At 40.7% G+C, this 72089-nt stretch overlaps 2 protein-coding genes, 2 long non-coding RNA genes and 1 other non-coding gene across 7 annotated transcripts; 2 read left to right on the top strand and 3 right to left on the bottom strand.

Annotated features, from left to right (window-relative positions):
• The first annotated feature begins 6506 nt into the window (after positions 1 to 6506).
• Positions 6507 to 6612, top strand: LOC131224533 (small nucleolar RNA R71). The gene has a single exon (XR_009161009.1). It is a non-coding gene; the product is annotated as a small nucleolar RNA R71 (small nucleolar RNA).
• Positions 6613 to 19663: 13051 nt separating this feature from the next.
• Positions 19664 to 21898, top strand: LOC131223870 (uncharacterized). Of its 3 annotated transcripts, none has more exons than XM_058219403.1 (3): positions 19664 to 20201; positions 20734 to 20779; positions 21686 to 21898. In XM_058219403.1, exons 1-3 carry the CDS (start codon positions 19701 to 19703, stop codon positions 21700 to 21702), a joined length of 564 nt encoding a protein of 187 aa, XP_058075386.1. In that variant the 5' UTR covers positions 19664 to 19700; the 3' UTR covers positions 21703 to 21898. The 3 variants fall into 3 exon arrangements, with proteins under 3 accessions (XP_058075386.1, XP_058075385.1, XP_058075384.1); XM_058219401.1 differs by having other exon boundaries at positions 19676 to 20201; positions 20708 to 20779; XM_058219402.1 differs by lacking the exon at positions 20734 to 20779 and having other exon boundaries at positions 19665 to 20201.
• On the bottom strand, positions 21751 to 32090 carry LOC131223872 (uncharacterized). The gene is made up of 2 exons (XR_009160742.1): positions 31657 to 32090; positions 21751 to 21996 (listed from the first exon to the last, which is right to left on the bottom strand). It is a non-coding gene; the product is annotated as an uncharacterized LOC131223872 (long non-coding RNA).
• A 1372-nt stretch (positions 32091 to 33462) lies between these two features.
• On the bottom strand, positions 33463 to 45594 carry LOC131223873 (uncharacterized). Its single transcript, XR_009160743.1, has 3 exons — positions 45063 to 45594; positions 44703 to 44910; positions 33463 to 33675 (listed from the first exon to the last, which is right to left on the bottom strand). It is a non-coding gene; the product is annotated as an uncharacterized LOC131223873 (long non-coding RNA).
• A 632-nt stretch (positions 45595 to 46226) lies between these two features.
• LOC131223869 (transcription elongation factor TFIIS) lies at positions 46227 to 62132 on the bottom strand. The gene is made up of 2 exons (XM_058219400.1): positions 61670 to 62132; positions 46227 to 47648 (listed from the first exon to the last, which is right to left on the bottom strand). The coding sequence occupies exons 1-2, from the start codon at positions 61841 to 61843 to the stop codon at positions 46629 to 46631; spliced, it is 1194 nt and encodes a 397-aa protein (XP_058075383.1). The 5' UTR covers positions 61844 to 62132; the 3' UTR covers positions 46227 to 46628.
• Positions 62133 to 72089: the final 9957 nt, after the last annotated feature.

Below are 72089 nucleotides of genomic sequence, written 5' to 3'. Positions count from 1 at the left end.
TAGAATTTATTACAAATCATACTGATAAAATTCATTCCAATTTAGAGGAAGATGGAACAGGCATCTCAGGATTAATGGTTTTCAATCTCCTGCTAAGTCGATGAAAGTACTTTTTCATGTAATTCATATTCAGCTTTTGATTTTGTGTTAGAGCTTCTTAAGATACATGTAATGCATCCATCATCTGCTCTAAGGAAGATAATCGCTCATCAAAATTAAATGGATGATAGTCTGAGTCATCTTCATCTTCTGTAGATTCTTCCTCCAACTCATCGAAAATCTCATCATATTCACGTCACTTTCTTGTCTTTCATCCTAAACTCCACGTTACTCAGGTAGAGGCATTAAGTTCATTATATGTAAATTGGAAGAATTAAAGGGAAGCACGGATTCCGAAAATAATTTTTACTTTCATTTTTATTTTTCCTTTTTAATTTTTTGTTTATTTTTCTTTCAAAATCCAAAATAAAAATGAAGATAAAGAAAGAAAAAAATATTAGCTTTTAAAAAGATAATTAAATAAAACACAAGCCAATATTATACCTTAGATTAGAAAATTTAACACTGTCAAGCGACTTAGTTAGAATATCTGCAAGTTCTTTTTCAGTTTGAATGTATTCCAGCATAATTGTTCGCTTGTACCCCAAATGCAAGGTGGCGAAGTAGTAATAATCTCGATGAGACCGAGGTTGAACCCATAGGGACTGTGTATTTAAGTGGTTTTCTGAATTATTTTAGGATTAGAACTAGCATCTTAACTAAATCTGAAAATAGTGCAAATATTGTTTTATGAAGTGATTTAGTGATTTAAGGTGTTAGAGCGCCAATGATCCACTTGTAGCTAATTTTAATACCATTTTACTTGATTCAGTTGGATATAACACAGCTAGAATTGAAATCATAATCTATCCAACCGGCTAATGGAGCGATTAAACCATAATTATCATTCAAATAGAGATCTGAACATTCATCGATTCATTTTTCACATAAATGTCAACTTGCAATGATTTTTCACGAAATTGTTTGAAGCATCCACCATGCCCCTAATCAATGATAGATCAAAGAGTCTCACAAATAAAGCAATCACAAAGTAAATAAGGAAGCATTAAGAGAATTCGTAAGCCTCCACCATACCTGCAGTCAATAATGGATCAAAATAAAACTGAAAATACTTCTTCTTTCAAACTAAAATCTATGAATAGCTTAACATGTAATCATTCGTAACTTGAATAAAACTGAAATAAATATCTAAACAACTACAAGCTTCACCTCTTAGCTCTAACTAAGAGATTTAGCCAACCAAATATATGATTCGAATCAAAGTCTTAAAGAAAAACATAAAAAACAACTCAAACTGAAGGATTGAAAAGAAGGAAAACTTCTCTGCAGCTACACACCATGTTGCTGCCTCTCCTCTCCTCTAAAATGTATCTTTAAAAAACCTAAACGCATCCCTATTTATAAGCTTACTTGAACCGACTTTGAAACCACCTCAATTTATGCAATCGGCTTACACCTCAGCTGTAGCCAATCGACTTCGTTTGCACTGAAGATGACCTTCAATCGTACCAAATTAACTCTCGGTTGCAGCCGACTTAACTCGATTTGCTTTTAAACTCTCTGTCTTCTTTCGGTCACACCAAACCTGGATTCGGTCAAACCAAATTAACTCTGAAAATAATCATTCTTCGCTAGACTTGTTTTGTACAATTTTGGTTAGACCGAAGGTCGAGCCAAAGGTTCTGTTTTCTGTTGTTGCTCTTGTGATTTTTCTAATCTTTTCTTCCTCCTTTGCACTTAGTTTTCCTGGATCTTTGGAATGTCACTTCTTTAATCTTGACCTCCATAGATCCATTCTTCATCTCGTTAATCTTTAGAACCTCAAATCATTACTTCATCTTGTTAATCTTTAGAGCCTCAAATCATTGCTTTAAGCATCCATTTCTCCATTGCTCTCGAATTTACCTCGCAAGAGAAACCAAGTGTAATGAGATCATTTAAGCACAGTAGAATTCCTAAAACTAATTTATAACAAGGGGGAAATATGTAATATTTCACATTCAACACACCCCCCAACCAGCATTTTTCTAGTCCCGAGAAACACATACAAACACTAATCTTCAACATTCTAAATTCCAAACTTGCCTTTAGAAAATAACTTTCTGTGCAACGTTATACATACGAGTAGTATTCAAAGACATAATGATATAAGCTTGATATTCTAGATTCTAATGTCATTAGCAAGTAATCAAACTTAGTCCTCTTTCATTAATTAATCAATATAGTGAATTCACACATCAAGTTCCTAGCGTGCTAGTGATTTCATACTTATAAATCCATGGAGTTAGCCTTCCTTCATAGTGTTAGGCATGTTTATTACTTCAAAGTGGACAGATCAACACTAGTGCTGATTTCAACCTTATCTCCTTCTTACTTATTTCCCAGCTCTTGATTTTATATCGACGGCTTATTATTATTATTATTATTATTATTATTATTATTATTTATTCTTTTTGCTTCTTTTTATTCATTGTTTCACATGTTCATACCATAGCTATCCCATTGTCGATCTTACTATTTTTTAGCTGGTTATCATTCATTCTTTTAGATAGATAAAGATCTCCAGACTTGGTTCCTAATCACTTTCAACTAATTATCATGCTAACACTAGAAAGTAAGCAAGCTTCACAGGTTATAAGTTAGTTGTGAATTGTGAACTAGACTCAATTGATGTTTAAACTTCTATTAATTAGTTAATTAGGTGAACTTTGTTCAATATTTTACTAATTAACTAGACTTTAGGTTCCAAGAAGTATTCTTTTATCTTTTCATAATACTCAACATATATACCAATTACACAGAATTTTACCTTCTAAAAGAGTTTTGAAATGGAAGATTTTGAAAATTTTTAAAAATTTGGCTAAAAAACTAGAAAAGATACGAATAAATATCGATTAGATCCATCTAATATCTCCCCCAACCTAAATTTTACATCATCCTCAATGTAAGAAATATGCAATAAACTCAACATGAGACAAAAAGAATAAAAGAGGAATGAGTTAGAAGGATAGTACCTGAGAAGGAAGAATATAGTGGTATATGAAGTCTTCATTATGTAAGGGATTGGTTGCAAAAAAAAAAGGACTAAACTAAAACAAACCGAACAAAACTGAAAAAAAAAAAAAAAATCTAATCGTAAGTCCTAGGAAAGAAGTAAATGGACCTCCATCAGATTAGAAGGTCACTCCTGATAAATAGGATCAATCAGAGGGATGGACATGTCCTCTGAATCAAAATTCTCAATGAATGGTATAAGCCGATGGTCGTTCACTTGAAAACATGACCATTCATTGGATTTTCAATCTCAATGGTCCTATGAGGATAGACCATTTTAATTATAAAGGGGCCAGTCGAATGAGATCTTAATTTTTTCGAAAATAAATAAAGTTTAGAATTATATAAGAGGACCTTCTGATTTGGTTCAAATGTTTTATGAAGAATATTTCAGTCATGGAACTTCTTCATTTGGTCCTTGTAAATTTTGGAATTTTCATACACATAATTCTAGATTTCCTCAAGTTCATTAATTTGCAGTTTGCGTAGAAGCTAGCATTGTCAAGATTAAAATTGAAATTTTTTATTGCCCAGTATGCTTGGCAAGCTTTCCCATAAACGATTTTAAAGAAACGCACGGGTGGAGGCAGGTTAGAGATAAGATTGATTTTGGCCTTGTCTATCTTATTTCCATTAGACGAAATGATATGCCCAAGGACTATTCCCTTTTAAACCATAAAATGACATTTCTCCTAATTCAGTATAAGGTTCTTTTCCTCACATCTCTTCAACACTAGTTTAAGATGTTCAATGCATTTGCTGAAGGATGAACCAAAGATAGAGAAATCGTCCATGAATACCTCTAAAAAGTGTTCCCACCATGTCTGAGAAAATACTTAACATGCAATGCTAGAATGTGGTGGGCGTGTTACGCAATCCAAATGGCATCGTTCGGTATCTGAAAGTGCCAAAAGAACATGTGAACTTTATTTTCTCTTTATCTTCAGGGGTTATATCTATTTGGTTATAGCCCGAATATCCGTCCAGAAAGTAGTAGTAGGAATGGCCAACTAACCTTTCTAAATTTTGGTCAACAAAAGGTAGAGAAAAGTGGTCTTTCCTGGTGACAGTATTCAATTTTCGTTTGTCAATGCACATTCTCCGACCAGTAGTGACTCTAGTTGGCATGAGTTCATTGTTTGCATTGGCTACGATGGTGATCCTGAACTTTTTGGGAACCAACTGAGTTGGACTCACCCATTAACTATCAGATATAGGGTATATGATACCTACATCCAATAGCTTGAGCACCTCGGCTTTAACCACTTCTTTCATATTTGGGTTCAATTGATGTTGTGGTTGCCTTGAGATTTCTGTATTTTCCTCGAGGTGAATGCGGTGAGTACAGATTAAAGGGTCAATTCCCTTAAGATCCGTGATGGTTCATCTAAGGGCTCATTTATGTTCCTTGAGAGTTGCGATGAGTGTGCTCTCCTGTTCCTTATCCAGGTGAAAAGAAATCACCACTAGATATGTCTCATCTTGACTTAAATAATCAAATTTGAGATCTACTAGTAATGGTTTTAGGTTAAGCTTCGGTGCCTTGACGCTAGGCAGTAGAGGCGTTGTTCATTCTGAGACAATTGTTCAAATTGTGGCCTCCACTAGTTAGTTTCAAGTACCAGTGCTACATCTAGTAAGTCATTCATCTCCTAGATCATATCATCATCTATATCAGAGGAGTGAGCCAAGCATGTTTCTAGAGAATCAAAGCATAGAGTCAAGAGGGTTCCATCTTCTATGAATGAGTTGATCAAGTTAACATCGTGGGTATCATCAATATTGTTGGGTTGTTTGCACATATTCAGCTCTAATGTCATGTTCCCAAAAGTCAGTTCATGATTCCATTCCTACAGTTGATGATTTTATTTGAGGTGGCTAGAAATGGACAACCCAAGATGATGGGAATTTGAGTTTTTATGTCCATGATGGGTTGTGTATCCAAGATGATAAAATCTATTGAATAGTAGAATTTATCAACCTGGACTATCACGTTCTCGATCATTCCTCTCGGTATATGAACCAAACGATTAGATAGTTGAAGTGTAGTCCTGGTGAGTTTTAATTCACTAAGGCTCAGTTGTTCATAAATTAAGTATGGAATCAAGTTTACACTTGCTCCTAAGTCAAAAAGTGCATGTTCGATCTGATGGTTCCCAATTACACAGAGATGGTTGCGCTACCAGGATCTTTATATTTTTGTGGCACATCTTACTTCAGGATGGCACTTACTTTCTCAGTTAGGAAAATTTTCTTTGAATATTATGTCATCTCTTGTCCATGCACAGGTCTTTTAGGAACTTGGCATATAAGGAAGTTTTTTTCAATGACATTCAAGAGAGGGATATTGATCTTCACTTGTTTTAGAACCTCCAGAATATCCTGAGTGTTAGACAAAGGTTTTGGCGAAATCAACCATTAGGGGAATAGCGCAGGCAGCTTGTATTATTTTTCTAATTCTTTTTCCAGTGTGGCATGGCTGGGTCTATCATCTCTCTCAGCTCCTTCCGAGTCCTTAGGCTTTTTAGCCCTCGTCAAAATGGTTCTATCAATTTTCTTTCCACTTCTGAGAGTGGTGATAGACTTTGGCCTACTCCATGTGGTTCCAAGTGCTAAGGTCACTTAGTTCATACTGTTATTTCGGGTTAGGGAGAGGTTGGCCGACAAAACCCCTTTTTCCCTAATAGCTAGTTGTGACTCTATTTTCTGAATGGACAAAGCAAACATTCTTAAGGATGTTTTAATATCCTGGAATGCTTGCAATGTATTCTGATTAATCTTCTCTTGATTTTTCATAAACTTTTAAACCGTGTCCTCCTGGGGTTTTCTTTGGTTGAGAAATTGAGGTAAGGCCCCTTGGGGAGCAGCGGACTATCCATTCCTCTAGCTGAAATTGGGATGGTTCCTCTAGTTGTTGTTATATGTATTTGAGATTGGAGTGCTAAAGGGTCGTTGATAGTTGTTTGTGGAATTTGATTGCTCATGTAATAGTTCTTAAAATGCCGGGATTGTGGGACAATCCTAGGTCAAGTGCATGTTGCTAGCGCAAATGCCGCAAGCGACTTCAATAATCTCATCGGGTTTGATTGGTTCTACTTTCCTAAGTTCCATGGCCTCGACTTCTTTAGTGAGATTATCAACCCTGGCACTGGTATCTTCATTTTCCCTTAAGACATACATTCCTTCCTTTTATCGTGAATGGTTTTCCTTAGAAGTCGTGGCCTTTAAGGAGGTGTCCCATGACTACACATTTTTAGCCAGTAGGTCAAAGTAATCCCACGCGTCATCAGCCTCCTTATTCATAAACTATCTGTTACACATCATTTCTACAAACTGACGCATGAGCGAAGTCAGTATATCATAGAAAGAGCTTATTACCCACCAGATTTCATAGCCATGATGTAGACATGAGTTTAAGAGATCTTTGAATCTCTCCCAACATTGGAAGAAGGTCTCTTCCTCTTTCTAGGAGAAATTCATGATTGCTTTCCTTAAGTTATTTGTCTTGTGGACCGGGAAGAACTTTTTAAGGAACTCCCGGGTCATTTCAGCCCATGTTCCAATTGATCGTGGCCTTAAGGAGTGCAGCCACAATTAGCACTCTCTTCCATGGAGAAGGGGAACAATTTAAGTCTCAAGGTGTCCTCAGAAACATTGTTAAATTATAAGGTGGCTATAATCTCATCAAATTTTTGTAAGTGCATATATGGAGTTTCAAATTTGAGTTCATGAAATTTCAGAAGTAGTTAAATCACTCTCGGTTTAAAATCCACATTTCATGCATTAAGTGGGAAGACCATGCTAGAAGGTGTACTTGCCCTCGCTAGTTGTAAATAATCACGTAAGGTTCTAGGCGGAGGGGCATAATGCACCTCATTCTCATTTTGCAATTCTTCCACCAGATGGTACGATTAATTTGCAGTCATCTTTTCTATTAACTCAGAGGATACAGGGTGGGGTCTAGTTCGGTGAAGGATAAGCAATCCTTTGACTAATCTTCATTCACTTAACATGCATAGAGTGTTGTCACGTACCCACTTGGGCATGAAACACGCTAGACCTTCTAAGTTCTAAATAAAACTACTAATCTAGCAAACAAAAAGAAAAAGAAAGAATTCAAAAATAAGAAATTTTAAAAGGAATGTGGAAGGATATTACCGCATAGGTAACACTACCTACATTTGCTACTAGAAAACAGGAAAACTAGTTAGTGAGTATAATATAAGCAATCCTAAATAGAAAAATTCAGGAAAAATCTAAACCTAGTCCTAAACTAATTCTAAAACTTAAATAATTCAGAACAAGGCATCGCAGTCCCCTACAACGGCACAAAAAACTTATTTACTTGTACCCTAATTGTAAGGTTGCGAAGTAGTAATAATCTCGGTGAGACCAAGGTTGAACCCACATGGACTGTATATTTAAGTGGTTTTTTGAATTATTTTAATATTAGAACTAGCGGCATAACTAAATCTGAAATTAATGCAGATATTGTTTTATGAAGTGATTTAGTGTTTTAAGGTATTAGAGCACCAAGAATCCACTTGTAGCTAATTTTAATGCCATTTTACTTGATTCGGTTGGATATAACACAGCTGGAATTGAAGTCCTAATCTATCCAACCAGATAATGGAGCGATTAAACCATAATTATCATTCAAACAGAGATCTGACCATTCATCAATTCAATTTTCACATAAACATCTAGTTGCAATGATTTGTAAGGAATTCGAAGCATCCACCATGCCCTTAGTCAATGATAGATCAAAGAATCTCACAAATCAAGCAATCACAAAGTAAAAAAGGAAGCATTCAGAGAATTCCTAAGCCTTCACCATCCTCGAAGTCCACGATATATCAAAATAAAACTAAAAATACTTCTTCTTTTAAACCAAAATCTATGAATAGTTCAACATGTTATCATTCATAACTTGAATAAAAGTGAAATAAACATCCAAACAACTACAAGCTTCACCTCTTAGCTCTAACTAAGAGATTCAGTTAACCAAATATATGATTCGACTTGAACTCTTAAAGAAAAACATGAAAAACAACTCAAACCAATGGATTGAAGAGAAGGAAATGCTCCTTGCGGCTTCACACCATGCTGCTGCCTCTTTTCTCCCCTAAAACGTATCCTAAAAAAAACCTAAACCCATCCCTATTTATAAGCTTGCTTGAACTGACTTTGAAACTGCCTCAATTTACGCAGTCGGCTTACGCTTCGGCTAAAGCTGATCGACTTCAATCACACTGAACATGACCGTCACCAAATTAACTCAATTTGTGTATGGACTCTCCGTCTTCTTTCGGTCGCACAGAACCTGGATTCAGTTGAACCGAATTAACTCTGAAAATAATCGTTCTTCGCTGGACTATTTTGTGCAACTTCGATCAGACCGAAGTTCAAGCCGAAGGATCTATTTTCTGTTTTGCTCTTATGATTTTTTCAATCTTTTCTTCCACCTTTGCACTTAGTTTTCTTAGATCTTTGGCATGTAATTTCTTCAATCTTAACCTCCATAGATTCGTTCTTCATCTTGTTAATCTTTAGAACCTCAAATCATTGCTTTAAGCACCTATTTCTCCATTGCTCTCAAATTTACCTCGCAAGAGACAACATGTATAATGAGATTATTTAAGCACAGTAGAATTCCAAAAATTAAGTTATAACAAGAGAAAAATATGCAATATTTCACACTTAACAATAATCATTTTTTTCTTCAACCAACTCTCGTATATTGTGATATCTAATATCAATGTATTTTATATGATAATGTTGATATGATTTTTTGATATATTAATAACACTTGTGTTATCACAATACAAATTCATTGTATATTGAATTATGTCGTAATCAGTCAACATTTGCTTCATCCACAGAAGTTGAGTACAAGTATTTCCTGTAGTAATATATTCTACTTCTACATTAGATGTGGATACTGAGTTTTGTTTTTAGCTCATCCAAGATATAAAACAGTGTCCAATATAGAAACATCCACCACTAGTGAATTTTATATCATCGATATTTCCTACCCAATTTGCATCAATATATCCTACTATTTGAATAGATGTATCATACAGATACCATAGTGCAAGATTAGCAGTGCTTGTAACATATCTAATTATGTGTTTGACAACCGATAAATGTGATTCTTTAGGATCAAATTGATATCTAGTACAAATACTGACACTAAATGATATATCAGGTCTATTGGTATTCAAATAAAGTAAGCTACCAATCATGCTTCGATAGACACGAGAATAAACACGTTTACCTAATTCATCATTTGGTAATCTAATTGTTATACTCATCGGAGTATTGAAATTTCTACATTTTTCAATTCCAAACATTTTAACTAAATTCTATGCATATTTGGTTTGTGAGATAAAGAGTCCATCTTTGAGCTGCTTAGTTTGAAGCCCAAGAAAAGAAGTTAGCTTGTCAACCATACTCATTTCAAATTTTGATTTCATAAGTTCTGCAAACTTAGATGAAAGATTAGTACAAGTAAATCCATATATAATATCATCAACATATATTTACATAATTAAGATATCATCATTTAATTTCTTAACAAATAGAGCTTTGTCAACACTACCCATCTGAGAGTCATGGCTAAGTAAAAATTTAGTTAACTTTTTATACCATGCTCTAGGGGCTTGTTTCAAACCATACATAGCCTTTTTAAGACGGTACATATGATCAAGAAATTTGGGATCTTCAAAACCCTTTGGTTGTTCAACATAAACTTTATTCAAGTCACCATTTTGAAAAGCACTATTAACATCCATTTGATAAATTTTAAAAAATTTATAACAAGCAATAGAAATAAACAATCTGATGGATTCAAGGTAAGTAACTAGTGCAAAAGTTTAACATAATCAATTCCTTCTATTTGATTACAACCTTGCACAATCAATTATTCCTTGTTTCTAATAATATTTCTAAGTTCATCAGATTTATTTTTAAAAATTCATTTGGTTTCAATAACATGTTTGTCAAATGGTCTAGGAATAAGATATCATATATCATTTCTTACACCATATATTATTTCTTACAAATTGATTTAGTTCACTTACATAGTCAAAATCTAACTTTCATTAACCAGTGCTTCATTTACGTTGGCCAATTCTATTTAGGAAGTAAAGTAAACATGATTGCAAACATTTTCCAATTGTCTTCTAGTTTGAACACCAGGAAGAGGGTTACCAAGTATTTGATCAGTCAGATGGTCTTTTACCAACCTTAATTTAGTAGAATCTGATTTGGATGATGGTTCACTTTGATTAATCAGAATAATATCCCCATCACTATCATCTTAGTGAAGACTGAGATTAATCGGTTAATCATTAATTACAACATTTATTGATTTTTAAATTACCACAGTTCTCTTCTTTAAAACACGATATGCACGACTATTTAATGCATATCTCAAGAATATTCCCTCATCACTTTTCGCATCAAACTTTTTCAGATTTTCACGGTTACATAAAATGTAGCACTTGCTTCCGAAAGTAAGGAAATATTTTATGTTGGGCTTTTTGTCAAACCACATTTCATATGCTTTTTTTATTTTTTCCAACTCTAATGTAAACACTATTGATTATATAGCATGCAGTATTCATAGCTTCAGTCCATAGATATTTGGGCAATTTCAGATTGTTCAGCATTACGCTTGCCATTTCCAGTAATGCTCCATTCTTCCTTTCCGCAACTCCATTTTGTCAAGGTATTTTAAGAGCTGAAAATTCATGCAATATGCCATGATCATTACAGTATTTCTCAAATTATTATTTTCAAATTATGTTCCATGATAACTTCTTATTCTTACTACTAATAGTTATTTTTCAGTCTAAATGCATTTAATAAGATTTTTGACCTCGTCAAAAGCATCCGATGTTTCTCTGAAGAATTCTACTCAAGAGTATCTAGTTTAGTCATTAACTACGACTATGAAGTATTTTTTTCCTGCTCTACTCTTCATTCTTGTTAGTCTAACTAAGTCCATATGGAGAAATTCAAGAGTTCTAGTAGTGGCTAGGGAGTTCACTTTCTTGTGAAAACTTCTAATTTGCTGGCCAACCTGACAAGCACCACATTATTTTCTTTCTTTCTCAACTCGGGTAAGCCTCACAAGTGATCTCTTTTGCTCAATTTGTAAAGATCTCTACAGTTTACATGTCCAAGACATTGGTCCCATAATTAGTCTCGTTTGTTTAGACCATGTAACAAGAATAAGTTGTTGAGAAAGTATCATCAATGATATAGCAATTTTTAGAAGTTTGGTGACCATTTAATATTACATGTCATTTTTTATTCATTATCTCACATCCATAATCAGAAGATTTTACACTATAATTATTGTCACATATTTGAGATATACTAAGAAGATTAAGTTTTAATCCTTCAACATATAACACATTTTCAAATATAGGTAAGTTGGAAAAGTATACATTACCTTTACCGATGATCTTGCAGTTGTTACCAACTCCGAATGTAACTGAGCCGCCATCAATTTTATTGATATTCAAAAGAATGACTTTATCACCAGTCATATGTCTAAAACATCCACTATCCAGGTACTATCTTGATCGTTACTTGCTTTAAAAGCTATGGATAACAAGACACTTTACCTTTAGAACCCACTTCATGACGGCTCTAGCCTTTGGAGGGTCTCTTTCCTTTCATTGTTTTTGGGAGTTAGAATTTTTCATATTCCTATTTCCTCCTTTCTTATCTGAGTTGAATTTCAATAACTCTTTGAGCAGGTCCATAATTTTATCAGTAAGAGGAGGATTTCTATTTTCTCTCCTTTGATATTTATGGTTAATAACAAATGTTTTTACTTTAGAACATTCTTGAAAGGATTTTGGATTTTTGAAGACATTCTTTTTGTGATCAAACTCATTCAGAGTTTCAACTTTAGAGTTTGAGGATTCTCTTTTCACACAAGTAGGAGTAGAATTCTTAGATTTTAGATTGCTATCTCTAATATAGCTCAGACCGGACATGTCATCATTCCGACAAGATGAAGTTAACAATTTTTCAAGTTTCTGGTCTCCTTAGGTATACTTCCAAGTATCTTTGAACTCTGAAGTGAAGAAACGTCAATTTTTAATTTCTTATTCTCATATTTAAGATTTTATAGTTCTAAAGTTTTCAAACTTAAATCTAGTATTGATTTTTCAAACAATTAGAAAAATGAGATTTTTCTAAGACAGCCTGTTCTAGTTCCAATTACAATTCCTTGCATTTTTTCTTTTGAGTTTTTAACTTTGCCGCAATCTTGCAACTCTCTCTATAAAGAGCATCATAAGCTTCTTGAAGATCTTTTTTATTTTTAGAGTTACTTTCAAAAGTTTCATAATCAGATGTTTCAGTATCTTCTAAAGTAGTGACTCTAACTATTGTCATAAAGGTTATGTTCTTTTACACTTTCTTGATCTAATTCCTCAATTTTTGAATTAGTTTTAGACTCTGATGATTCATCTCAAGTAGCAATCATGCCCTTTCTTTTCGATTTATCCTTTTTAGGATATTTTGAAGCAAGATGCCCAAATTCAGAGCAGCTGTAACATTGGGTGTCTTTAGATTTTGATTTCCAATAGCTTGAATTTCCTTTTCTTTTATCAATAGATTTTTTTTAAATCATTTTTCTTCTTATTTTTGAAATTTTTATAAAATTTCTTTGCCAGCAATGCAATATCATTCTCATTTTCCTCATTATCAGAATTTTCATTAAATACCTTTAATTTGGACTTATAAGATTTGAGAGCAATGGACTTGAACTTAGGAGTTTTGAAACTCAACTCATAAGCTTGAAGAGATCCAACCAACTCCTCAACTTTCATTATGTCAGTATCCTTTAATTCTTGTATAACAATAACATTGGAATAAAACCTTTCAGGAAGTGATCGTAGTATTTTTGCACAAACCTTGCTTTCAGAGATGCTTTCACCAAGACCCCACATAGAATTAACTATGTCATTTAATTTTGTATAAAAGTCCATGAATGTCTAATTTTCTTTCATATATATTTTATCAAATTTGGTTGTGATGATTTGGATCTTAGACTTTTTCACAATATTCATTCCTTCATGTGTCATTTCAAGTATATCACAAACTTATTTTGCCATATCACACGAAATGATTCTTTTGAACTCATTTGGTGATAGGGCATAAGTTATAGCATTCAAGGCTATTGCATTAGCACTACTTTCACTTTTCTGAGTACTTGTCCATAGACTATAAGTTGTCTATTTCATGGACATGGTTCTATCCTCGGCTATTACTTCCATAGTAGGAGGGAACCAATGAGTCGCAGTGGTTTGCTACAAACTTTCGTCAATGGATTTAATGAAGATCCTTATCATGGCTTTCCAATAAGAATAATTTGAGCCATCAAAGGGAGGTGGCCTGGATATTGATAAACTTTCAAATTTTGACATCTTATAACTCTAGATCTAGCTATAGGAGGTAAATCCAAATAAAAGCAACCTTGCACCGATACCACTTGAAAGATGAGTTACAGATGTCCTTGAGGGGGGTGAATAGGACTAAACCCATATAGGATAATCAATTGTGGAAAATAACTTCTCAAGTGCAAAAGATATTGAAACCTTGATGTCAACTAAGTCGTAGGACAACTTTCATATAAAACTTTAGGCAAGACAACCTTATTTCACGACCTCCTTGAAAATAATATTTCAAAATAATAAAACCAGACAATAAGATTATCAATCACTATAATACACAAAGATTTATAGTGGTTCGATGTTTAACACACACCTATTCTACTCCCAAAATTACTACTTCACATAATTTTGGCTTTCCACTATTTTCAAGGTTTTCACAGGATCATCTCAACAACCTCTTACAGTTCTTATGATTTTTACAGGCTTACCAAAATAAAACGTCAAGTGATTTTCATTGGCTAACCACTACACAACCCGATGAGATTTTTGGACAATCTCAACAAACCTAAAAAGAAATATAATCAAAACAAATACTAATCTTCTCTTAGATGAATGTCGATGTGAAGATACTGATGAAGCCTTGTAGATGCTTCATCAATATAACAATCTTCTTTCTTTGATGATGATGAATTAATGTATTCTCAACCATATATGATATAGGGATATATAATTTCTTAATGAATAAAACCTTAAAAGCTGTAAATTCAATTATATAATCTCAAGTTGAGTATTGCTTACTCTTTAATTGAATTTAAATCTACTTGAGAAAGGAAATTGAATAAGCTATAAATATAATAAGAATTACCATACAAATAGCTTGGAAATGACTAGAATTTTTCTTTGCTTGAGGAAGAACTATCTCACTTTTTCATCTTTAAAACAATGAGAAAATGTCTCTATTTATAACCAAAGGATTTGGATCTTTGGTTAGCCTAAGAATTGCTTCAACTGGCCAAATTTCCACAATACTATTCCAACGACTCTCAGATTTCATGGGATTTGATTTTATCAAAAATCCGGCTCACCCAAGCGAAAATTTGGCTAGCCAAATACATGGTTCGGCTGGCCTAAGCTCCCATAAATTTGAAAAAACGCATGGTTGTAAATGTGACCTATTTTAACCTCGGGCTAACCCGAACTAAGTTCGGCTGGACGAACCCAGGGACGGCTAGGCTAGCTAAACTTGCAACTGATTTTACAGTAAAAGTTGTTGGAAACTTAACCTAGGCTAATGTCGGGCTGACCTAAGCTAAGTTGGGCTAGCCAAAGGTGAAGTTGGGCTAGCTGAACATCCTCAACTTTTCATGTAAAATTTTCACAATTTAAAGTTTGAATTGCCATGATCAAGTACTATATCTTATGGTGTTTTCTAAGGTCATTTTTACCTGTAAGTTGGTATACACTTGGTCTTTCACTTGAAATCATTTCAAACCTTCTATTCTTCAGATATTGAGTCATGCTCTTGAAGTATCATAGATAACTGAAGTGTGTTGAAGATCTATACCTTATTTTGTTTACGAAATTTGACAACTATATGTGTGCTTAGAATACTAGCACTTATAGTTTCCTCTATTTCTCCTTTTGTCATTTGTCCTGTAACTGCTTTCACACAATTGCTTTTTCATCGGTCACTCAAACAATGACACGGTACCGTTTGATACGCTCCAGCTACTATTATCAAGAAACCTTCTTCGTACATATCTGCAGATCTTTGAATACACAATGCGGATCCATACATATCACAAGTAAATCTTCTTGATTGGCTTTCAAAGGGAATAGCGATAATGGGGATGAACATTGCCCCAAATGTCGCTTCACCTTTGGGAAATGATGAAAGCAATGTATGAACTCCCATGAATGCGGCATTTATTGCCTACATGTGTTAATAAGTCAATAACCGACTTTGGCCGATTCATCGTAACACATCAATGACGAATGCACTTTATCGAAGTGAGGGACAAACCCTTATTGACACGAGTTCTAACATTGTTTCTAATAAAACTGCAATGATACCCTAATAAATGCTTCCTTCCCTTGGCCGATATAAGTGTCGTTTTGAATTTCTCTTCATTCTTACGCTTTCATTCCCTACTCTTTTTATAAGCAACTCTGAATCCCAACATTTCTTCCTAAGTAATGGTTGCCTCTTCATCTTCCACTCTATCGTTCCATTAAAATGATCTGGTTACCATGATGGATGCACTTGCTAATAAGTGCATTGACATGACAGTCTTTCAATTGCCCCTTGACGATTACTATTGCTTAGGTACGGCGTTCACTCCATCAACAGAGATGGAGGAAGTTAGCATGATGAATCCCTTATTTCCTCTCTGCCCTGGTGAGACAATGCTAATCCAATCAAATTTTGTCCCCGATCCCACTAATACCTTGAAAAATCCCCGGACATGTCCGAAACCGCTCCCAGAATGGGATGCTTGGTTTGCTTGTGTCTCTTCTCAACATGAAACAACATGGAGAGCATCAGGCATCTATGAGTGCATTAAGCCATCTATCTTCGATTATCCATCAGATCTAGCTCTTCTCCTTGCAGTTTCAACCTTTTGGAGCTCATCGACAAATACCTTCTTCTTCAACTGTGGTCCCATGAGTCCAACCATTTTTTATATCATGGCTCTAACCCATCTTCTTTCATTTGGTGAAGTTGTTTATTCCGGTTTTGCACAGAAGAGCACCAAGCACTTCTCAAACAAGGTTGGTAAGGCTTATTCTCATTTCATGGCAACCTATTGTAACAACAGCGGACTAGTCGACTATGAAGAACATCCTGCCTTTTGTTACTTTAAATCTGCTGCCACCTGCTCTGTGTAAATGCTCTGCAGATAACCGTCGAGTACGCCTCTCTGGCTAAGGCCCTTGCCCAAGGTCGAAAACTATCCTTAACACCTTACATACTTGGTCACCAGTATAGAGGAATATATGAAGTCACCACCAAGGGTCTGTATTCAGGAGGAGGACCGATGTGGCTTCTCCAAATTTGGATCTATGCAATGAACTTTAGGCAGTTTGTATTCAAGCCCGTCTTATGCAAGCTATAAAAATTCAGCTTCGGTCATGACAACCTTACAGCGGCTTTTCGCCCGCTTAAACCATATAATATAGCTCTCACACATCTCTCCAAGAAATTTTCTAAAATGGTCGAGATCAGCCATAGTGATTTCTCTGTTCTTTGAGAAGAACTTAGCGTGGAACTTTTCTTCCATCTCTTGCCATGTGTGTATTGAATCCAACAATAAGTTCAAGTACCATGCGAAGGCCATTACCATTAGTGAATGACCAAATAACTGCAATTTATCATAGTCATTATTGACAAATTCTCCACATTGCATTGTAAATCGGCCAACATGTTCGATAGTCAATTGACTGGGCTCGCCTGAAAATAAGGCAAAATCCCATCAATAGTTCCTTGCAATGGGTGTTGCTAATCTATCCATTCGGGATATAGTTTATCATGTACCGGTATAGTGTTGCGTCTGAGTACTTGAGGAGCAACTTCTTGAACGATTTGTACAATTTGGTCGTGATCCATTCGCTGAGGTTCTAAGACTGGCGGGTGGTCTAGGCCAAATTAGCTCACATTATCCTAGAATTTAAGGGCATGTTTGATTTTCCAGTGCACTGGTAAATACCAGGTAAAAGAGTAATAATTATTTCCTCGTGTATTTACAACATGCCTGATTTGACTACTTACTTTTGTGACACAGAAACTGAAAACATTACAAAATATCTATGGGTCCCACTGTGATGCATTTCACTTATCTACACCGTTCATCCATTATGCCATTTGAATTTATAGTATGAGCAAAAAAATGAGGTATATCCAAAACTCAAGTGGACCACACCATACGAAAAAAGGAATCGAATACTTGCTGTTAAAAACTTTATAGGGCCACTTTTTCTTTTGGTGTGGGCCACCTGAGTGTTGTATCTGCTTCATTTTTTGTCTCATACTTCAAAATATTGTAGTAAAATAGATGGACAAAACGGATATATCATATACATTACTGTACTATTCAAATTTTAAAATTATCTCTTTTAAACTGGTTTCAATGGCACAAATACCTATAAATTTTCAAACATGGTAAACCATAATAATTACCTATTTTTAGTGTATTTACACTAGCTTTGAAAAAACAAACTAGCCCTAAGGAACTGTTGGGAATTGAATCCTCCTGACAATCCTTGATATTTGTTTTTAGGTATAAAGTTCATAGCCTCTCACTCCGGTCGCCTAACTTCCACAGGAGGTGGAACATTTCTTATCTCCTGGACAGGGACCGTGGTGGATTCCATTGCATAAGCGACATGGGTGGTAGTGGAGTTGCATTGCCGATAGAACTTCCATCGGCATTATATTGTATTACTGATGGCGTTTGTTTGGCCATCATAACTATCAGTCAATGCATGGCTTCGATTTGGCTAGCCATATATTAATTGGTATTTCCAACTTAAATACAGAATTGCTCTCCTTGGGCCCTTCCGTATTCCTACACAAGCTAAATGTTCATCTGTACATCTCGGAGCACGACAGCTACCTCATCTCGAAGAATAGTTTGAGAAGTCGATGCTCCTTCCTGATCCATAGTAACAGGCGTTGGACTATTGTTTAAATTAGCACCTCAGGAGCTATTAGGATCGGCATGTCCTCTACTAGAGGTGGTGCAGCATAGAGGGATCGACCCCAGCAATACAAACACTTCTTCTATTCATAATTGGCGATATTACACCGATTAATCAAATATAGGGTCTTACTGAACGTGCCAAAAACTTGTTGTCGTCATTTTCGGCAGTATGTCTGTGGGTATGCCAAAATTGAAATTGCAGCTTCAATTCAAACCAAACAACAATAATCCCAAGCGCAAAGATAGTCAGACATGTAGTGTATGATCGAGAGCCAGTGAGATCATTCGCCTATTCAACCACTCGCTCAATGTGTAAAACTGTATCAAGCGATACTCAGATGGTAGGGTTTGTCCTCTAATGATGTGTTGCACTTAAGATTTTTCAATACAAATAAAGTGAAATGAGAAATAGATTCTTACCATCGGTCACAAAAAACAGATACAAAACACATTTTCGAGTAAAGAATTAAATCCAGCCTACAAGTTACTGGCTAGTCGATTCCCGATAAGAATTACACCATGGAATGTAATTTGTTTGCCAGGAAAGGTTAAAGATTACACTATTAAATCTAAATTAACTGGAATTTGTAACGATAATTAAAATATAATCTGCAAATCGTCGGTGGAGCTGGATGCTGGTCCATTTGAGCCATGGATCTGTCTCTTTTTCTTCTTTTTTTTATTAATAAATGAAATGATATGGCAAAACGAAGGGACGATGCAGGTCAAACGTCCCACGGAGTCCCAACCAGTCCCGAGTTCCCGACAGGTCGGCGTCCCACGCGGAGGGCTTCCCTAAAACTAAAACTAACGGAGCACCACGTTGGGAGAACGTGCATCAGATCCAACCCATCCATAACGTACGCCACCGTATTTTCATCATCCATCCTAATAATCAGTCGAATCCAATACCTATGTGGACCACACGATAGAGAACGGCGTAAGATCATGACTAAAAACCCTTAAATTCCACATGATTCTTTGTAACATCCTGATTTTCGTGGAGTCCATTCATCCTCGTGTAGCCCATCAGATGAGTGGATTAGATGGTATATACACGACACGGTGGACCCCACACACCCATCTCAAGTGTTCTATGTTGTGTGGCCAGCTTGAGCTTTGAATCAACCCGATTAATGAGCCGAGGGTGGTGCATCTGATGGATGGGATGGATCTCATCCACACAAAGTTCTCCATCCACGTAGAGCCTATTTCAGCAAACGAATGTCCACCAATCAGAGGACATATTCCTTCGATAAATCTGATTTTTAGTTTGTGGATTGTCTGCAGTGGTCTCTACAATTTTGACGGTTTAGATCGATTTAATGTACGACGCGTTTAAAAGTCCAAGCGCATATGTATCAAGCATCATACACTGCAAGAGTATCAAATAACTCCCATTTAACCCTTTCCAATTCAAACCTCTGCAGTGCTCCGCTACCCTTTTATAAATACTAGCCGTTGGCCGATGCCCCGCTCGTCCCTTTCAAATTCCCCCAATCTCTCTCTCTCTCTCTCTCTCTCTCTCTCTCTCTCTTTAAAAAAAATGCAATCGATCCAATCACCGATTGCAGCCGTCGATCTGAAACCCCACCGAAAGGCCCCATTCCGGAAGCCCCTCCAACCGAAGAACTTCAATTCCAGCAATACCCCCTCAAGCCATGAAAAACCGAAACCGATCAAGATCTCCTTGCCGCTGCCATCGGTCAGAGATGGCCACGAGGACAAGGAGAACCGCCCAATCGGAGGACCGTTCGATGTGTCTCTGGCGGAGGAGCTGGTGGCGATACGACGGAAGATGGAGAGGCTAAGGGAGGAGAGGGAGAAGACAGAGAGGGTTTTGAGGGAAAAAGATCTGATGTTGGAAGAGGCGATGGGAGAGATGGAGAATAGATGGAGAGAGCAGCGAATGGTCGAGATGGAGATGGAGAGGATTAGGAGATTGAAGGATCTAAAGGATTCTTGCACGGTAAAATTACCCTTTTGCCCTCCTTCCTTTCACTAATTACACTGTTCTCTTCTTTTTTCTTTTTCTTTTTTAAATACTCTGGCAGAGTGTGGTAGATGATACGCAGTCACTTGCCCACGCGAAATATACGTAATTCAAATTAAACTGTCCAATTATATGGGTGCCAGTTTAGATTTACCATGAACCAAAAATTATGCTTATTTTAATGAATGATCACCGAAGCGGATCGGTGGGCCCTTATTAATATGCAATGGTCCTATTTGAACAAACAAGTGTGCATGAGTCACAGAGGTGGGTTCCGCAATTTAGTTGGTTTAGTTTGAATTATTGTCTGCCAAGTGTATAATTTCTGAGTGCCTGCATATCAAGCGTCATACGCTGCCTGAGTATCATATATAGCTTAAAAGAAAAATAAATAAATAAGTTTTTTTTTTGCATTCAAACGGATTATTTGGATTTCTAAGAATTTGAAAATTGACACCACTTTTTTGAAATAATTACAACAGAGAATACCTCCTTTTATATCTCTCAGAATCAAAGAAAGAGAAAAGAAGATTCAGGAAGCCCAGTTGCCACAGGCAAGAGCCTCTCTCTCTCTCTCTCTCTCTCTCTCTCTCTTCTAGCCACCCATTTGAGATATCAATCGACTGGATAGTTAGGATTGCTTGGTCACTGTGATTTTAGACATGCTCCACCCTCATTCTGCCCCACAATTTGGACGGCTTAGATTGCCATACACGTGCGTTGCAAATACGGATGAGACACCACCATTTCCAAAATGGTGGTGATCTGTCATGGAGTCTTTCATGGGATTACCACCACCTCTGATGGCTGCATGATCACAACCGTCCCAACAGAGGAATCATGATCTTCAGATGTGGGCACCATCGTATTTTCATTTTAGCATAAGCTACCATGCTATACTTGAACTTCTCCATCATTACAAGAGTCATCTGTCAGGTCTTGAGCCAGGGGAGTCACGTGTTAGTTTTGCACCATTTAGAAAATGGTGGTGAGACTTTAGACATACACATGGCATGCTTGTATGGCAATCCAGACCATCCAAATCTATGGATGGAGCATAAGTGCATAATAAAAAAATATTCACTGAGAATATGACATTAACCATCAGATTTGTCCCTCCAAATTTGGACCATTGACTATTTTATTTTTAACCATCCATCCATATGATATCCATTAATTGGATGGTTAGGATTGCTTGATCAATGTGATTTACAGATGTCTGATTTTAGAAATGCTCCATCAACGATGAGATACACAATCTGGATGGTGTGTATAGTTGTAGATCAATATGATATGTAAGGTGGATGAGTAACTGCCAATTTTTAAATGGTGCCACAAAAAAATAAAAAAAGATGCAATAGCTCTATTGAATTTGCCATTTTATCCTAGAAAGTGAATTGTTTATCAGTGGAAGGAGAATAATAAATATGAATTGAATTCCCTTTCTATTTTCAAATCAGGTGGAGAAAGAAAATGAAGAAAAAGAAAAGTTGGGAGAGAAAAGGGCAGAAAGAGAAAAGGGGAGTCTAACAACGTAGAAAATCCCCTACACAAGAAAGAAATGCATCCACAACAGTCTTCGCCAATAGCTGCTATCCTTGTATTATTTGTATCTTCCTCTCTTTTAATAGAATTTATCATTACCAATAGAAAATCTCTCTCTCTCTCTCTCTCTCTCTCTCTCTCTCTCTCTCTAGAGCACCTATTCTCTAGTCCCTCATATAAAATTAAGAAAGAGAAATCTCTCTCCAGACTTCTTCGATCATCCCTCCTATACAATTTGGAAAAAAAAAATCAAATAGAGGCAAAAGATAGCAAGACAAATGAATCCCATGGTTACGTTTTGTTCAGATTTCTCTGGTAATTAAAAATCAAAAATCAAAAATCAAATAGAAGCTACAGATAATTAAGTTCAGATTTCATGTTTGGTTCGAAAAGAGATTATGAAAGTGTAAGTTGTGAAATTCATACAAGTCCGCAGACTCGGACTAAATGCCTCGGGCCACCAAAGGATGTGTCAAATCCGAGGAGTTATTCACTAGACCGAGGCAAAGGTTGAGTCGGCCCCGACGGGTCGGTAGGGTCGTCAGTGTCTCGGGCATGCTTTGGGCGGACCTCTTTATCGGATCGACCGTCACAAGATGAAGCCGCACTCCGGATGTCTTGGGATAAGATTCCCGATCCCGAAGCTCACGGGATCGGATGAAGGCATGAGACGGACACGATCCTGTTTCCGTGATCCCAGGAGAAGATCCCGTGATCCCAGGAGAAGATCTCGCGCACAATACCAGGAAGAGATCCTCGTACGATTAAATGCCCCAGCAGCTATAAAAGAAGGGGGGCCCTCACCTTGAGAGGTACGAAAACAAATTCCTCCAAAAGACTTTTCAATACTTTAAGACCCCGAGTCCAGGCCTGACTTTGGCATCGGAGGGTCCCCTGCGCTAGCCAGGGTCTCCTTTGTCCTTTTTCTGTGCAGGCATAGGGTCCGGGAGGACGAACCAGATAATTGCATCAACAGTTTGGCGCCGTCTGTGGGAACGTGCAAAAAGCCATCCCGTACCTCTATATTGAGTCCAATGGTGATGACTAGAAGGACGGTCCCAGAAGAAGATTTGAATGAGAACGCGATTACAGGGCCACCCGGTCCAGTCGCCGTTCCCCCAGCCCAGAACCCACCTAACAACCGCCGACGAGGGCGACCGGAACAAGCAACAATCAGCGGGGTCGCGACGATGGGCGGTTGGACAAGGAGGTTCAAGAAATCCGTTCCGATATGAATATGATGAAGCAGATGCTTGAACGAATGTATCAGCAAATGCAGCCACTCCCGCATCCTCAGGGGGAGACAGCGCACGTACCGGCGGCGGCGGTTGATCCTCAACCTTCGGCGCCGCGCAGTTTTTCCGGCCGAGCCAACCCCAAGGCGGATCGGAACCATCTCCAGCGCAGTCGGCCAACGCCTCCCTCCCCTCCGATCTTCGGCACGAAATAGAGCGAAAAAGGCGCAATCGCCCTTCCATGGAAGGCACGGCAAGCGAACCTTGGAAAGCCGACATTCAAAATTTCAAAAAGAAGTGCGGGAAGAGATGGCAAAAGAGATGGCGGACATAAAGCACGGCCGAATGTATATTCAACCGGGTCCAAGCGAAAGCGTCCCCCTTTGTGGACTCGGTAATAAAGCCCGATTGCCCGAGAGGTTTCGATTACCTCAAATCACTCCTTTCACCAGCACCGACCCGACCGAGCATATTGAGTGCTTCGAACCTATATGGAACTCCATGATGCCTCGGATGCGATGTGTCGGGCCTTTTCTCTTACATTGGCCGATGTAGCTCGACTGTGGTTCAACAGCTGAAGCCAAAATCCATCAATTCATTCGTTGAGCTAAGCAACGCCTTCCTCACCAACTTCATCGGCGGAAAGAAAAAATTAAAGCCCCCTGCACATCTGAATAACCTAGTTCAGAAGCAGGGAGAGCTATTGAAAGATTACATCAAGCGTTTTAATTTCGAATCCCTTCAAGTTCGGAAACATTCGGAAGAAACGGCCCTCAATGCACTCATGCAAGGAGTTAGGGATAAGTCATTCTGGCATCTCTAGACAAAACTCCGCCCGATACTCGGGGAGTTTATGGCGCGGTCCGATAAATATGCCAACGCCGAGAAAGCGAATCCTGCGTGAAACCAAAACCTCGGCCAAAGAGTCGGCAAAAAAGGCGACCGGGGGAAGGAAACGCAAAGAGGATCAAGCACGTGACGAGCGAAGGTCAGGAAAACGGCCGGATCGAAAATTTTCGACATATACTCCCCTGAATAAGACTCGGGAAGAGGTACTGATGGAAATAAAAAATGAAGGCTTTGTCAGCTGGCCCAGTAAGCTCAGGAGTAATCCTAATCGGCGGGATAAGGATAAGTACTGCCATTATCATCGCGATCACGGGCATAACACAAGTGATTGCCGTCACTTAAAAGAAGAGATCGAAAGACTCATAAAAGACGGCCGACTCAGGAGAACATATGGTCAAAGCTGGGGCATCCGAGGCGCGCCCGACCGAGAGTCAACCTATGGAAGAAATCCGGACGATTATCGGCGGTCCACAATGTGGGGGCGACTCAAACAACGCGCAAGGAATCACGCACGAAAACTTAGTCAGCCTCAGTCCGAGCTCATGATTATAGATCGGCCATCAAAGGAGAAGAAAAGAGAAAGATATTGCATCTCGTTCACAGAAGAAGATGCCCGAGGCATCTATCACCCCCACGATGACGCATTGATTGTCACCCTGACTATCGCTGACCGAAAGGTGTTTCGTATACTAGTCGATACGGGGTCATCTGCAGACGTGTTATTTACCCAGGCGTTCGACAAAATGGGGATCGAACGATCCACACTGCGCCCAGTTCGGACCCCGTTGATCGGTTTTTCCGGAGGACAGGTGCTGCCTGAAGGAACTGTCTCATTACCACTCACTGCTGGCAATGCCCCACATCAGACGACGATGATGATTGACTTCCTGGTCGTCGATCAACCCTCGGTATACAATGCGATACTCGACCGACCTTCATTGAGTCTCCTCCAGGCAGTGGTATCCACATACCATCTTACAATGAAATTCCCGACCGAGTCAGGAGTCGGAATTGTTAAAGGAGACCAACAAGACGCGAGGCGATGTTACATGATAGCCGTAAAAGGAGCCGCCGACAAGAATCCGACCAACATATTAACAATCGAATCGTTGGACCCTCGGGCGAGAATTATGAACGAGGACGGTCGAAGATCTTGTCTCAATCGCCTTAGTCGAAACAGATGGATCCAAGACAGTGCGAATTGGCTCATCTCTGCAGTCCCCTTTGAGAGAAAAGCTGATCGCCCTGCTCCGAAAGTACGCCGACGAATTCGCTTGGAATCATGAAGATATGCAAGGGATCGACCCCTCCGTGGTGACTCACCGGCTTAACGTCGATCCGTCATATCGACCGATCCGACAGAAGCGACGATCGCTTGGCCCTGAACGATACGCCATCATCGAGAAAGAAGTCAACCTCCAGGCTAATTTCATAGAAGAAATACACTATCCAGAGTGGGTCGCGAATGTCGTGCTTGTGAAGAAGTCCAACGGGAAGTGGCGAGTCTGTATTGATTATACCGACTTGAATAAAGCCTGCCCCAAAGATAGCTTTCCGCTTCCGAGGATAGACCAGCTAGTAGATAGTACAGCTGGACATGAGCTCCTTAGCTTCATGGATGCTTATTCGGGATATAATCAAATTGTAATGCATCAAACAGATAAATCAAAAACTACCTTTGTCACCGACAAAGGCCTTTATTGTTACCGAGTGATGCCATTTGGTCTGAAGAATGCCGGTGCAACTTATCAAAGGTTAGTTAACAAAATCTTTGCTCGACTTATAGGCCGAACCATGGAGGTATACATCGACGACATGCTTGTCAAGAGCATACACGCGGCGGATCATGTGAATGATTTGGAAGAAATGTTTCTAATCCTACGGAAGTTCCGGATGAAGCTGAATCCAAGTAAATGTGCTTTTGGAGTAGGCTCCGGAAAATTCCTCGGTTTCTTAGTAATCAGCGAGGAATAGAGGCAAACCCTGAGAAGATAAAGGCTCTGATTGATATGGAATCCCCCAAAACCATTAAGGACGTCCAAAGATTGACCAGACGAGTCGCAGCACTCAATCGGTTCCTGTCCAGTACGGATAAATGTCTCCCTTTCTTCAAACAATTGAAAGGGAGACAAGCGATGGGTTGGACGGAAGAGTGTGAAGCAGCATTCCAGCAATTAAAATCATATCTCGGTTCTGCACCTCTCTTATCAAAACCCGAACCAGGGGAGTCGTTGCTCCTCTACCTAGCCGTGTCCGAGGCAGCTGTTAGCTCGGCTTTGATACGAGAATCTGAAGGAAAGTAACTGCCGGTTTACTATGTCAGCAAAGCATTACTGCCGGCAGAAACAAGATACCCAAGCTTGGAGAAAGTTGCCTTGGCTTTAATAACTTCATCTCGGCGGCTTAGGCCGTATTTCCATGCCCACACCATCATTGTAATGACCGACCTTCCGCTTCGCCAGGTACTTCCGGCCGACTCACCAAATGGGCTATCGAGCTGAGTGAGTTTGATATTCAATACCGACCAAAGGCAGCAATCAAAGGGCAAGCCGTATTTGATTTTATCGCCGAAGGAACACCTTCAACCGAACTCTCAGTGAACGATACGCCGAAGGTCGATGCAGTGCCCACCTCAACCGCTTCCCTTTCCTATTCCATGGAATCGTATGTCGACGGTTCTTCCAACTCGAAGGCCGGTGGGGCTGGGGTTGTTGAAACCCCCGATCATACCTATATACGTATGCCTTACGACTTGGATTTCAAGCGTCGAACAATAGCGGAATATGAAGCGTTGCTACTCGGCCTCCGACTCGCCCTAGCATGGAGGTCACGCACCTAAGCGTTTTGCGACTCTCGGTTGGTTGTTAACCAAGTTACCGGTGTATACCAGCACGGAAAGACCGGCTAAGGGCTTACATGGAGAAAGCGAAAGAACTTATCAATGAATTATTCTATCGTGTAACTCGGATACCTCGTACGGAAAACAGCAAAGCCGATTTGCGCAAAACTTGCATCCGCTGAAGAAGACGATATACCCAGGTCCGTCCCTCGTCGAATACGTCGATAAACCAAGTATAGACGAGCCAATTAGCGAGGCCGTCAATACAATCGACTCGGAACCATCCTGGATTGATCCAATCCGCCAATTCCTCGACGAAGGAAAGTTGCGAGGATCGCACCGAGGCCCGACGAATTAAGATCAGAGCTTCCCGTTACACCATACTCAACGGGACCCTTTATAAGAAAGGATACTACGCCCTGTTGCTGCGGTGCCTCAAACCCAGCGAGGCAAACTATGTGTTACGGGAAATTCATGAAGGAATCTGCGGAAACCACTCTGGAGGGCGATCCTTCGCCTACAAGGTCTTACGACAGGGATACTACTGGCCCACTATCCAACACGACGCTCGTGAGCTCGTTCAAAAATGCGACAGATGCCAACGGTTTGCGGCAATTCCGAGGCGAGCACCCGAGGCACTGACGCCGATGACTGGTCCCTGGCCTTTCGCACAATGGGGCATCGACCTCATAGGACCGCTCCCTATGGGAAAAGGACAGACCAAGTTTGCTGTGGTAGCAGTGGACTATTTTACGAAGTGGGCCGAGGCAGAACCATTAGCCAAAATAACCGAGCAGAAGATCACCGAGTTTGTATGGAAAAACATTATCTGCCGATTCGGAGTACCCCGTACCATTGTCACAGACAATGGAAGGCAATTTGATAATAGGAGCTTTCGTGAGATGTGCAAGAACCTCGGGATCAGGAATATTTATTCATCACCGCATCACCCTCAAACCAACGGACAAGTCGAGGCAGTTAACAAGATTATCAAGCAACATCTTCGAACCAAGCTTGGCCGGGCCAAAGGAGCATGGGCTGAAGAGCTCCCGAAAATTCTTTGGGCTTACCGAACTACAACCCGAACGGCCACAGGAGAAACTCCGTTTTCACTCGCTTACGGCTCGGAAGCAGTCACTCCCGTCGAAATCGGATTACCTTCGGCTCGAATCACCTTATTCAATGCGGAAGAGAATGAAGAACTCCTTGCACTCGGACTCGACCTTCTGGACGAACAAAGGGAAAGGGCGAGGCTGCGCACGGAGGCTCGACAACGACAAGTGACTCGGTTCTACAATACCCGAGTTAAGATTAGAAGATTCCGAAGGGGAGATATGGTTCTTCGGAAAGTGTTTTCCAACACTAAGGAGTTTGGGTCGGGTACACTGGGACCCAATTGGGAAGGACCCTATATCGTCTCGGGCACCATTAGACCAGGAACATATCGGCTAGAAGACCTAAACGGACAGTCATTGCCTCATCCATGGAACGCTGAACACCTCAAGGTCTACTATCCTTAGCTTGCTATTTGATGTTTAAAGACATGTTTTTCTTTTTCATTCGTCCGAATATGTGTAAGTACAAAAGCAACCGAATACATCGGAGCAAAAAATAAAAATAAAAAAAATATATACATATAAAAAACCAAAGTCTTCATGCGTCGGCCCCGTCCCCGGCAGTTGTGTCTTCAGCGGCGGCGTCCGGATTCTCGGACTCTGAGGCTGCCCCGCCTTCGATTTCTGAAAGGTCAAGGTCAGGAAAAGACTTCTTTATATCCTTGACGCATTCCAGATATCCGCTCTGGAACAGGCGATCCCTCTCGTCCTCAAACTCGGCCGACTCAAGGAATGCTTGGACAGCCTGTTCCCTAGCCGTCTCGGCCTCCCGAGTCTTCTCCTCGGCCTGCTGAATGCGCTCCGCCGCCTCAAGCTTAGCCCGAGCTAAGTCATCCGCGCACGAAGCATGGACTGCCAGAACTCGCTGATTCTCCTCTTCGGCTTTGGAGAGTCGAACCAGTGCCTGAGCGACCTCTGCCTTCGCTTCGTCCAGGGCCCTTCTGGAAGAAGCCGCCTCTGCCCTCGCGTCTTCGGCAGCTTTCCGAGCAAGGGACGCCTCGCCTGTCAGGACGCCGACCCGGATCTCGGCCTCAGACAGAAGAGCCTGCAGCCGATGAGTTGAGGATAGCTCCTTGCTGGCCTTGATTAAGCACGGAGCGATCCGGGCAGCATGGCTGACGGTCTGCGATGACGGGGCGTTGTAGAGTTTCACGAACTCTCTTTCACACCCATGGGCCAGGGCCCAAGGAACCATCCCCGACACCACTTGTTGCAGGATTGACGGCCCCTCCTGGTTCGTCTCTTCCCCTCGGGAGGACGCGATCCTCGTCTCTCCCTCCCCCTAGGTCGTGGCCCCGGTCTCTTCTTCCCGACTCGGCACCGCTCTCAACGCGTCTTGAGTCAGTGCCGCCGAGGATCCGGCGAATCGCCGTCTCTTAGCCCTTTCGTCGGGTGGGAATCACGACAACCGGAGGGGCGAAGAGCTCTCAGCTCTTTCTCCTTCCGCGGCACCCTTTGCCTCTTCGGTGGCCGAAGCTCGAAAGAAGAAGCGGCCGCGGAGGAGCCTTGACTTCGTGGATCGGTCTAAGGCGGGGCGAGCTCCGTCATCTCGGTTCGGGGACAATCCTTAGGTTGGGACGAGCTTCGGGCAGATCTGCAAAACAAAAAAAAAGGAGGGAGAGCAAGGCGAAGTAAGTCGGTGGAAATTTGGAAAATTCAGAAGATTCGTTCTTAATTACCTGTAACTTCCGAGTCCAGGCCTGCAAGGTGAAGGCGCTCCGGCTGAAGAAGCACCTTCCAAGACCTGTCCCTCGGATCCAACGACTTCAACTCTTTGATCCGAGCCGAGGCAGTGCTGCCGAGCTTCGGCTTCTTCTTCGGAATATCTGCCAAACAAGTCCGTCGACAAAACAAAAAAAAAATGAAAAAGGGCGAGGAGAGAAGACCCAAGTCACTTGCTCTCTAATGTCCGAGGGACACGAGCCTCGCAAGACCGGACTCGTCCGTCTCCCATCGACCACATGCCCAACCAACGCTCTTTCCAATGTTTGTTGGAAGTGGGAGGGTCGGTTATCGTGAACCGCCTCCGCCTCGCCAAGCGAAAGACGTAGAAGCCGTGGTAGTTCGGATTTACCGCACTTGTGCAGTGGAGAAACTTCGTCGATCGTGAGCGGTGTGTTCCATCTCGGCCACAACACCGCACATCCGAGTAAGTTCCTCCACCCATTCGGGACTATCTGCCCGCAATCCGTATGCGAGATAAAACTCCCCTGACGATGGTCTGAAGGGGCAGACGCAAGCCGCACTGCATCGATACTTGGTAAATTGCGACTGCCCCAGCAGGAGGGTGATCTGGCAGGTCATTCGGGCGAGGAAGATACGTGATGACCGACTCGGGGATATGATACCCGACTCGGATTCTGTCCAAGTCCGCCTCAGTCAAGACTGAAGGAACCGGACCGCTTAAATCTTCCCCCGATTCTTCCCCTTCAGACTCGGCCTGCGCCGATTCATCAGCAGGAACTGGGTCAGGGGTTCCTCCGGCGATTAAAATTTCATCTTCTTCCTCTTCATCTTCCTCCATGTCCCTTGGTAAGTCGGGCCTCCCCGGGCGGGTTAATAAGGATGACCCGCCACGGGAAGGAACGACGGAAGCAGGGCGCTCCGCCTGATCGTCGGTGACTCTCTCAGGCATACAAGCAGCGTTGGCATCCACTGCTATCTCCGTTAGTAAAGAGGGCGATTCCGCAACGTTCCAAAAACGTTGCGCTTCGCCTTCGTCTCCGGAAACTCCCACTTGGGGGCTTTGAGAACTCCTATCCGCCATTATTATTATGTAATAAAGAGGAAGGAGAAACTCACCGGAGAGAAAGGAACAGTGGCGGAAAGAAGCGCCGACGATAAAGAGAGAAGAAAGGAAGGAGATGAAAGGCTACGCAAATCCCAGAGAAAACGCAGAGCGAGAATGGCAAGAGCAGTAAAAGTTCGAAGTGCGGGACCCCTGACGTTTTATAAGGTCGCCCTACGGCGGAGACATTAATGGGGAAATGATTCGACGCCTGCATCGATTCCCCCACTCGACACGTGGAGCACGCCGACTAGCAACAATAATAGCTTTACTACGTGTCCAATCCTCATTGGCGGGACCTGCGATTTGATGGCCGACGGCGCATACGATGTCAGAAGCTGAACCGTCCCCATCAAAGGTCTCAATGAATGCGCTTAACGACTACTTCTCGTCTCGGACTAAGTTATGAACCGACTCAGCACTCGCTACTCCTCGGTGTCATATGAAAACACTCGGAGTAAGGGGGTTTACTGTTGGGGACAAAACATACAAGTCCGCAGACTCGGACTAAATGCCTCGGGCCACCAAAGGATGTGTCAAATCCGAGGAGTTATTCGCTAGACCGAGGCAAAGGTTGAGTCGGCCCCGACGGGTCGGCAGGGTCGTCAATGTCTCGGGCATGCTTCGGGCGGACCTCTTTATCGGATCGACCGTCACAAGATGAAGCCGCACTCCGGATGTCTTGGGATAAGATTCCCGATCCCGAAGCTCACGGGATCGGATGAAGGCATGAGACGGACACGATCCTGTTTCCGTGATCCCAGGAGAAGATCCCGTGATCCCAGGAGAAGATCTCGCGCACAATACCAGGAAGAGAATCCTCGTACGATTAAATGCCCCAGCAGCTATAAAAGAAGGGGGGCCCTCACCTTGAGAGGTACGAAAACAAATTCCTCCAAAAGACTTTTCAATACTTTAAGACCCCGAGTCCAGGCCTGACTTTGGCATCGGAGGGTCCCCTGCGCTAGCCAGGGTCTCCTTTGTCCTTTAATTAAGTTCAGATTTCATGTTTGGTTCGAAAAGAGATTATGAAAGTGTAAGTTGTGAAATTCAAAAGAACCTTGTAGAGGATCTATGGGGCAGTTTGAAAAAGCCCGGGCTCACTTCCTGAAAGTGGAAACAGAAGCAGATGAGTTTCATGTGAACAGCTACTTTGAGAAAATAATCTGAGATAGAACAAGAAAAGCAGAATTTGATTCTGTGACAAATATCACGAGATTTAAATCCCACGGTATAAACTCATATGTTGCAAGATTTTCAAAAATCTCTCTATTTTTATTAAGCACCATTTTATTATAATATTTATTGAAAGTTAAATAGATCATTTTATTCTAATATTTCGTAATTTTTAAAATCATTTTTTAATTTATGATAAATATTTTATTTTCAACACCCGATAAAGAAAACATAAATTTCTTTCAATCTCGAGAAATTGCCAAAGCATACACCAAAAATCAGGGTAGCACACTCAACCAATGCCACCCTGAATTTGGACTGTTGACGGCTTATTTTTCTCGTACAACTTTTGACTTGCTTCTCCAGTAGGCAAAATTATTTTCGTCCATGGCATGCTCACCTGATGAATGGCCCAGATCCATGACACATGTTCTGCACACCCTCAAATGTAGGTCCATTATGGAATCACGACCCTTAATTATGGTAGTATTGATATGCATGTGCAATGAACCATTTACACAATCACACTACAAGAAAGCGAGATGCGTAGTGCCGTAACCAGGCAATCAATTCTGACAAGTGGACGAATCTGGACAATCAGCAAGTTGCATGCAAAAAATGTATTGCAAAATGGAAGATCCTATCCACTAATCTAAAAACGTCTTTTAAGTTGATTGTGTTAATCTTTTGCTAATAATCTTTTTTAAGGCCACAATCTGAAATGTCAATGAATTTTTCGAGTCCGAAAGTTTTGTAGTGTGTGTTTTCTGTTAGTAAAATCGAGGCCCAAGGTTAGGTTAGGTTAGGTGGTCCGAACCAACGAAGGTATTATATGTCCCACCGTGTGGAGGCCATGTGCACCAAAAATTCAAATGGATATGAAAATAGCACATCCGATTATCCATTCAATTGATGTCCCAACAATAGAAATTACAGTCCTTTCCTCTCAAGAAACCTACAATCTGGATCACAGTACGGACTGTTAAGTTAGGCCTGATGAATCAAGCACATGAGTCCAATAGGCCTGCCTGATAATCCAAGCACGTGGGCCCAAGTGTAAGGCAATGGACCACTCAACAAATACAGAGGATTAAGAAAATGCAGCAGTCGATTAGGTTCTCTAGCTAGTAGGTTTGTCAACGGGATGGGATTCAGCAGAGCAAAATCTTTAATAAATAAATAAATAAAACTAACGTAGCCCATCAGACCCAGCCAGAACAATTCAAAATCTTGGACGAAGAAGCCACCTCCAAGCCCAGCACGTTGATAGCCATAAATAGCTATGGTGAATGAGCAATCCACATTGAGGCTCATCACATCACCGGTTTCAATTGTTTCAATCATCATACCATGGCCCATTTTCAGTCCATCATACCACTGGTTTCCATCGTGGCACTCACTTGCACAAAACTGATAACCTGAATATAATCTCTTTTTGGTAATGGTCCATTCCATTGATCATTGTCCCAGATGCATGCCCATTAGCAACAAATCCACACCACACAGCTATGGTAAAAAGGGCAATGAAAAACACCCAAATTCGCCCTAGGGTTAAACCACTTCAGCAAAACCAAGCTAGAAGATAACATCAAGGAGAACCTCAAGGCTGAAAGAGAAATCATCAAATTCATCATGTACGAAAGACCTACAAGTTTAAAAGGATGCGTTGTTGTAAGAAATCAATCCCTTGAGTAAGCTGTCTTCGACCTAATCTTAGGCCTTGATCATGACTGCATTAGACTGCTATAGTAATAATAATAATAAACCTTGCCCTTGAGTTCTGAACTTTCGTAGATACATGTCATGATCCATGCTTGTCTCACTCCATGAGCCTTGGTATGAGTTGACGATGGAGGCCAACTACCGCTTGGTGTTTGAAGTATCAGTATTGCTACAAGTTTCACTGGCCGGTATACAAAAATTATATGGATATCGTCACAATATCACTAATATCCGGAAATGCAAGGAAACATTGGAGAAACATAGGCAAAACAGTGGAATTTTTCAGTGAAACTTTAGAATATGCTAAAATACACATATTTGCAAAAAATTGCAAAAAGAATGAATACATAATAAGTTTACATTTAATGGCAGTTTAAAAGGATGCGTTGTTGTAAGAAATCAATCCAACCATCCAACTTCAATCCAAACATCCATCAATATTTCATAATCAACAACACAAGATATTTCGTAAAGAAATCATCCACAACCGGAAAGAAAACGAAAAGATTTATGGTCTCAATATCACCCATATTTCAATAACAATAATCTCATAATATTATTGACGACAAATTAAACACTGCGTACAACCATACGCCCATATAAATAAATAAATAAATAAAAGATGGATTATTTTTGAAATAAAGAGATTTTTAGTGATATCACCAATACATTGGCGATACAAGTGACACTTGGAATCTACACAATTGAAAATATTGGTGATATGTTGGCAATAACGATACATTGACAATAAAAGTGACACCTGGAATTTACAAGGTTAAAAATATTGACGATATCAACATATTTGCAATAATTAGTGATACATCGCCGATACCTAGAATTTCTAATACCACCAGTGTTATTAGTATCACTACCAATGTTATCGGTATCACCAACCTAAAGATACAGATAATATCGGAGATATTTCGCTAATACCGGGGATACGTCAAACAATGGACTACTGCTTGCATTAGACGGCATCATAAAGTAATGATTGGGCTTTCACTTATTATTTTCCACATTTTGGGCATTTGCTTCCATATTTTAAAGAGTGGATTCACAAACCTTAAAAGCTATGGTAGAGTCACTCCTTTACCATTCTTGCTCCTTTACAATTCTTGCTCTCGATAGACTTTCAGACTTTGTTGCATCTTCCATTTCGTTACTATTTCTTTTATCTATATACTCTCTTTGTTATGATTGTCCAACTTTCCAATCACACTTTCGTCAATCATTCATTCTCACCCATAAGAAATTTCAACACTTACAAGAATGTCTTCTTTTGGATCTTCAAATTCAATTGAATGAAAGTCAAGGTGATCTCATTTTTCACATTGATGATCAATGACATTTTAACATCACCATTTATATCATCAATTTTGTAATACGAATATCCTCATATCTCAACAAGGCATGTGTATATACTCCGGTCAACAACATTTTAGCAACGAAGATTGATAGATGCCAATTAATCTAGAAACCTATCCAAACCTTCTTGATCTCTACACTTTCAGACTTTGTTGCATCTTCCATCTCACTACTATTTCAGACTGATTCAAATCCTCCCTCCCTCGAGTTTGTTCATTGCATGCGTGTAGAGCCGTACACCACACATGCCATCATGGCATGTAGGTGTAAGATCAAATCCTCCACCGGTTGGTCCAACTATGTTTTCCCTAAAATTTATCTGATCCACTCAGAAGATGGGCCCCAATATTGGAAAGAGGTGGATGAGTTAGAAAACTTCAGCCAAGTTTTTAGAGCCGTAAATTTGTTTTGGAAACTATGGTCCACCTGACCAATGGATGGATTGCATCTCGGACCTACGTGCCATAATGGTAAACGTGGCTCAGCAAATCTCATCTCTGGAGAAGCTGGACAGGCATGACTTTTCCATAACCCTCACCTACTGTGCTGTGAAGCCAATCTCAATAATGTGCAACGGGCATTCCATCCATTCGTTTCACCATATAGGGTATGATTTAAAAATTGAAGTAGATCCAAGACTAAAGTGTGCCACTGCACACGAAACAGAGGGGGATTTGATGCGGAGCAGGTCGCGGACAGTTTCGTGGCTAAGATGGATTAGAAAAGGCCCGGTCGACGATAGAAGTGATCCGAACCGTCGGACCTTAAATCGGGCGTATCTTGCAATCCGGAATGAGTTATCGGACGTATAATATATGATTTTGGGGTAAAACGAGCTACTTTAGCGAGACCCAACCCCACTATGCTGGGTTGTGCAAGCCGGATTTGTGAAATACCACTAGATCGACGGTCGCTTCCCTATTTTAATTCCGTTTTTACTATAGATGATAGTAAGTTTTAGTTTGATTATAACTCTTCGTCCGTTGGGCTTTAGGAGTTGCGCCCAATGTGAGAAGTGCTTAGAATAATTAGGAGAACAGCTTGGTGAAGCCAAATAGGACACTTATTATTTTTGGCCGAAAACCTTGCGCACTAGTAGACATCACGATTGTCTATAAAATAGTAAGTTTACCATTTCTAGTGAGTTGCGAATTCTAGGAGTTTTAGTTGTAGTTTGATTCAGATTTCTCTCTCATTGCTTGGTATCCCTATTTAAAGGGTTGTGAACTCGTTTAATTCATTCATCAATCAATTTACGAATTTATTTCTATTTTCTTGCTTTCTTTCCTCGTGGATTCGAGAAGTCTCTGTGAGGAGTCCAGAGAAGCTCCATGGATTCAGTGTAGTTATCCTTGAGGAATACGGTGATCAACCTCATCACGTTCATCCCTGCGTCAGGATTCAACACACACCATTGAAATCTTCGTGGGGAAATTGTTTTTCTTATGCATGTTTATCAAACATGCACTTCTTCACATAAGCAATTCTCAACAAATCAATTTTACAGTTTTTTTTTTTAGAAAGATCCCAGAGAAATTGTTTGACAATTCTGTAATTGCTAGAAGCAATGGCAAACAAGCCCTAAGCAAGCCCTAGCTACACCACTAAACAAGCTCTAATAGAATGCAAAAGTAGCAACTAGAAAAACAACCAAATAATAAAATCTATGGCCCAAACTTGAAACCGAGCATGCACGCCCTAGTCAAGTGTCCTGCAATACCTCAAATCGGAGGCCACTACATTAAAAAACAAAAAAACAAAAAAATGCATTTCCATCCGCTTGATACATGTAAGAAATGACCTGTAATTAGGTCTGTTGATGAGTAATATATGAACTATGCCCATCCTTGAGTTTGAATGTAGACCACTGCTTTAACTCCAAACCCTAAGGCATGCTCAGGGAAATACGCTATCTCATTCTCACCTGCTTTCCAAAGTCATGGGTGGTAAAGGGTCAGGTTTTGGCCAAGTTAGTGTTAGCGGAGGCCCAACCTATTTACGAGACAAGCCAAGAATTCTAGCCCAAACCCAACTCACAACCCTTTGCCCTGTGGCTAGACCCAACCCACTTAAAATTCAATCAAGGCCAAGACTGATCCAACGTGACCCAATCAATTGTAATTAGGTCAGAGTCTACCCAAGAGTCTAAATTTTGGGCTTTCGGTCAGGTCGGGTCAGTCATCTAACCCAACCAATTGATAACCTATATAGGCAGGTCCAGTTAACCCAAACTTGACCCATCATCATCATCTAAGCCTTATCCCAACTAATTAGAGTAGGCTACATGGATCATGTTCCTCCATTCCGCCTTATAGAGGACCATATCCTTAGTTAAACCATAGGTCATCATCTTTTCTCACTACATTTGGTCTTTGTTGAACCTTTTAGAGCCTTCAACTTGAACCATCCGAATCCTAATCGATGTAGTTCTTGATATTTCTTGAACATGGTCAAACCATCTTAAGTCTACTTTCCCTCATTATCCATTGGTGCTACTCTTAATTTCCCCTGAAGCATTCATTTTTATTCGTCTTGCCACTCATCCATCTCAACATCCTCATTTCATATGAATTGTTCCTTGACCACACAACATTGTCCCAGGAAGCATGTCTGGTCTTTATAACTATCCTATAAAAAATTTCCTTTTGAGTTTAATTGGTAATGTAGCAATCATATAAAACTCTGGAGGCACCTCCACTTCATCCACCCTGATCTAATTCTACGAGCAACATCATTCTTTATCTCTTTGCTCTCATGATTCGGGATATTCCTTACACAACAATCTTAATTAATTCATCGTAACACCCCCCCCCCCCCTTCATCCACCCTGATCTAATTCTATGAGCAACATCATTCTTTATTTCTTTGCTCTCATGATTCGGGATATTCCTTACACAACAATCTTAATTAATTCATCGTTCCCCCCCCCACCCCAAAAAAAAAAATCACATCCTATAAGATTCTCCCTGATGCAAACCTCTAGAAGCCAAAGAAAAGACTTTTGAGGAACTGTTCACCAAAATGAGAATCTGGAAATGCACCCTAATATTTTGATATCACACTTGCCTAAATCAATCGGAATCCGGAAGGTAGAACCTTGGCCAAAATTTTATACGAACCTCGAAGCAAGCTTGTCTTCCTTTTTCGGTATGAGAACAATGAAAAGTTGCTCCCAAGTCTTTCACAATGTATCCTTCCTCATGGAATTCATTTATGAAGCAGACACCGTTATGGAATTTGTTTTGGTAAAACTATCTAGACCAAGAGCCATGTCCAAGGTATTCCGTAACGGTAGTCGTAACAACCACCATCATTACCTTTACGATACGGGTCGTAACAACTGTTACGGCCCCCATAACAGCCATTACGGTGTCTTTTTTATTAAAAGAAAAAAACCGGAGAAACATGTATTTGCCCCGAAACGTTGAAAAAAAAAATGAAAATACTGTATCTAACCCATAATAGACCATCACGGGGTTGTTATGGCCTTTATAGGGGGTGTAATGGGCCATTAATGGCGGTTATAGATCATTTTTTTGCATAATGGTTGTTACAACCATTATGACCCTATAACATGTAATGGTTTCCATCGTTACCTCTACATAAGAGCCTTTACCATTGACTTATTTCTTCGTCAGAAAATGACTTTTCCAGCGAATCTACCTCCTTTGAAATTCTATCAAATTGAAGGTTATCTAAACACAGCCTGTCCCACCCTTCACTAGACAGATTTATGTAAAAACATTGGCGTCACAAACTTTTGTCTTGTCTTCCACCCTCCCTCTCCATGATCACACTCTTGATTTTGTTAGCTCTAGCCCAAGCACAAGCCATCAAATGGAAAAAAAAAAAAATTTGTGTTTCTATCTCCTTTGAGCCACAGTGCCCTCGATTGTTGTTTCCATTTGATCTCCTCTCAAGTGAGCTCCATACTCAGCCAAATAATTCTCCCACAACGATTTTTCTTCTTTAGACAGCTCCTCCCCTTCTTCCTTGATGTTGAGCACTTGAATTTTTTATAAGTGGATTTATGTCTCAGCTTTCAGGTCTAGATGACCTCAATCTTCCACACATTAATCTTACCTTTAAGGAGTCTAAGCTTTTGAAACAACAAGAAACCCGTAAGCCCTTTAACCTCGGGAGAAGAGAACGAGAAACCCGCAAGCCCTTCGACCTCAGGAGAAGACCAACACTCCTTAACTAGCTTTGGGAGAAGACCGCCACTTCTTCAGAAAGCTCTTCCCCTTCTTCCTTGATGTCGAGCACTTGAATTTTTTATAAGAGGATTTATGTCTCAATTTTCAGTTCCGAATGACCTCAATCTTCCACACATTAATCTTACCTTTTAGAAGTCTAAGCTTTCAAAAAAATGAGAAACCCGCAAGCCCTTCAACATTGGGAGAAGACAACGAGAAACTCACAAGCCCTTCAACCTCGGGATAAGACCACCACTCCTTAACTAGCTTTGGGAATCCCTCTATCTCGAGCCAAGAGAACTCGAACCTAAACAATCGTGGACCCCAATCTTCCTCATTAACCTCTTGAGCAATTGGGCAATGGTTGGAAATTGGTCTAGGAAGACACCTTTGATGCACTAGCAAAAACTTCTCCGCCCAATTGGTGGAGATTAAAAAGAAAAAAAACCTATCCAAGAATTTCTCTACCCAATGGGTGATGATAAAAATAAAAATAAATAAATAAAAACCGATCCAATTTTGACTTCATCGCTCTTGCTTTCCATGAGACCCAAGTGTATCTCACCTCCCCCATAGGAAGATTGACCATTTCTTTCCTGAGAATCCAATTTGAGAATTCCTTCACACTTTTAGTACTACAACCTCCGCTCGACTACTCAAAAGAGAATCTAACCACACTGAAGTCACCTCCACCACACCAAGGCAAGCTCTATCTACTTTGGCATTCATACATCTCAACTAGAATTGTGATCGCCTGCCTAGACTATTCAGCTCGTAAATCGTGGGAAAACCCTATAAGGAATCGGAAGTAATGCAGGGGCATTTTCACACTGGGCTCAAGTGGGGTCGCCTGTGGGATGCAGGGGCACACTCAGGGTAGGCAGGGCCCACAGGGGAGGTCTTATGTTCGAGACTCTTCACAGGGGATGATTAATGCACATTTCACACCGGGCTCGAGTGAGGTAACCTGTGGGATGCGAGGACACACTCGGGGTGGGCGGCCCATGTGAGGCAATACCCATGTGATTTGGGGCCCACGAGGGGGATTCGGCTGAGGTCCTAACCCATGACATGTGAGGCCTGGGCTATGAGATAAAGGGATTAATTCGTCATGCTCTAACAATTCGAGCTTTTAGAGCAAGTGGTTAATTGTCCTGCATCAGAAAGCCACAACTTTTAAAGAACTGGGACCAAGAACTTTGTATCCCCCCCCCCCCCCCCTGACAGCTCCCACCACATTCAACCCAATTCAATCTTTGTCCCCTGCCACCCTAAATGGAGTCCACAATTTCTAATCAGCCACTTGCATCTTTGTTTCTTGAATTGCTGCCATGTTAGCTTTAAATCTCTTGCAAAATTCCCTAATTTGAAACCCTTTTTGTGGGTAGCCCAAGCCCCTAACACTCCAACTGATTATCTTCATCGGAGCACCTTTCTAACTCTTTTCCTCCTACTTGTCTCTCTTTGAAGATGTTCCCACATCATAGTGGACAGAGGATACTGACCCTTCCAAGTCTCTCCTCCCCTTATCCGGCATTTTACTTTGCCTACCCTAAACTTCTTTTCTGAAGACCCCTCTCCTCAATAAACTGGAAAAGGGCAAGAAGTTCTTCACTGTCGTGAAAGTGTCCTTCAGCAATCACCCTGCATGCCTTGGGACCATCTTCACCCCTTCCATTCCTTGGGCCATAGAAACATTCCCCACATAACCCCCCATCAAGAACAGAGAGGGAGAGAGAGAGAGAGAGAGAGAGAGAGAGAGAGAGGAAAACAAACAAAAAAAAAAAAAAAACATTGCAATGGACTGACCTTTTAAGTATTCAAGTATCCTCGCACCAAACTCCACTGCCACTTGCAACGAGATCACTTCCAAGGACTCTAGAAGCCCTTCCCTAGTCAGCTGCCCTTCTAAAGGCTCATCCACTTCACCCAGACCATTGCAACTGGCCTCAAAAACCTGTAGGGACCTTGCTGCCAACCACTCCTTCCTATCGGCATCAAACACCATCAAGGCCTTGACAAATCCTCAAATAAAGACTCAACCGCACCCTAGAAGGTTCCGATCCGCACCAAAGAGATATGGGTAGCAGAATCATGCTCCGAAGAAGGAGATTGCGATTCATAGGGCATGCAAACTCTCCCCACCTCAACAAGAAACCACCCCATCGACAAAAGGGGCTACTAACTTGAGAAGGGATAACACTCCATACATCAGTGCCTACACGTGTCATGGAGAAAAGCAACTCAACATGATCAACCTCCAACGCACACGAAAAGTCACATGCGAAATTAATTTCAAATCTCGAGAGGGACCCACAGTTGCCTCGTTGGCCCTCTCCACCAACTCAAGCGTGTTAACCACTCCTTCCTATCGGCATCAAACACCATCAAGGCCTTGACGAATCCTCAGATTGAGACTAAACCCCTCCCTAGAAGGTTCTAATCCACACCAAAGAGATATGGGTAGCAGAATCATGCTCCAAAGAAGGAGATTGCAACTCATAGGGCATGAAACTCTCCCTACCTCAACGAGAACCACCCCATCGACAAAAGGGGCTTCTAACTCGAGAAGGGATAACACCCCATACATCAATGCCTACACGCGTCGTGGAGGAAAACAACTCGGCATGATCAACCTCCAACGCTCACGAAAATATTCGAAATTAATTTCAAATCTCAAGAGGGACCCACAGTTGCCTCGTTGGCCCTCTCCACTAACTCAAGCGTGTTAGCCACCTCAAGAGAGACATTACTACCATGCAAACACACTCCACCACATGTAGCCACACCTTAGTAGCACCTACCTTTTCTCAACAATCCCAAGCTCCAGCAACCCCTCCCCTTCATCTGGTGACCTGCAAGAGAACCAATCCTGTATTCCATCTTCCGAACCAAATGCCAAGACATACTCTTGATCTACCCACAAACCAAGGCACCCCAACCTCTTGAGGCTAGCATTCGAGCCAATTGCTAGTACCCTAACCACTCAGACTGGACTCTGATCGTTCCCAACCCAAATGTAAATCACACTCCACCACATGTAGCCACACCTTAGTAGCACCTACCTTTTCTCAACAATCCCAAGCTCCCGCAACCCCTCCCCTTCGTCTGGTGACCTGCATGAGAACCAATCCTGTATTCCATCTTTTTCCGAACCAAATGCCAGGACCTACTCTTGATCTACCTACAAACCAAGGCACCCCAACCTCTTGAGGCTAGCATTCGAGCCGATCGCTAGTTCCCTAACCACTTAAACCGGACTCCGATTGTTCCCAACCCAAATGTAAATCACATTCCACCACATGTAGCCACACCTAAGTAGCACCTACCTTTTCTCAACAATCCCAAGCTCCCGCAACCCCTCCCCTTCGCCTGGTGACCTGCAGGAGAACCAATCTTGTATTCCATCTTCTTTTGAACCAAATGCCAGGACCTGCTCTTGATCTACCCACAAACCAAGGCACCCCAACCTCTTGAGGCCAACATTCGAGCCGATCACTAGTTCTCTAACCACTCAAACCGGACTCTGATCATTCCCAACCCAAATGTAAATCTTCTCAAGCAATAGCAAAGCTTCTTCTTCTTGACGTGAATTCTAGAAAATCAAAGCATCTCGCATCCTTCCGTCCTCAGCTCAAGCCCACAGCAACCTATAGCAACGAAATGTCGCCTTTCCCAATTTCCTTCCCACTACTCCCGCCACCTAACACCTTAGTAGCACCTACCTTTTCTTAGCCAATTTGGAGCTCCCATAATCCCTCCCTTCATCAAGCGATCCACAGGAGCCTCGATCCTGTATTCCATCTTCCTACCTTAGTAGCACCTACCTTTTCTTAGCCAATTTGGAGCTCCCACAACCCCTCCCTTCATCTAGTGATCCACAGGAGCCCTGATCCTGCATTCCATCTTCCTCTGAAGCAAATGCTGACACCTGCTCTTGATCTACCCACAAACTAAGGCACCCCGACCTCTGAAGCTGACATCCAAGCCGACAACTAGTTCCCTAACCACTCAAACCAAAATCCAATCGTTCCCAACCCAGATGGAAATTTTCTCAAGAAACAGCGGAGAAGCTTCTTCCTAACTTAGATTCTAGCAAATCAAAGCATCTCGCATGCTTCCATTGTCAGCTCGAGCCCACCTCCATGAAAAACTCCCTAATCCAAAACTCCAAAGGGAGCTCTCAAATCTGATACCATGAACCTTACCATCCGAAAACTGGCCACTCTCCCCACATAAATCACCCACACTATGTTATCCTTGAATAAATTACATTCAAGAATGATGTTGTCAGCGTTCGCCTGAGACCAGAGAGAAATCCACATGGAAGAGTCACTTAAGTGCCTAGGGACTCTATCAGCGTCATCCGTATTGCAGTCCTACAACAGCTATTTTCTGACTTCCTCTTCTGAAGCTTCTGGCCAAATAGAAGCAACCAAACACCATTGAAAGCAACTCTAAGCCTGATCTAACACCACCGAGTTGATGCTCACCTCTGGGTTCCCAGTCACGATGCTTCTCCAAACCCATCTAATCGATAGGGAGGAGATATCGTCATTCTCCTTGATTGAAATGGCCACCTCTCAGCTACTTGAGCCTCCAACCACCATGTCACGAAATGATTTCCCCCCTCATTTCCTTTCCCTTTTAGTCCCTTCCTTACAGGCGAATCCTCCTTTCTTGAATTTTCTTTTTTCTCTTCCCTTCCTTTCTTTTTCCTTCTCTTACCTCCTCTGCTAGTTCAACTGACTCACTATCTCTAGGCCGCGCTTCGCTTGATTAATCTATAGTTTCCTTTCCCCAAACCAAGGGCCATTCATTGCTTTGATTGCTTCCTTCATCTCTTTTGTTCCGCCCATTCGAATGAAAGCAAAACCTCTTACACTACCAAACATGTAACCCTGGGAATGATAACCTTTTCACTTCCCCAAACTTCCTAAAAACCCTTTTGAAATGTAATTTGGTCCATTGCTTTGGGAAGTTGAAGACAGATATCGTCAGTAGCACATACAATTCTTGGGTTTATGCGGTAGTGGACCACTCAGTCTTCGCCATCCTCCATCCTGTCACTTCCTTTAGCTTCCCCTGACAACCCAGCCTCATCGCCATTCTCTCTTGCACCGAGATATCCATTTCGATCATCCGTTTCGGTCACTTTTCCTTTGGATTGATCCTCAATTTCCTCCATTAAAAAACAGATCGCTCAAAGCCTCAAACTGAAGCCAAATCAGTTCTATGATTTTGTTGAACAACTTTGTCAACAAACCCAAGCCAGACCCATTTACTTAAATGGGTCACATTTCTAGCCCATGCCTAACTACAAATTTAGCTTGGCCCAAACCCACCTAAAAAGCAGGTCGAGCTAGTTGACCCCGACAAATGACCCAAGCTATTGCCACCCCTACCAGAAGTAGCTATCATCTGTGTAGGATCCTATAGATGCACGAAAAGTGAAGTGATGCAGGGAATCAGGTGCAGGAGTGGGGATGCGTCTGTTTCAAAATGTTTCAAGTAGAATAAAAACAGGAAGCAGAAGCAAGAGTCTAAAGCACAGTCTAAAGCACAATTCGAAGCAGTTAAAAGGATCGTGCAACTAAGGAGCCAAATCCCATCCATTGCTGACCCACTTTCCAGTGGCAGCAGCTACCTATCGAGGATCCAAATAACATTGATCCAACATCTGAACTACAACCATCCAAGAATTACTGGTTGAATGTGGAATGCTGCTGTGTACTCCAAAACGGCCATGAATAGGAAAGTATGCCACTCCCTTCCCACTAGCAGCTGCCATCTATTAAGGATCCAACTCTTCAAGTCTGTGGGAGGTTCAAGGTCACCCATGTACGGTGTACCACCTAATGCAAAAAGAGAGAGAGAGAGAGAGAGAGAGAGAGAGAGAGAGATTGCCACCAAAAGCCCCAACTTCAAGGCCAAATGCAAACACCCCATGCATACCAACGCGGCTGTGTCCTCCAAAACGGCCATGAATGGGGAAGTATGTCACTACCTTTCCAATAGTGGCTGACATCTATAAAGGATAACTCTTCAAGTCTGAGGGAGGTTCAAGATCACCCATGTCCAGTGTACTACCTAATGCAGAAAATAAAAAATAAAAAGATCGTCTCCAGAAGCCCCAACTTCTAGGCCAAATGCAAACACCCCATGCATACCAATGCGGCACAAGCATGCTGAATCTGAGATGTTCATTGGAGAGTCCACTCAGTGCATGTGTCCTATCCAAAAAATCAGGCCGGCCCAGCCACCAGGCGAGTGAAACACAGACACTGCATGTAGCCTGTCAGTTTCCAATATTCTAACTGCCCATTTATTTGAGCAGGAGTAGCCCACCTGATAAATGCACCGGCCAGATTTTTGGGCTAGAGACCATTAGCCACAGGGACCACCTGATAATCAGCTTGCATCTTGCACACATGTACTATATAGACATCTGCAGTTTGTTTTGATTTGCCACTTGAAGAAGGAAATTAAAGCAAATAAACATCAGAATAGTATAATAAGCTTGCCAGTAAAAGCAATATGAGAAATGAGCCTGGAAATACCTCAATATTGCAACATGGCACCATCAAAATCGAGCTATACAGGCTTCAGTCCCAGGTGCAGCAGGTTTTGATCATAAAATCATTGAAATGTTAGCATATGAAACTAGAACCTCTCAGATTTCAGACCATTTGGACGGAGCCCTGACTGGCAGAACAGGTGGGAAATGGTTCCACTGGAGACTGAGGCAGAGCGAAAATCATCATCATCTAAGCCTTATATGGGGTCAGCTACACGAATCAAGTTCCACCATTCCATTCTAACAAGGACCATGGGGCAGAGCAAAAACAAGAGCAAAATTAGGCAGACTTTTGCTTTTTTTTAACTTTCCCACACAAACTGACATTTAGTTTATTTCAAGTCTGACTAGGAATGCATCTATTTGGGCAGAAAAGCATCCCGGCCACAAACTGCAATGGAGGGGGACATCCAAAAATGCCACAAAGCTTGTATTTGATAGCAAAAAAGCAAAAGAAAAAAGAAAAAAGAAAAAAAGAAGGCCAGTCATTAGGCAGCTATTAGATGAGCAGAACCATCTCTTCAAACTGAGATAAATGAAAGCAATTATATAAGCATTTTGATAGATCCTAGTGAAGAAACCCACATCAATTCATAAGCTAAAATGCCATTTAGATGCATTTTTTTATAAAGAGCATTCCATATCAGAAGCCATCATGATCTACATGCACTTCTGATAAAGAACTTGCCACCATTTTAGATCCGCAAGTTTCTACAAGATGAGAACATGGATATAAAGTACTTGCAGAATACAGACAAATCATAACTCTGACTTCCTGGATATTAAAGAGGTTTTACAGACTATCAAGTACAATTCAAATGCTTGAATATCCCTCGAAACAAGTTAAAACCCTAGAAAAGATGGATGCACAGAGAGATTCTCAGGACATCAGAGACATAATTGCATGATTGTTGAATCATAAATGGGAAGAGGACGAGGGTTGTAACTCATCTGATGTCATTCTGATGCACATGGATAGTTAGATTGGTGAAGCAGCTAACAGAATTTCCAATGGTTGTTGCAGTTTACACATGTTACAAACGTCGTCATTGGCTCATCCGCACTCCGAGTCTGCAATTGGTAGTAGGTTGTCTTCCGCTGTCCGCACCGGCCGCACTTGAACTGATCAGTCGTGGCTTTTGGGGGCCCTCCGCGCTCACAGTCAAATAAAGCTTTATCTTTGATCTGCTTATTCTCGTTTTTCCGCTTGTCGCTAGCCATCTCTTCAGGGGTCATATTAATAAGTCTCTCTGGTTTGATTTGCCCAAGAAGAACTTTTCTCCGCAAGTCCGGGTTGTTTGCATCCTTCAGGTTGAACATTATGGATCTATACTTAAACTTCTGGGCACCATTAGATCTGCCTAACTTTTCAAACATTACAGACTCCACCGAGACGGCCACCCGTATTGGGTCACACACGTTTACCTCTTCCACCGTATCTTTATCCACCTCACTAGAAACTTTGGAGAAGGCCTCCGCCAGAAGTTCGCGGAGCTTGTCACGCACGGAATCATTACATTTGATCATTGAGGTCAATTTTGGAGGGCCAATAGGGGCTGATGATGGTTTCCTAGCTCCAGCTGGATGTTTTTCTTCGCTGTGAAATTTTTCACCCCTAAAAGTCTCAGCCCCACCAATCTTCTCAACCTTGACAGTCTCACCATTCTCAACCTTCTCCACCTTAACAGTTTCTGACCTTGAAACCTTCTCAGTCTTTATTGTCTCACCCCGATTGACCTTCTCAACCCTGACATTTTCAGACCTTGAGATCTTGTCAATATTCATTGCCGCCGAATTTTGAAGCTTCTCAACCTTGACAGTCTCCCCTGTTGCAGGCCCTGCCCTCTCAGATTTTACCTCAACCTTTGTTGACTGTTTACCATCTGAGTTACCTTTTCTCTTGTTTTTGGCTGTCTCCTCGATGACTATGTTCTTCCAGTACTCAAACAAGTCAGAAGCCACGGCCTGGATCTTCTGCCTAGGATGCTTTGTGAGAGGACGAAGAGATTTCCCAACCTGAAATTTAATATTTAGGCAAGGTAAAGATAACTAAAATGTAAAAGGCAATAATTGGGAATAGCTCCTTGGGATATGTTTCGAATTTAGGAGCGATAAGTTGCACAGCAAACTGCTGTCCAGATAATGGCAATTGGGTGTGGAGACATGAAATTTTGAATGAGAAATGTGCCATTTACACATCTAGATTTTGAAAAATGGCCAGCCCAAAAACCTTGATGGAAACACCTTTGTCCATTTCAAAACCAATTTCACTCCAACATGGATGTGGCAGACATTCAAATGCAGCCTTAAATAAATAAATATAAACCAGCCTAATCTAGATGATTGTAAAAATCTAAAATCATTAAAATGAATCATCCCGCCCTATGTAACTTAAACATTGATAACTGTGACAGGTGCCAGAGGTCACAGACACGTGTTGACTATCAACAAAAGGACCATAGAAGTCCTGATAAGCTGATGTATGTCCATTCAAGATGATAAAATTACATTATCAAGTAAATATTAATTCATGAAAGCATACGTTACAGTAAACAGATAGATTTCATGCAATATCATTATACAAAAATAAGATAAATTAAAATGCAGTAAAAGAAGAGGTTTTGAGGGATTTTACCAAATAGTGGCATCGATGTGCACGTCCAACATGAAAATTTTCAAGAAACTGGAGTGCCCTTGTTACATAGATTACACCATGTTATGATACCGAATTCAATGTTGTTTTAGAGGGGGGAAAAAGTCAAGCAAACCTAGTGTAATTGTAAACGCTCAAACATCATTAGTGAGATTATAGAACTATAATGTGTAGATATGGATCTCTTTGGGAGCATGTAAGAGGACATGTTCGCGAACTTGGTCAGTAGCAATGATCATACCTTTTCTTTGAGCAAACAATGATAAATATATTACTAAAAAACTGAAGTTATGAAGATACAAGATTGGTTAAAAGGAGAATTTTCTAGAAATTGAAGTGCCCTTCGTACATAGATTACGCCATATTGTTATACCAAATTCAATGTTGTCTTAGAGGACGGGGGGAGTCAAAAATAATAATAATAATTAATTGTAAATGCTCAAACATCATCAACGAGATTTTTATATTTTTGTTTTTTTGAAGGATGACAGACTAGGAAAAAGGGCAGACACCGGAAAGAAAACGGCAGGAAAAAAAAAGGAAAATACTAGCAAACAAGAAAACAGCCCTTATGGAGGAGCTACATTTGCCCACTCAGAGACTGAAGAGGCGGCTCCACACATGTGGAGATGGAGAGGGGTTGGGAGGAGCTACATTTGCCCACTCAGAGACTGAAGAGGCGGCTCCACACATGTGGAGATGGAGAGGGGTTGGGCGCTCTCTCTCTCTCTCTCTCTCTCTCTCTCTCTCTCTCTCTCTCTCTCTCTCTCTCTCTCTCTCTAAGGTGGTGACGTGTGTATTGGGCGTGCTTACTAAGGTGAGAAAGAGGGGGTGTGAGCCTCCTATTTTCTAAGGTGGTGACGTGTATAACCTCCCACTAGAGTTAGGTTTTTTAAAATCTTTCAGAAAAAAACCCCCTTGAAGTGCCACTCATCTCGTAAGCATCTACTATTTCTTTCAAACCAAAGATCCCACAGATTGGCGAGAAGGAACAATCTCCATTTTCTTTGGCTTGACGAGGCTAGCGCTACATCGTTCCATTGAGAGAAAAACTCAGTGATCGATCTTGGCATCACCCAACTTACATGAAAAGGACCCAAGATGTTGCTCCATACGAACGGACAGTGAATGCATAGATGGTCTTCCAGCTCGTTTTCTTTCTAGCATAAAGAAAATCTCCATTTTCTTTGTCTTGACGAGGCTAGCCCTACATCGTTCCATCAAGAGAAAAACTCAACGATCAATCTCGGCATCACCCAGCTTACATTGAAAAGACCCAAGATGTTGCTCCATACCTCACCAGAGAACGGATAGTGAATGAATAGATAGTCAACTAATTCTTCTTCTTTCCAGCATAAAGGAATACGCTTTGGCCACCAACTTCCCAATCAACCCCATACTTCCTTACTAAGATGTCCTTCCATAGACCCCCATTTTCAGAACCAAACCTCCAAATCCATTTCCCTAAAAGAGTTTCCTTCATCATTCGAAGATCATGAATGCCTCACCTCCTTCCTCTTTCGGCTTGCATACATCTACCCATTCCATGAGGTGAAATTTCTTTTTAGCCTCCCCACCCTACCACATAAAATCCCTTCGAAGCTTTTCCAAGCTTAAGAGAACAATATTCAGACACTTAAATAGAGACATGAAATATAATGGAAGAATAGAAAATATTACTTTGATGAGTCTGATTTTACCACCTATGGATATCTCTACACCAATAGCTTCCTCTCGAAAAGTTCAAGCACCGCATCCCACATGTTTTTTAATCTTCCCTATGCATAAGGGGAGGCCCAATTACGTTAAAGGGAGAGAACCCGCTTTGCATCCAAAATATGACTTCACTTTCGTCGCCTACCACGAATCCCACCCCCCAAGAACCAGCTCCTTAATGCTCAGAATAGCTCGCCACATGCTTAGGTCTATATATAGCAATACGCGTTGGCCACCAACCTTCCCAATCAACCCCATACTTCCTTACTAAGATGTCCTTCCATAGACCCCCATTTTCATAACCAAACCTCCAAATCCATTTCCCTAAAAGAGTTTCATTCATCATTCGAAGATCATGAATGCTTGCACCTCCTTCCTCCTTCAGCTTGCATACATCAACCCATTTCATGAGGTGAAATTTCTTTTTAGCCTTCCCCCCCTACCACATAAAATCCCTTCGAAGCTTTTCCAATCTTAACAAAACAATATTCAGACACTTAAATAGAGACATGAAATATAATGGAAGAATAGAAAATATTGCTTTGATGAGTTTGATTTTACCACCCATGGATAAGTACCTTTTTTTTCCACACCAATAGCTTCCTCTCTTAAAGTCCAAGAACCAGATCCCACATGTTTTTTAATCTTCCCTATGCATAAGGGGAGGCCCAATTACGTTAAAGGCCACATTGCATCCAAAATATGACCTCACTTTCGTCGCCTACCACGAATCCCACCCCCCAAGAACCAGCTCCCTAATGCTCAGAATAGATCGCCACACAATTAGCCCTATATATAAAGGAATATGCGTTGACCACCAACCTTCCCAATCAACCTCATACTTCCTTACTAAGATGTCCTTCCATAGACCCCCATTTTCAGAACCAAACCTCCAAATCCATTTCCCTAAAAGAGTTTCATTCATCATTCGAAAATCATGAATGCCTCCTGCACCTCCTTCCTCTTTCGGCTTGCATACATCAACCCATTTCATGAGGTGAAATTTCTTTTTAGCCTCCCCACCCTACCACATAGAATCCCTTCGAAGCTTTTCCAATCTTAAGAGAACAATATTCAGACACTTAAATAGAGACATGAAATATAATGGAAGAATAGAAAATATTGCTTTGATGAGTCTGATTTTACCACCCATGGATAAGTACCTTTTTTTTCCGCACCAATAGCTTCCTCTCGAAAAGTTCAAGCACCGGATCCCACATGTTTTTTAATCTTCCCTATGCATAATGGGAGGCCCAATTAGGTTAAAGGGAGAGAACCTGCTTTGCATCCAAAATATGACCTCACTTCCGTCACCTACCACGAATCCCACCCCCCAAGAACCAGCTCCTTAATGCTCAGAATAGATCGCCACACACTTAGCCCTCTATATAAAGGAATACGCGTTGGCCACCAACCTTCCCAATCAACCCCATACTTCCTTACTAAGATGTCCTTCCATAGACCCCCATTTTCAGAACCAAACCTCCAAAAACATTTCCCTAAAAGAGTTTCATTCATCATTCGAAGATCATGAATGCATGCACCCCTTTCCTCTTTCGGCTTGCATACATCAACCATTTCATGAGGTGAAATTTCTTTTTAGCCTCCCCACCCTACCACATAAAATCCCTTCGAAGCTTTTCCAATCTTAACAAAACAATATTCAGACACTTAAATAGAGACATGTTGATGAGTTTGATTTTACCACCCATGGGTAAGTACCTTTTTTTTCCACACCAATAGCTTCCTCTCAAAAAGTTCAAGCACCGGATCCCAAATGTTTTTTAATCTTCCCTATGCATAAGGGGAGGCCCAATTACGTTAAAGGGAGAGAACCCGCTTTGCATCCAAAATATGACCTCACTTCCGTCGCCTACCACGAATCCCACCCCTCAAGAACCAGCTCCTTAATGCTCATAATAGATCGCCACACACTTAGCCCTCTATATAAAGGAATACGCTTTGGCCACAAACCTTCCCAATCAACCCCATACTTCCTTACTAAGATTTCCTTCCATCGACCCCCATTTTTTGAACCAAACCTCCAAATCCATTTCTGTAAAAGAGTGTCATTCATCATTCGAAGATTGCGAATGGCCACTTAGCCCTCTATATAAAGGAATAGGCTTTGGCCACCAACCTTCCCAATCAACCCCATACTTCCTTACTAAGATGTCCTTCCATAGACCCCCATTTTCAGAACCAAACCTCCAAATCCATTTCCCTAAAAGAGTTTCATTCATCATTCGAAGATCATGAATGCATGCACCTCTTTCCTCTTTCGGCTTGCATACATCAACCATTTCATGAGGTGAAATTTCTTTTCAGCCTCCCCACCCTACCACATAAAATCCCTTCGAAGCTTTTCCAATCTTAACAAAACAATATTCAGACACTTAAATAGAGACATGAAATATAATGGAAGAATAGAAAATATTGCTTTGATGAGTTTGATTTTACCACCCATGGATAAGTACCTTTTTTTTCCACACCAATAGCTTCCTCTCGAAAAGTTCAAGCACCGGATCCCACATGTTTTTTAATCTTCCCTATGCATAAGGGGAGGCCCAATTACGTTAAAGGGAGAGAACCCGCTTTGCATCCAAAATATGACCTCACTTTCGTCGCCTACCACGAATCCCACCCCTCAAGAACCAGCTCCTTAATGCTCATAATAGATCACCACACACTTAGCCCTCTATATAAAGGAATACGCTTTGGCCACCAACCTTCCCACTCAACCCCATACTTCCTTACTAAGATGTCCTTCCATCAACCCCCATTTTTTGAACCAAACCTCCAAATCCATTTCCATAAAAGAGTGTCATTCATCATTCGAAGATCGTGAATGGCCACTAAGCCCTCTATATAAAGGAATACGCTTTGGCCACCAACCTTCCCAATCAACCCCATACTTCCTTACTAAGATGTCCTTCCATAGACCCCCATTTTTTGAACCAAACCTCCAAATTCGTTTCCGTAAAAGAGTTTCATTCATCATTCGAAGATCATGAATGGCCGCACCTCCTTCGTCTTTCGGCTTGCATACATCAACCCATTTCATGAGGTGAAATTTCTTTTTAGCCTCCCCACCCTACCACATAAAATCCCTTCGAAGCTTTTCCGATCTTGAGAGAACACTATTCAAACGGTTAAATAGAGACATGAAATATAATGTGAGATTAAAAAATGTTGCTTTGATGAGTCATGAGTGTAATTTTACCACCCAGGGATAAGTAATTTTTTTTCCCCCACCAGTAGCTTCCTCTCGAAAAGTTCAAGCACCAGATCCCACATCTATTTTTCTATCTTCCCCATGCATAAGGGGAGGCCCAAATAGGTTAAAGGGAGAGAACCCGCTTTGCATCAAAGACCACACCTCTTCCATCACCAAACCAACCCCCAGCACCTCAAATTTATGGAGGTTTGCTAACAAGCCTGAGACTATTTCAAAGCAAAATATGGCTTTCTGGAGGTTGTCAATTTGGGAAACGCCGGCGTCACAAAATAGTATCGTATCGTCTGCAAACTAGAGATGCGGCACTTGGAAGTAACCTCTACCCACACTAAAGCCGGAGAACAAACCCTCTCTCACACCCTTCATCAACATCCTGCTAGGCACTTCTCCCACCACAACAAAAAGAAAAGGAGACATTGGATCTCCTTGTCTCAACCCTCTAGAGGGCAGCATTTAGATGAGCTTGTATATTCTCTAATCCAACTTCTCCACCTCGTACCACAGCCCATACAACCCAACATGTAGTCTAAGAAAGCCCAACTTATGTGATCATAAGCTTTTTCTAAATCCAACTTGCATACTACTCCTAGATTCCCCGCTTCTTGTGGAGAGTTTACAAGTTCATTTGCAAGAGTTTACGAGTTCATTTGCGATCAATGAGCTATCTAATATCTATCTCCCTTCCACAAAAGTCCCTTGTTCTCCAGATATGATGCGGCCCAACATGAATCTGAACCTAGCGGCTAGGATTTTTGCAAGAATTTTGTAGAACTAAGATATGGATCTCTTGGGGAGCATCTAGGGAGGACACATTCACAAACTTAGCTCAGTGGCAATGATCATACTTTTTCTTTAAGCAAACAATGATATACAATTAAAAAAATGAATAGAGTTAAGAAAGGGAGAGATCTTACACCTTAACCCTAGCATCCTCTTTTATACATTAAAAAAATGTGTACATTCCGTGTGTAGCCTGTTTGGGCTTTTATTGTGGGCCAGGACCAATTACTAGAACATATACAATTGAACCCTTCTGCCTATTCAACTATGTATATATTTTATTCAATTGAGCCCTAAAATATGTTTCATTCAACAATATTCTTTCTTCTTACATTGGCCATGCTATGGAAAAATTATGTGTTTTAGTCCCCTGCTTCTAGCAATAGGGCTCACGAGCAGTGTCCAAGTGACTTCCTCCTGATGGAGGACAAATTTTCATTCCTTCCCGAGGTCCAGTCTCTCCTTTCAAGCTTTATAATCGACATTACCCATGCCTTCTTTCTTGTCGATCTCATTGATACACCAAAGGATGGATTTTGTTTTTCGGCTTCAAATGACTTCATATCTTTACACCATCTTTTTAGCTTTGATTTGATTGATTGCAGCTTCTTGATAAATCTGAAGCCAGCCCAACTAGCAACATTAGATTCCATTCCACCAATATTTGATCCTAGTGGAGAACCTTGGTATTTGAAGCCATGTGTTTTCAAATTTGAATGAATGTGGCCCCAATAGATAACATTGTGGAAGGATTGGGTTGTGGTAAGACATTGGTTTTGGAAGGATGGTGAAAGATGAAATGGGATAAATTTGTTCACATTCCATGTCCACCAAAAAGTGATCCAACCAGCACATGGCAAGTTTTCTTGGTGGTTTGGCCAAATCAATGGCCCACCTTCAAAAGGTAGGTTAAGGATCTCATGGCGACCAACAAAATCAACAAAAGCTTTCATACCTTCTTTGGTATTCTACAATTGTCATTCTTCTCAAATACGAAGTCGATCACATTGAATTCACTTCCACAGCACCAAGGTTGCTGCCAGCGTGCTCTAATAGCATCTAGCCCCATCCACAAAATTCTCTCCAATACTATTAGAGGGCCCCTAAATATTCATAATGATCCTTCCCTTTCTGTCATATAAATCTATAATGAGGACATCCGAGCACCATACCAAAGGAGGGCTGAGCCAGTCTCCTTATGGCTAGACGACCATTACATAGGGCCAACTTGGCCCAATTCACATTCCTAGCCACGTTGAAGACCCCACATGCATATTCGTGCATCTTTGAAGACCCCACATTGAAAAGATGCACGTGGGTTGCATATACGAGCTTGATGGACATGAAAATCGGACCGTTGGATCATCATCATCGGACATCTTGATCATGTACCCCCTTAGGCCACAAAATAGTTTAGTTGTTTAAATTGTTGACATGCTTGGTATAGCTTATATTTGTGTTAAGATTAAGGAGTTAGGAACAACTTTTAATTTATTAAGCATCTTTATGTTGAGCATTTTATTTAAGAGCGCTTTCTTGTAAAAAGTCTTTTCTGAGACTATAAAAGAGAAAGGAGGTGTGTAGAGCCCTAATGCCATTATTTTGAAGAAAAAAATTATATTTTCTCTTCTTCGTCTAATTTGAAGAATACTCCGTGTGATTTAGAGCTTGAGTGTGGTGTGATTCCATTCCCTGTTCAACGAATGTGCGAAACTTCCATCTATCTTCTTCCTTCTCTCTTCCTTTCTATCCAAAAAGATGTATTTTCCCAATAACTCCATTTCTCTTCTTCCATTCCTATCAAAAACCATCCAAATCATCCTTTTCTTCAACTTTTCATCGTCCAACTTCAACCTTAAGGACACCAAAACCCTAGCCAATAACCCACACGAGTGACCGTACAACATGTGCGAGCCCCTAGGCTGACCGTACAAAAAACCCCACAATCCCTTGATTTCCCCTTGCTTCCCCCATCAAAACCCTTTAATTCATCATCCCTAACTCTACCTATAAACCCTAACCCTAACCCTAAATTCTCTAATTCCCTAATTTTCCCAAATTTCCAAACCCTAAATCTCTAATTTCCTTAATTGACCCAAAATCCCTAACTTTCCTTCATCCAAAATCTTAATTCCCCTCTACCAATACCTAAATCCATTAATCTCCTTAACCAATTCACCTAATTTAGGCCTAACATCTTTTCCCAAAATTCTAAAAAACCATAATTCCAAAATCCCCAATTCCTATGTAGCCTAATTTTCCAATTTTCAGATTTTTCCATTCCTAACCCTAATCATAGAACCTACAAGTCAATCCCTTGAGTGTGGAACGTGCCTATGCTAAATTGAAAGTTTTATCCTTCCATCGGGCCTAGTTTTAATTGATTTATGTGATTTCTTAGCATGCAAGCATGTGATTTAGGTTTAGTCATATTTTATTTCCTATTGTTTACTCTTAATTACATGGTGGGTTGGCATCTTTTGTTAATCGAATTACTTTATGGATTCTTTCATAATCTCCACGTTGCATACTAGCATTAAATCATGTGTCATACATCAAATTTGGTATCAGAGACATAGGTTTAACATAGGATTTTTGTGTTGTTGATGCGGATATCAGTGGTGCACCCTTTAGAGTGTACCGGAGTAGGAGGCGTCGCCAACAAAGTACTGAAGCGAAGGAGTTGATGTAGATGGACGTTGGGTCCATCGGACCCATTTTCTGACGCACTACGAGTGCAGGAGCGGCATGACCGCACCCTGACCATAGATCCATGGATCGGATTCCACACCCTACCACACGGGTATTTTAGTTTTAGGCGTTTTTGTTCTTTTTTCTTGTTTATTTCTTTAATTTTTCATCTTTTTTTGTTATTTTTCTTATTTTCAGGAGCTTCAGTGCACTTTTACTTTTTCCATAGCTTATATATACGTTGTGAGAACCCTATTTTCATTACTATTGAATGAATAGAAATTCGTCTCTTTTCTTCCTCTTTCTTTAAGAGATTAGGGTTTCAGGATTGGCCCTTGGGTGTTAAGCATTCCACCCCGATTTCAGGTTTCCTTCCTTCGAGGTGCAGGAAAAGGTAAGAATTATCCTCCTTTTCTTTTAACGACAAAAGGACCCGTAAGAATCATCCTCCTTTTCTTTTAAGAACAAAAGGACCCGTACTTTCTTCATCTCGAACCCTTCATTCTTCACCCCTTTCGTTCCTCTCTTGATACCCCTTTTCTAGTTTGAACGGAAAAAATGGATGGTTAGTAAGTAGAATCAGATCCAAACTTGACCGCGGACTGGCTTATGCTAGATTTGGAATATCCTCATATCCCTAGGTCCTCCCTTTTTACTGTTTACGCGATTTTATGCTAAGGGGCATGATCCTGACGGAATGACATCATCTTTGTGTTGAATTTTACATAATCCCTTTGATTGGAAACGGTTAGTTGATTCGTGTATTTACTTGAACATTCTTTAACTTGATTATACATGCATCTAGGACTAGGTCATCACATGTCCCTGCATCAGTTGCACTTAGGTTAGAGTCACATCTAGGGCAGAACTTACATTTAGGGTTGTTGGAGCATACATTGCATACAGAATCTAAGATCATATTGTTGATTTTTATTCCTAGTTTAGAGTGTCCCATTGTTGAATTTTCAGCTAGCGTTTTCCACTAATACCATTGTTGAATTTTCACCGTAGTAATCTCAGGTTGTCACCTTGCTGAATTTTCAGTTCGTAATTTTCAAATAACACTCTTGCTGAATTTTCAGCTTGGTACTAGCAGATTACCATTCTGTTGAATTTTCAGGGTAGTATTTCAGGTTAACAGCTTGCTAAATTTTCATATTAGTGTCTCTAGTGTGTCTAATTTGATCTCTGGTTTGATTTTGTCTTTGTCATAACATTATCCTAGGATCTAGGTTTTCCCCTAAGAGTTACCTCGCATATATGCCCACTCATTCTGTACACGGTTTTGGCCTACATCCCACTATGAATCTAGAACAGATTGTTGATACCCTTAATGATATCAACAACCATCTGACGACCATTGAAGTGCACAATAGGACCACTACGACTCAATTAACCATGACCAATGCGCATGTCAATCAGCTTGAATCATCCCTTTAGGCGAACCCTGACACTGGGGAAGATGTCCAATCAAAAGTCGGGGATTAAATTAAAGGAGTTTAGACTATGCCACTTGCAATTGTTAGCCGCGTCTTAAGCCAGATTGTAGAAAGTGATGATTGACGCTGGAATTCAATTTTTCACACTTATGCCAAGTGTGGTGGCAAAATTTGCAAGGTAATCATTGATAGTGGCAGTTGCATCAATGTGGTCTTTGTTAGCACCGTGGACCGCTTAGGTATGCTAGTTGTTCCTCACCCTCAGCCCTATCTAGTCTCATGGGTTGATGCATCTTCGATTCTGGTTTCTCAGTGTTGTCCCATTCCCATCCAGTTTTGTTCCTATACAAACACGTTAAGGGGTGATGTTTATGCCTTATGGATATAGGCCACATCATTTTTGTAAGGCCTTGGTTGTATGACAGGGACGCAACGCTATTTGGTCACTCGAATACGTGTTTGTTTCTGTATGAAGGCAAAACGATTGTCTTAAAGCCTCTCCCGCTCAAAAGCACCCCGAAAAAGGAGGACGTCAAGAAACGTGGTCCTAAAAATGTGACGAACTCCAACTTGAATCTCTATAGTTAATGCCAAATAGTCTGAAAAAGACACTAAAACTGATTTGAAAGTATACGCCCACGTGAAAAATGAGATCACGCCTAGGGTTATTATGGAGATGCCACCTGAGGTGACACTTGAGGGTAGTATAGAGTTACCACTTAAGGTGAGTCCAATATCGAAGGAGTAGTGTTGTTATTTCAGAGGACATATCAGATGAGCTTACACCCGTGCGGGACATTCACGTGTTGAATCTACCAAACCTTTGTCATGATCAAATGAATCCCAGGGAGGAAGTGGATCTGGAAAGACAAGTATAAGAGCCTAGGACCCCTACAGATTGCATACCCATGGCAATGTTCCATAGGCCTTTAGATTCTACATATGCATCTACACAACATATGCATGACTTGCATGTGAAGATTAGAAAAAAAAAAATCAATACAAGTAATGAAACATACAAAATGATTGTTGACTCACACCATAGGTTTAAAGAGCTTGTTGTGGGTGATAAAGTCATAATTAGAATATGTCCAAAAAGGTTTCCATAAGGAACCATTTTTAAAAAAAAGCCCGTAACGCTAGACAATATAAAATCTTGAAAAGATTGGATAGGAATGCTTACTTGATAGATCTTTCACCTAACATGGGTATCGGTTCCACATTTAATGTGGAAGATATTATACCGTTTCATTGACATTCCCTTAACCCTCACATGAACTTTGATGATGATGCCCCTGACCTGTCCCATAACTCATGGCCATTACCTAACCCCTCTTCTCAACCTTTACCACCCATACCATCCATACCTACAAGAAGAGAGAAGATTGAGGACTTACATGAAGAAGTGGTTTCCACACGACATGAAGGTTACCAGGAGTACCTTGTCAAGTAGAATGGTAGACCAAATTCAGACAATACGTGGATGACAGAGGCAGAGCTTCAGCAATGAGACCCGAATCTTCTCAGGCATTATCGCAACTTTATCTCGCCAGAGGCAAAATCTCCTTAGCCGAGGAGAATTAATGAGGACATCCGAGCACCATACCGAAGGAGGGCTGAGCCAAACTCCTTATAGCTAGACGACCATTACATAGGGCCAACTTGGCCCAATTCTCATTCCTAGCGACATTAAAGACACCATGTGCATGTCCATGCATCTTTGAAGACCCCATACTGGAAAGATGTACGTGGGTTACATATAGGAACATGATGAACACATCGGACCGTTGGATCAAGTGGACACGATAGTTGAACCGTTGGATCATCATCATCGAACATCTTAATCGTGGACCCCCTTAGGCCACGAAATAGTATAGTTGTTTAAATTGTTTGCATGCTTTATTATTTTTGTATAACTTATATTTGTGTTAAGATTAGGGAGTTAGGAACAACTTTTAATTTATTAAGCGTCTTTATATTGAGAATCGAATCTAAGAGCACCTTTTTGTAAAAGGTATTTTCTAATACTATAAAAGAGAAAGGGAGTGTGTAAAGCCCTAATGCCATTATTTTGGGAAAAAAAAAGACTTTGTGTTTTCTCTGCTTCATGTGATTTGAAGAATACTCCATGTGATTTGGAGTTTGGGTATGGTGCGATTTCATTCCCCATTCAACGGAGGTGCGAGGCTTCCACCTATCATTTTCTCTCTCTTCATTTCTATCCAAAAAGAGGTATTTTTCCAAAAACTTCATCTCTCTTATTCCCTTCCTATCAAAAACATTTAAATCATCCTTTTCTTCAAATTTTCATCATCCAACTTCAACCTTGAAGACACCAAAACCCCAGCCAATGACCTACACATGTGACCGTACAACCACATGTGCGAGCCTCTAGGTTGACCGTGCGAACAACCCCTCAATCCCTTGATTTCCTCTTGCTTTCCCCATCAAAACCCTTTGATTCCACATCACTAAATCTAACTATAAACCTTAACCCTAACCCTAGATTCTTTAATTCCCTAATTTTTCTAAATTTCCAAACCCTAAATCTCCAATTTCCTTATTTGACCCAAAATCCTTAATTTCCCTTCATCTAAAATCTTTATTGTCCTCTACCAAAACCTAAATCCATCAATCCCCTTAACCAATTCACCCAATTTAGGCCTAATTTCATCTTTTCCCAAAAATCTAAAAAACATTAATTCCAAAATTCCCAATTCCTATGAACCCTAATTTTCCAATTTTCAGATTTTTTTTTCATTCCCAACCCTAACCATAGAACCCACAAGTCAGTCCCTTGAGTGTGGAACGTGCCTCTGCTAAATTGGAAGTTGTATGCTTCCATCATACCTAGTTTTGATTGATTTATATGATTCCTTAGTATGCTGGCACGTGATTTAGGTTAAATCAGATTTTATTTTCTATTGTTTACTCATAATTACGTGGTGGGTTAGCATATTTTGTTAATTGAGCTTGCTCGTAATCTTGCATTCACTGTCTCTAGCATTCGGTTAGAGGATTGTTGGGTCCTTTCCCACAATCTCTTTCTTCTCTTGTTTGATTTATTTGCTTCCCCTTTCAGGGTTTGCATTATCAATCTAAACAATCCAAAAGTAAATCCCAAAATTTTCAATGATTGGATAACCTTGACCACCTGATTTTGCCCATTGAATTTGTACCATTGATATTTTCCTCTGAATAGGCCATTTCATCAATTGGATAGTGAGGATATGTAAAACTTCCCAAAAGAAAATGGAAAAGTCCAAACGAGAACACCAACATTGATGGAGAATAACCCAAAAATCAAACTGATCCAGCACTCTTAAAAGTCTGATTTTGCCATAAAATTTTGATCGTTTAGCAGTTTCTTCCAAACTGTCCAGATGATGATGGACAGCAGGGATAATAAAAAATAAAAAAAATACTTAATTCTTTTGATTCAGCAGAATAGTCAAGACACCAGTCGGAAAAAAGCTTCTTTTTTTTTTAGGGTTTGAGATTTTGAATATGAACTGCTAACCTGCGTTGACAAAAGGACCTGCAACGTGACAGGAAAATCCCTCAGTCGCTTCAAGGCATCCAAGCATCGAGCTTCCTCTGATCCTCCTCCGGAGGACGAAGCTCCGTCTGAAGATGCCGCAGCATCCGCCGCTTTCTTCGCGGCCTCGAAGATCTCCAGAAGCTCTTTATCCATCGATTGTACAGCTCAAATTCCGAAAAATATTCAGAAAACAAACAAAGGACGGAGAAGAAAAGACGAAAAGTCAGGAAATCAAAAGGATCCGTCCTATTTCAGACAGAAACCCTAGATATCTGGTAGAGAGAGAGCTTCGTTTTCTCCTATTAGAGAGATTGGACAAGAAAGGGAAAGACAGGGGAGGGGTTGTTGTGGAATTATATAGGATGGAGAGCTGACACGTGATCGCACGTGTAAGAGATAGCCGTTGAGTTCGCCAGTTGCAGCCGCACCAGGCAGGGTTTGGGATCCATCATCGGACGGGGCACACGGGTTGATGTTATCAGGGCTTCACACGATGGTCCATCCCACACGTTTGGATGAGGACGGTTCGATATCTTTTCTTTGACCCTCCGTCCTTTGATACGATGTGGCCTACCTCGTGAGCGGAGGACAGACTGAGTTCGGGGCCGACGCGGATTTCTTTCGCAGGAAGTTCCTGCGCTGAAAACCTAAGTGGGGCCGACTGTGATGTTTGTGCGAGATCTACCCCGTACATCCGTTCTGCGAGATAATTTTAGGAGTTTAAACCAAAAATTAGAAGTATACAGGACTTAAGTGGGCGGCACTAAAAGAAAAGATGGGTAGTAATATTCTTACCGTTGAATCGGGTCGACCCCATTGTTTACATGCCATCCATACCGTTCATAACGTCATTGTTGTTGAGATGAACTGAAAGCACAAATATTAGCCCGATTCAAAACTTCTTTAGCCCCACGAATATTTCAACTGTCAACGGCCAATCCTGACATTTCCAGCCTAATTGAGTATCGGATCCGCTCTTTTTTAGCCTTACATCCTAAAATGATCTCACAAAACGGATTGACGGAACGGACTTTGCATAAATACCACTGTGGCCCACCTAAGTTTCCAGCCAGGAACTCCTTGCTAAAGTCTTTAGCAGGAAATCCATGTGCGTTCAGGGCTAAAAACACAAGCCATGTTGATGGATGAAAACCCTAATCCTGCACACACATGTATGTAGGTACGTGTGTGGTGGTGCACGCATGTCCCTAACGTGGCCAAGGTTGGTTGACTCGTTCTGGGCTCGTCCGAGTCTATCCGGCTTTTAAGCCCCACCAACCCAAAATAGGTATATATTATTTGGTGGAAGTCAAAATCAAACAACACCCGGACCCAAGTTTTGAGCAACTCTCTTACTTGTCCAAGTGGTAAAAACCAAGCATGCTCCTCCGCTCCCTCCTCCTATGCCAACATTCACATGCTCCAGTGAAATAGTTAATACAAAATGCACTAGAACTTATAATTGAATTTGCAGCTTAATTCAAACTAAATAATTATGACCCTAAGTGCCGAGATAGGCAGATATGTTATATATAATTGAAATCAAATAAGATCGACCCCCCATTCATGCACTGGCTTAGTGTGTAAAATAGTATCATGTGATATTCAAATGATTGGGTTCGTCCACTAACGATGGGTTATACCTCTGACTTTCATACGAAATGACTTGTTTGGTATAGATAAAGGAGAAATGAGAAAAGGATTCTTACAGTTGGTTGCAGAGAGCAAATGCGAAATAAGAAATGGATTCTTAGCAAAGAGCAACTGCGGAACACCTTTCCGAATGGAGAACTTAATCCAATATATAAGCGTACGCCCAAATTACAGCTAAGGTTACCAGCTACTCAATTAATGCTATGGATTACACTATGGAATGTAAAACAATTGGTGAGAAGAAAAGGATTACACTAAGAAATGTAATTTACTCGGCAGAAAAGTAGAGTGATTATACTAGGAAATGTAATTGACTGATAATTGAAAGGATAATTGAAAGTTAATGTGTAGGTTTGATTGGGTTAGTGTGAGACTTATTTCTTACTGAATTCCTCTACTATTTATAACTTTACCCTGGTCATCTATATCATTACCACATTCTGACGGTTGCTATAACATTCAACACTACATGGTCTTCTTTGCTCCTACTCTTGCCATCTCTCCTGTAATTGTATACTATCATAGGATCCTTTTCATATATCTTTGCATATCTTCAAATACACCACGCAGATCCGTTCAGTTCGCACATAACTCACTCTGATTGGTTCTTGCAAGAAGTGGTGACAACGAGGATGAACATTGCCCCTCACGTCGCTTCACCTTTAGAAAAAAGGTGAAAGCGACGTGTAACCCCTCATTGATATGGCAGTAGCTTTATACACGTGGTGGCGTCACAGTAACCTTCTCTGGCTAATACATCCTCTCACATCAGCCATAACCACCCTTTTTCGAACACAAGAACCAAACGTCGCTATGACACGTGTATCTACATCATACTAAGCAAAACCATAATGATGCCCTAATAAATGCTCCACCGCCTCGGCCGATATAAGCGTCGTTTTGATTATTCTTTCATTCCATGCTTACTTTCTCTTCAAAACATTATGATTTCTTCCTCATTCTCATACTCCAACAATAGTTACCCCATCACCTTCTGCTCTATCACTCCACTAAGATCATCTAGTCACAGTAATGGATACCCTTTCTAAAAATTATTCTAACAAAATAGTCTTCCAATCGCCTACTGCAGATTATTTTTATTTGGGACAGGCATTCTCTCCTGCAACTGATGCTCACAAAGTTAGCATGATGGATCCTTTGTCTCTCATCTGTCTAGGTGAGACTCTACTAATTCAATCTGAATGCATCCCTCAACCCGCCAATGCCCTGAAAAATCCTCGATCCTGGATGAGATCACTGCCGAAATGGGATATTTGGTTCGTTTGTGCCTCATCTCAGTATGATGCAACATGGATGAATTTGGGCATTTATGAATGCATAAAACTATCCATCCACAATTACCCATCAGATCTTGCCCTTCTCACAATAGCTTCGACGTTTTGAAACTCATCCACCAACACGTTTTTCTTCAGGTGCGGCTTTATGAATCCAATGATTTTAGACATCACAGCCCTGACCCAACTTCTTCCTTTTAGCGAAGCCATCTTCCCTAGTTTCATTCAGGAAGAAACCAGACGATTCATGAATAAAGCCAGCAAAGTTTATTCCCATTTCATGCAGACGTACCGCAAGCATAGACGACTAGTCGATTATGAAGAACATATGGCCTTCCTATTACTCTAGATTTGCCAACATTTACTCTGCGTGAATGCTCTGCAGGTCACAAATGAGTACGTTCAATTGGCCGAGGTGCTCACAGAGGGTCGAAAACTTACTTTGGCACCTTTCGTACTTGACCACCTGTCCAAAGGTATCTTACCACCAAATGTCTATATCATGCAGGATGACCATTGTGGCTTCTTTAAATGTGGATCTATGAATACTTTCACCATTCCTTTGTACATGATTCCCTTCATTACGACGTTGCTTATTATTCCTATGGCAAACGTGTCATCAATTCTCCCTAAGAAACCAAGACATTATATATATATATGGATACTTTATTCTTTTCTTTTGATAGGGGTAAACGGAGTCAGCATTCATCCCCTTTCATGATAGATAATTCGGCCTAGCTTGGTTCACTAACCGATACGAGAGCGAGGACGATCTTGCGACGTTACAAATGCACCTTGTTTGGGAGAGTTATCTCATATGCAGAGATCTCCTTTATGGAGGCACGATCTACACTAGCAAGAATGCTAAAGTAGGCATCAAGCAGTACTGTCTGAATCTGCTCGCTCGTCAGTTTGGTATTGTCCAGTGCATCCCATGTCCGTTCACTCATACGACATGTAATAAACCTCCTTTCACTCGATCGATTGTTGATCAAATCAATTTTTATCACTCTCTCAACTCTACTTTCTAGTCGGCCAGTTGAACTCTTGATCTTTCTCACTATCCAAGTCATGGACACTTTCATTGCTTAGTGGGATAGTCATTATCAAAAGTCGATCAATAATTCTCCTGAAGTCATCACTGCTCAACTTGCTACTTCCATAGGGCTTCGAGGAAAGAAAAGGGCAACACCCCCATCGACTACTACTCCCAGCCGAAAAACAAATAAGCCGAATACCAAATCAACCACCATCTCTTCCCCGTGAGTTTCGTCGTTCAAGATGGTTCCTCAACTAAAGCTCCAAAAAGTTATGGCGAAGGTACTTATTACTCCCACATCTCCAATAGCTCGACCATCTCCACATGCTCTAAAGAAGATCCTTGACTTGGGAGCTCCTCTCGGCCCACCTCCTCAGTGTCCTGTTTTAATCTTCAAGTACTTTGACCCATCTTCTCAGCCAATCATAGCAGAGCATCCGCTATCGACCTCATATAAAGGATGACAGCAATCAGGTACCTCCTTAGCCGAGGTTATCTTTATTTGAAAAATACTTCAAAACCAAATATTGGCCGAGACTCTCCACTGAAGACTATTCTGAAGAAATTGAGGAAGGTTTGAAATGTCACCAGGAAGCTCACTATAATAAATGTTGGAATAAATGGTGGCATGATAGGGAAAGATTAAATAATCCCAATATTTTATTCAATGAAAAATACCTTACTCCCTATCATCCCAGTCTGCCACCATTCCCAACTTCTATAAGAGCAATAACGATGAATATAAAGAAAAATATGCAAACTATGGATAAATGATCCGTCACCTATGTCATCCATTCTGATTTAGGTGGAGGTTGCTTTCACTTGTATCCCATTCTAAGACTTTTTCCTCATACATCAGCTAATTATGTCTTTCTTTTGTAGTTACTCGAGAGCTATTGGCCGTAGAGAAACAAGTCATTGTGGCGTAACCACTACAACAACGTCAGCCACCATCGATGTTCATGAAATCCCTGACATGCAGACTGTTAACTCTGAGGACACGATCAATACTGAGGCTCTTCCTTCTCGTGCTTCTCCTGAAGCTACGACTCTTGTTACAAAGTCAAAATACATGGTCGACCTTCCTCAAACGCTGCCTACTACTGTTGACCGAGAAGAAGAAGGAGGCGAGCACCCCTTAAGTGCCACTCCTCAGGACTTAAACAAAGAATCATCTCCTCGACCTACTCCTCCATCTTTCCTCCAACTGTTGAAGAACCTCTTTAACTAGGTGCGACGCTTGATGTGATTGTCCACAACCAGGCAGTAGAAGAGACTCATGTGGTCGATGCCTCTCTGTCTAACCCGATCTTAGTCCTTTTATCAACACCAATAGTCATGGATGATGCCTTGACCTCTTCTGCAACCATTGAAGACACACCTCTAGTTCAAGACATCCTTTCCTCCCTTGAACGAGCTCTTGCTGATGACCTTAATGTAGCCGAGTCTCCTTCTTTCTCGACTGAATTGCAAAGCTTTAAAGAAGAACTTTGGATCCTTGTACAGATAGGATTGTCTGGGACTATGTCAATCGAGATGATTAATAGGCTTGCCCAACTAATCGATCCATATAGGGTTATCTCTTGTTCGAACATGAGTCTCATGACCAAATTACCATCCCTCAAGGACTTCTTGGGATTCATTAAAGAGAAACATGAGATCTGTATTATCATTAGTCGCTTCGAGACTGAGCATGTAATAGCGAAATCCCAGATGACCTTCGCCAATGATATAGTAACTAAACTATCAATCAATCACAGAAATTTGAAAACATCCAGGGTTGAGTTGGAGGAAATGAGAATAAGGATCATTGCTCTGAAGGTAGAGCTAATGAATCTGAAGAGGAGCTACAAGGGGAAGAGTGTTGACTATAATCGACAGAAGAAGACGGTTGAAGATCTGACAACATCCATAAAGGCCCAAACAAGAAATATTAGTTGAATTCATCAAACGACTGCCAAACATGAAGTTACTTTGCATAAGGTGAAGGGTCGGTTGGAAGAGGTTGAAGCATTGATTCAACGCTTTTCTTCCTTTGACTTGTAATTGCTTATAATTGTGATCCTTAGTACAATCGGCCATCGAGCCTTCTTTTTACTATTGGTTACCTTAGTATTTTCTTAGCTTTTTATTCTTCATAACTAACTGCTGTCCTGACATCCAAAATTTGAGTTGTGCATGATCCCTTGAAATAAAGGGCAGGATGGCTGCACGTTCCTAATTTCTTGCAATATGAAGCATCTTTCCTACCATAATCGCACCAAACTCGGGCTCCTAAATTGTCTATTTAAACTATCTTGGATTCCATCCAAACTTACACTGAAATCATCATAAACTGTTTAATTTCATGCCATTGCTATCATGGCTTCTAACTTCTCTTCGTTCCTCAATGGTGCAAAGAGCTATTTGTAAGAAATTTTTGACTGGGGTCTCATAGGCTTTAACCAATCCTCTCTGATATTCAATGTAAATCACTTTGTCAAGGAAGCCTCGGAAGCGACCGAGCTAGATGTTGCATTGGAAGACCTCTTACAAATGCTAAAGCATCTGTACTTTATCAGGAATTGCTATTTCCAGCTCGTTTTTTAATCCAATCAGCTTGTTGGATACATGCGATAATAGGTTGTGGCTACGGAAGATTCCTTGGAGGTCAATAAAGCTTTCAAGCTAGCTTAGAATGAACAACTATGATAGACCCGAACCCATCAATTCAATTGTACTATGCTCTGTGTGCTGCAAACACAATGCACAGGGCTATTGGAGGACACGAAGGAGAGGGAACACTCCTTTTCCAATGATCTAGTTGTTCCCAAGGATCTCTCCTTCCTTGATTCACAAATCACCATTTATTAAGCTCGATTGAAGATGAGCCTGGCTGGAAAAAGGGAGGTTGAGAACCGAGTCTCCACTCACGGTATCTGCATTGACCAGCTCTTGCACCTTCTTCATATCCTCATCAAGAAGGGAGCCGACTGGAAGTCGAAACAGGAGAAAACCGAGGCCGAGAAGCAGTAACTCCTTGAATAGTTTAAGGGGATAAAGGCTAAAAGTGCCTGAGCACTTAAGTCGCTCGGCTGCTTTATTTCCCTCTATTTCTTTCACTTCTGTCATACGGCCAATGGCCAGACCACTCTTAAATAAACTTCTTTTTCATCAATTTTTTGTTTTATTCGCGCACTAGTCAAGATTCATTTTGTGCTATATCGTAGAAAGACATTTCTCTTCATCAGATTGTCATATATAAGATATAAAACATCTTGTTGGGGCACAAAAAATACATGAATCGATAGGAGTTTGGTTTGTTGCACATCTAGGATTCAAGATAGGCAGCCCTGCCATTACGCAACCCTCTCTCTATCATCCCTCTCTGGAAAATCCGTGGTGATGAATAGTTGCATGGATGAATAGTGTTGTGATGAATAGTTGCGCGGGTAAATAGTGTTGTATGGACGAATAGTTGCGCAAATGAATAGTGTTGCATGGATGAATAGTTGCGCGAGTGAATAGTGTTGTGTGAAATAGGGCCAGTGGCACGAAAATTGATGCCCCACATATGTGAAAGCCTATAAATACTCCCTCCTCATCTTATTTGCATCATCAGAAGTTCCAGAGAGAAGGAATCGCGTGAATAGTGTTACACGTGAATAGTGTTGCGTGGATGAATAGTGTCATGTGGATGAATAGTGTCATGTGTGAATAGTGTTATGCAGTGAATAATGTTGTGTGGTGAATAGTGTTGCGTGGATTTGATGGGTCTGTTGTGAGGTCGCGTAATAAAAGGTCTCCATAACCCCGTGCTTTGCAGTTTTAAGGGTTCCCTTCGCAGTTCAATTTTCGATACATATACCTCTCAAGTGTCAACTCGAAGTAAAGGATCTTAAACCCGCACAACCCCTTTGTCACTCTGATGGACACCAAATATGCCGAAATGCTGCCGAAATAGCTATTGAATTAATTATCCTTTCTTTCATTGCATAAATTCATTGTAATTTGTCATAGAATCAAGGGATAAGAGGATGTAAATGAACTCAAAATTAATAAAATCTATGATGATGAATGTTTTTCTATTTTCTTTATTATTATTGAATGATAAATCTCGAAAGTAAACGCATTCATTTCTGGTTGAAACAAAATGGTGACTCCACTGGGGATTGTTATTATTCAATGATAAAACTTATAAAATATTCAGAGAACTTTTATTACTATTTGGCATCAAATAGACGCTGAAATGACGACTCTCAACCAGAACATTCTCCCCTTCATCTCTAAAACAAAGTACAATATTATTTAATTAAAATAACTGATACTTTGTTATGGCTTTTATCCCGACTAACGCGATTGTTTACTTCATACCTAACGGATTTTGCGCAAAATTGCATTGACAATATACAACCATCACCAGAGAGAATACCAGAGAAATTTGAAGCAGTTACGATTAAAGATAAACGAGACTGGAGAATTCAGTTTGACTAAATTGGTCTCTGCTCGTCAACGAGAAAGATGAATCAGATGACGAATTCGTTAGTCTATGGAAAGACTTGAGGGCAGCATGTCGATATCTTCAAGGAGAATCGGATCAGGTCAGCATTGGAGCCAGTATCATTACTACGGCTGAGCTATTATATGATAATGCTCAATGCTTAAGCCCGGGAGTATCATGGCGATCGAATTATTGCTAAGTCCGAAAGGTAAAATAGTTTTAATTGTGAAGATTCACAGAAAAAATCTCACCCAATTAAAAGAGGGCAAGTCAGCAATAAAGCTCTATTACAAAGCTCCATGTTCCACCCACAAAGCTTCAATGTAAAAGCTAAGTAAAGATCAAATAGTAAAGTTAAGCAACGATCGAAAGAACTATGATACAATACATACGTTCAAGTTGCAACCAATGACAACTGTTACAAGCGTAACTAATCTCCAAGTCGTAAGAATTAATCCGTATTGACTGGAAGTGACAAGTCTCGAGCCACCATCGAAGTCATAACCTATGGAGAAATTCATTGATAGATTGAAAACTTTGGGAGCTTCATGCAAACAGTCATCCGAAGAAAATGAACAAGTGAAGATGTGCCTAAACTCTATGCAAACGGGAATTGTGTTTGGATTCACGAGCACCAACATAAAGACCTTCCGAGATCTCGCTACAAAAGCACTTGCATTAAAGTTAATAGCCAGGAAAAGGCCAAGGAAAATGTCAGCATTTCAAAACAGAATAGAAAAAATAGGATCAAATAAATTAATGGTAGATATTGTTGATCGGGAAAAGAAAAGAGACACCTTTCACAACATATGAGAAACAAGGAGAAGAGAAGACTTGAATCATTACAAGGGTCGTGTAAATGATAAACGACCTCGATTATATGACTCTCACAAAGGATATGCTTTTGAAAAAGAAGATGTTTTGTTGATAAAGGAGAAACTATTAACTAATGGAGCTATTAAGTTACCTCACCCCAAATATCTAGAACAAGTTGAGATGACAAAAGAAAATAATTATTGTCGTTATTATTGTTTCCTAGGACATTCTACAGAAGAATGCTTTACACTGAAGGATATGTTACAGAAAATGATAAAACAAGGAGAGATAGTAATAAAGAAAGGCGAAAAACAAGATAGAAAAGTAACTATAAATATGACGTCCACAAGAGATCCGTCAAAGATATGGAAAAGTAAAGAGAAAACTGCTACGATAAGGGAATTGTCACTTGCAATACTTCCTGCAATGAGTTTCATCAAGAATATTCATCATTATTTATGGCTTCCTGGGCCATCTGCTGAAAAAATTAGTCTAAACGATCTAGCTTCTATATGTCAACGCGAAGACGAACCAGTCAAAGAATTCATCAATCGATGGAGAATCCTAAGTGCATTATGTCCACAATTTGCGGAAGAAGAAGAACAAGTAAGCTATGTATAAAACGCATAAGACCAGAAATTGCATTGGGTCTTATTGGTCCAAATATACAGACTTTTCAAGATCTGATTGTAAAGGCTTGCAATTTAGAAAAGATTAGTATAAAGGTGTTCAATTTTTATATGAACCGGCTGCGTCAAGATTTTAAAAAAACTTCGACTGATAATGTCAAAAAAGAAAGAGAAATGAAAAACTATCAAGTTGAACAAAGAAACTTTGATGAAGGAAATATGGGTAGTTCTACAGCGGAGAAAGTAAAGAAAAGGTTCAGATAATTCAAGAACTGTGAAAAGTATACATTTGAAGAAGATGGTATACTTACTATGATGAATCAATTATTAACTGCAGGGAAGATCAAATTACTATGGCCAAAGCGTCCAAAGGAAATGAAGAAAATGACTAATGTTATTATCATCATTTTCTCGAACATCGAATTGAGAATTACTTCGTCTTAAAGAATATTTTACAAAAAATGATAAACAGTGGTGAAATAGTCAT

Source organism: Magnolia sinica, chromosome 13, assembly GCF_029962835.1.
Source record: "Magnolia sinica isolate HGM2019 chromosome 13, MsV1, whole genome shotgun sequence".
NCBI lineage: Eukaryota > Viridiplantae > Streptophyta > Magnoliopsida > Magnoliales > Magnoliaceae > Magnolia > Magnolia sinica.
The sequence above is the reverse complement of the archived record's forward strand: the minus strand, read 5'-3'. Positions and strand labels throughout refer to the sequence as shown.

Coding starts and splice junctions, on each gene's coding strand:
- LOC131223870 (XM_058219401.1), top strand. CDS start 19,701: ATGCCCCGCTCGTCCCTTTCAAATTCCCCCAATCTCTCTCTCTCTCTC. Junction 20,202..20,707: donor ATCTAAAGGATTCTTGCACG/GTAAAATTACCC, acceptor TAATTACAACAG/AGAATACCTCCTTTTATATC. Junction 20,780..21,685: donor AGGAAGCCCAGTTGCCACAG/GCAAGAGCCTCT, acceptor TTTTCAAATCAG/GTGGAGAAAGAAAATGAAGA.
- LOC131223869 (XM_058219400.1), bottom strand. CDS start 61,843: ATGGATAAAGAGCTTCTGGAGATCTTCGAGGCCGCGAAGAAAGCGGCG. Junction 47,649..61,669: donor AGGTCCTTTTGTCAACGCAG/GTTAGCAGTTCA, acceptor ATTAAATTTCAG/GTTGGGAAATCTCTTCGTCC.